The 72,089-nt window shown below is 37.8% G+C and overlaps 2 protein-coding genes and 1 non-coding gene across 5 annotated transcripts; 2 read left to right on the top strand and 1 right to left on the bottom strand.

Moving 5' to 3' along the window:
- Positions 1-18,054: 18,054 nt before the first annotated feature.
- Positions 18,055-36,634, top strand: LOC145598413 (uncharacterized). 3 transcript variants are annotated; one of them, XR_014103555.1, is made up of 6 exons: positions 18,055-18,211; positions 19,977-20,104; positions 32,109-32,662; positions 32,845-33,029; positions 35,357-35,555; positions 36,263-36,634. XR_014103555.1 is itself a non-coding variant. In XM_081654763.1 (5 exons), the coding sequence occupies exons 2-5, from the start codon at positions 32,989-32,991 to the stop codon at positions 36,381-36,383; spliced, it is 468 nt and encodes a 155-aa protein (XP_081510889.1). In that variant the 5' UTR covers positions 32,504-32,662; positions 32,845-32,988; the 3' UTR covers positions 36,384-36,634. The 3 variants fall into 3 exon arrangements, 2 of the variants coding, with proteins under 2 accessions (XP_081510889.1, XP_081510898.1); XM_081654763.1 differs by lacking the exons at positions 18,055-18,211; positions 19,977-20,104 and adding an exon at positions 35,159-35,265 and having other exon boundaries at positions 32,504-32,662; XM_081654772.1 differs by lacking the exons at positions 18,055-18,211; positions 19,977-20,104 and adding an exon at positions 35,159-35,226 and having other exon boundaries at positions 32,504-32,662.
- On the top strand, positions 27,774-27,880 carry LOC145607674 (small nucleolar RNA R71). Its single transcript, XR_014105602.1, has one exon. It is a non-coding gene; the product is annotated as a small nucleolar RNA R71 (small nucleolar RNA).
- Positions 36,635-62,856: 26,222 nt separating the features above from the next.
- Positions 62,857-64,787, bottom strand: LOC145585521 (transmembrane emp24 domain-containing protein p24beta2-like). Its single transcript, XM_081642223.1, has 5 exons — positions 64,521-64,787; positions 64,325-64,379; positions 63,493-63,679; positions 63,285-63,392; positions 62,857-63,061 (listed from the first exon to the last, which is right to left on the bottom strand). Exons 1-5 carry the CDS (start codon positions 64,616-64,618, stop codon positions 62,928-62,930), a joined length of 582 nt encoding a protein of 193 aa, XP_081498349.1. The 5' UTR covers positions 64,619-64,787; the 3' UTR covers positions 62,857-62,927.
- Positions 64,788-72,089: the final 7,302 nt, after the last annotated feature.

Consider the following 72,089-nt stretch of genomic DNA (forward strand, 5'->3'; position numbering starts at 1 on the left):
GCTTTCATAGATAGATATAAGTGCAACATCCAAGACGAAACAGATCACAGACAACTTGAGATGTTAAAACAAAAAGAAAACGAAGGGTTCACCTCTTTCTTCAACAAATGGAAGGAAACTTCCGCTAATATGGTCAAGGCTCCTATCGAAAAAGAATCTGTGAGGGTGTTTATCAAGAATCTCCAAGGGAAGTATTCAAGGCACTTAAAGTACCAACACAACTTGAACACTTTCAAGGTTGTCTACAATATAGGCATTGACATTGAAGATGACATTCTAAAAGATAATAGTGCGAGAGGAAAGAAGAACGACCATCCTTCTTTTTCCTCTACCATTAATGAGGTACATGCCACGAACGCCTCTAAATCGCGAATCCAAAGGTCAAAAAGAGTGTTCACTCCACTCGGTATGAGTTATGAAACAGCTTTCGAGAAGCTACATCACAAAGGACTAGTCATGCCCATAGGGCCCATCAAAGATCAAGTTCCAGAAGCCAGGCCACCCAAGTGGGACCCTAATAAGCACTGCAAATATCACCAAGGAAAGGGTCACGACACTAAGGAGTGTTGGAAACTCAAAGAAGCTATTCAAGATCTGATCGATAACAATGAAACTTCCGAAATTCTAGCCATTGAAGAAGATCAAACACCCTTCGATCCATCACTTCTTATCACACCTGTAGGAGACACTACTATAAAATTGAGCTTAATTAACACTCATTGGTAACACTTAAAATATTTCATGATTACTTGATTTTTACGTAACACTTTGGTAACATTTTGATATTAGGTAACACTTATTGTAACACTTTAATATTATGTAACACTCTATTGTAACATTTTGTTATTAGGTAACACTTGGTTGTAACACTTAATTTTTATTTTTATTGATTTTGTTTTTAAGAAAATACTTAATTTATAAATATGCTCAATTTTCTTTTATCAAAATCGACCCTCATAGTTTGCACAAAAAAATAATCACAACCTCACAAATTTCCTGCCCCTCGTATTTCTCCATCCCTCAATTAAGCTTTCACCGTCTCTTTACGCTGCACCTTCTCGCTCCCAGTGCTTTACTTTAACCCGCGTCCACCACAGACTCCCTCCATCGCAACAGCCCGTCCTCCAAGTTGAAGAGACGACAATTGCCACCTCCTGGCCTTCATCCTCGGCGGCCTCCACCTTAAAGTTAGAGTTAGGGTTAGTTCAGTTTGCTCTCCCTTCCATTATTAACAAGAATTTGTGCTAGCTAAAGTTAGGGCTTCGATTCTCTCTTTGATCTTGTTTATGATTTCCTAATTTGATGTTTAATTTGCCTATTAACATGTTTGATTTCACTATTTTCATGCTGAATTTTGTAAGCATCTGAATTGGTTGAAGTATTTAGATGAGTTTGGGATTTTTGTTTTTTCTTCTTTTCGATTACTGCTGATTTGATTTATCTTGTAATTTGATCTTTGTTCACTAATCTGACCAATTTTAATTTAATTATTGTAATTTAGGCGAAAAAGATGTAGAAATCTAAGGCAATGCCAAATTTAATTGGAGGAATGGTGTTTATTTCTTGGTCAACTTATGCTCTTGGTCAGATTATTATTATACAAAGTAATTTTTATTATGTTTTTGTTTTTTGACAAATTTTTTATTATGTTGTTGTTTTTCTAGATGGTTTATATTTGTTCGGTGATTAGAGGCTATTTGACATTTTAATTGTTGCTTGGTTCTTTGATTGAATTTTAATTTTGAATTAGCTCTTGAGCTAGGATTTTCATTTTGTTGTATTATGTGTTGTTGATTTCTGAATGTTAAGTTAAAATTGATATTTGACGTTGCTTATTGAAGTTGGTTTAATGTATTAAGTTGTGAATCTTATGATAATTGAATTGGGGATTGTTGAGTGATATCAGATTATTAGATTTGTGTGTTTTTTCACTTTTGCAAGGTGGTCTCCTGCAAATCATCTCAATAAATCGGGTCCTTAGTTATTGTTGCCATTTGGCAATTTTTTTATGGACAATGAAAAAGGTGAATTTCAATTATGATTGATTATCAGAGTTATACTTATATGAATGATTTGTTCTATGTTCATATGTGGTTAGTTTCTTATGTACTTCGTATTTATTAGTATGTTGTCATTTATTAATGGACATGCTGTTGGAGTTGCATATAAAGGGTGCTTGCGTTCTTTCTATGGGTGTGTAACTTCCTTTTCCTGTTTTTTTTTTCCTTTTCTATGTGCTGCTATTGTGGTTCATTGTGATTGCATACATACTCTTGTTTTTTAACATATAGGTTTTGTTCATTGAGATTTATGGATGAGTTACATAATGTTTGTGGACTTTAAATTAATATTTTTGCTGAAACTCCAGAGAAGCTTCCTCAGGTTAAGGGATCGGGAGATATCATCAACTTTAGTATTGGTACCTCAACTTGCAGACTCTTTAATTTCTCCATGGAGCTTCTATTTCTTACTCAGTTCAACTTGGCTGATTTAGCCTAATTATAAACAATCTTGGTCGTCTTCTACTTATATTCATTTTACTGCTACTACTGCTGCTACTGTACTGCTGTCGTCTGCTGCTTCTGTCTACTGCTACTGCTGTATGATGCTATATCTGTCTGCTGGTATTAATATCCGTTGTTACTGGTAGCTGCTGTTAATGCTAGCTAGATGCTGCTATATGCTACTATTATTGTTTTTTGTGGCTATTGCGCTGACTGATTATTGGAATTTGGAGGTTTAGAGACCGAAGTTGTCCACATTTTTGTTTTGATTATTAGATTGTTTAGCCAAAGAAAAAAATTGGTGTTTATGGATGATTTTTGAAAGAATTATGAAACTATTTCAGTTCAAATTATTATCTATCATATATGTTAATTTCACATTCATGGTTGTTATACATATTAATATTATTTATATGTTTAAAAAATAGAATAGTAAATGTTACCTATTATTTTGCAAGGTGTTACATTAGTTTGCAAAAAGTGGTACATAATGTTGAATAAAGTGTTACTATATGTCAAAAGATGACTGAAAAATGTTACCTAATATTTAATAAGGTGTTACATTAGTTTGCAAAAGTGATACACAATTTGGGATAAAGTGTTACTATATGATTGAAAAATGTTACTAAAAATAAGTAAGTGTTACCTAAGAAATAAAAAGTAAAACTTTAAAATTGATACCAATAATATAAAAAAGTGTTACATAAGAGGGTCTACAGTAACACTTTTAAAAGTGTTACCATATATTACCCAAAGTGTTACTTAAGACCTTAGGTAACATGGGCGGATGTATCACCCATTAAAGTGTTACCTATTATCTATAATAACACTTTTACCACATTATGTAACACTTTTTTGGTGTTACTTGAGGTTAGTTATGTACTAGTGAGAGCCCATGATCGAGACAGCTTATATAACCTCTCTCGATGAAGTGGCCATGATTGGGGAGGATGAAAGTCTTTTCTTATATAATACCAGGGAAGATTCGTCAAGTCTAAAAGAGGACGTTCGAAAATTTCAAGATGTTGTCGCCATGCTCTTGAACGTGGTAGAAGGATTAGCAAATCGGGTGATGGTCATCGAACAAAATCCTCGCCAAGGGTTTAATGAAGAACTCAATGCTCCTAAGCCACGGGCAAAACGGACCATTGAAGAATACCCACCAATAGGAATGACTTACAATGAAGATTTTGACTATCTTCATGATCAAGGTCATATTCACTCCATTGGTCCCAGTCAAGATCCTCCATCTGAAAAACATTTTCCTAATTGGGATCCAAATTCCTATTGTCGATACCATAAAGGTCGTGGTCACACTACTGAAAAGTGTCTCGCCCTCAAGGATCGTGTTCAAGACTTCATTAATTCAAATCTCCTTCGTGTTCCCCTGCGCGACAAGAAGGCCAAGATTAGTAACGATAGTAACAGTGGCTGTAAAGGGAAGAAGAACGACTATCCTTCTTCTTCCGAAAACACCTACTCTAGTAATAGTGTTGGTACTTTCGACCTTAATAAGATCTTAGCCATGGATAATCGAGGATTTAGGAAGCAACAAAAAAAGAAATTTACCCCTATCGGAATTAACTACGATGATGCTTTCGATCGACTCCATGTCAAGGGACTCATTACTCCTATTGGACCTCTTCAAGATCCCCCGCTTGAGAAGAGATTGCCTAGTTGGAATCCAAATGTGCGCTTCAAGTACCATCAAGATAGGGGTCATGCTACTAAGAGTTGTTGGAAGCTAAAGGAGGTTATCCAACATTTGATTGATAATAACAAGCTTCCCATACCTCCAGTTAACAAGAAGAGCGAGTGATGATAAAGCAAATAACACAAGACAAGAGGCGAGCTTCAACGACAAGATTTCATGACATCTTTTTTCTTTTTCTTTATTTACCCTTTTCCCAATAAGTCTAGAATAGGCACCTTTCTTTTCCCTTAGATTAATTTTGTAGATTCTTTCTGTTCCCCTTTTAATAAAAATGAGCATTTATTCTCTTGCATATGATCATTTCATTACATTAAAAAAAAATAAAAAAAAAAATCCATGTCAACTAAGCACAAGGTATACCAATGATTTGAGGCACCCCTTATAGCCATGTCATATTGCCTTTCACCTCTCTAATTTACAATCCTTTCTTCATAAACAACTTTGAGCCTCGTCTAACGATAGACCATTCATTTTTCAACCCATATCTACCTAACTTTGGGATGGGATGGTGTGCAACTTATGCAATTTCATAAAAAGCTTGAGTAATTTCAAAAAAAATAATAAAGCAATAATAATAATAAAAAAGTGTAGAAAAGGGCAAGTGTTCCAATGTCTTTGACATGAACATGTCTTTGATACAAACACGTCTCAGATTGCGTCTCTTATCGAGTGCTCGGTACCGTGCCTGAGAAACATGAATGCCAAGTGAGTGATAGACCGCATGATCGAGATTGGCCACACTTATAAAAATAAGATAAATGCTAAAGCAAAAGAAAAGCTAAAAAAAAAAGAGTAGAAACTCAAGCATAAAAATAAAGATTCAAAAGCAAGGTTGCACACCTTGGGGGGCTTATCTAGGGTCTTGAGCCTTTAATCCCCTTCTTCTTTATCTTTAGCCTAACCACGTTACAACCCTTAAAAAAAACCTTTTTTAGGTATACACACACTTGTGCGAGGTTCGGCTAGAGCTACGTTCGGCCTGATTCCTAACGGATACGTAGGCAACCTCACATCGAGGTGCGGCCGTAATAAAAATTCATTCATATTCAAATTCACATTCACACACCATGATCATATCAAGGGATCTCCTATGCTCATCCCTATTTACATAGAGCTAGACTTGGGGGGCTTGATCCCTACATCATTAGCTTACCTAGCCTAAGAGTCACCGTCATTTGACTCTTCTAAAAATAATATATTTCCACACACTTAGCTCTTGCGGCCTAACCTTAGTGTCACTTTCACACACATCACAGATACATGACCAAATATACCTTCCATTAGGAACCCTTTGTCATGGAATCTTAACACAACGCTGAAGCATGCCTTGTCATATCAAAATCACTCACCAATCATAATTGTCATTGCATATCGAAGTATGAAGTGTTTAGCCTCCGTGCCTAAGTTACCCAAATACTTTCATCATTGAGTCAACCATTGAGATAGCCTAGGATGGATTAATCCTCGCACCTTGAGAGATAGTATCAAATAACATTTGGCTAAGCTCATTCAACATGCATCTTCAAAAAAAATTCACTTCGATTCTTTTTTCGTGTCTTTTTTTTTCCGGAGAAAGTCGGTACCCTCCACAAAAATGACGGAAATTTTTTGCTTTTTTGCATTTTTGAGTCCCACTATCATAATACAATGCACACACGAGTCATGTACACGTTGAGTCATGTCATGATATCACCTTGATTTGAGTCTAACACATGTGTCAAACACTTCGAGTCGAGTCAACCTCGAGTCAATCACAGCGAGTTAAGTTTATGCCTTGAGTCATGTCAAGTCAATAAGTCAAGCGACATAAAACCTTAGGTCAACCCTAAGATAATTAAAGAAATTAGAAAAGTTCTATGGTAAAAAATAAATACAGGTACAGTAGAATAGGGAAGACCCTACTCCAGCGCCAGATGACAACATCTAGCGTCTGGCAGCAGGTTTCAGCGCCTGACTCTAGATCACAGCGATAAAGTCAATTGTTGGCGCCAGAGATGTTTCAGCAGCGACAGAGCTCGAAGCCTCTCAGAAAGGTGATTTCGACCTCATACAGCAATTTCGAGTTCCTTGGTGCGTCAGTTAGCCCCTATAAGCAATTTGACATGATTAAGTAGTCGGTTTGATTACAGTCGCAATAAGTGATCGACCTGACGAAAGATCGTCTCACTTAGCTTAAAGCGCCTAAGCGTTGGCTTATCACGAACATAATGGTTCACAAGCAGCAAACCGCCGACGTACTGGCATAGCGGAAGCAAAAGTTCAAGCGAGCTTTAGAGATCGACAAGCGTTGGTCTTCAGAAATTTTTCTTCGGAATATTATCGCAATAAACATTCAAGCTCTTTTGTTCAGAGACGCGTGGGCATCCTATTATCAAGCTCTTTGTTCAGAGACGCGTGGACAATCCTTTCAAGCTCTTTTGTTTTCAGAGACGCGTGGACAATCCTTTCAAGCTCTTTTGTTCAAGGACGCGTGAACATTTCCATCAAGCTCTTTTGCTCTAGAGACGCGTGGGCATATCATCAAAAGCTCTATTGTTCATCAGAGACGCGTGGACATTTCTTTCAAGCTCTTTTGCTCGGAGACGCGTGGGCATCCTTTTATCAAGCTCTTTGTTCAGAGACACGTGGACATCTATTCAAGATCTTTGTTCAGAGGCGCATGAACATATCAAAAAAAAAAGAAGCTCTTTGTTCATAGACGAGTGAACATGGAAACAACAAAATGGCGTTCCCTAGATTGTGGAGAGTTGTCGCAAACAACTGAAGGTGATTTCAAGCAAAATTGTTTACGATCGTGTTCCCTTAGACATGGAAGATGGTCACAAAGCGGAAGAGGATTGTTTCAAGCGAAGCAATCTTCGATAGTATTCCCTCAGACGTGGAATATTATCAAAGCGGAAGAGGATCGTTTCAAGCGAAGCAATCTTCTATATTGGACGAAGTTACAAGCGTAGCGGTTTTCAAGCGGGATGGAATTCTCTTGGCAGGAGGTCATCAAAATAATAATGCAGCAGCAAATCGGTTACTTTCAGAGACGTATGCTCGACGGTGCAAGATATGCGTTTCTTAACTCTTTTATCTGTTTAACTAACGCTAGTTTGCAGGTATCGGTGTTACAAGATTGAATTAGGATCGCAGAACGTTCTGAATCATTCTCCGCCCCTATCGATACTTTGACTTTCGTTTTCGAAACTTGCGTTTCTCCAAACTCAGTCAAAGTGGGGGCTTCTATAGACACCCAAATGTGTCTCCCCAAAACCAAACCCAATGATGAGTACCTTTCGCGTCGAATCATAATCGAATGAAGTGAAACTGTGGAAAGTTTAGTGTTGCGGAAAGTTTTAATTTCTTTTCTCTTCTCTCTGTTTTTTAAAAACCTATTTTAAGAAAACAGCCAATCCAGTTTGGTTGGTCCATGATATGGGTCCAATAGTAGTGTAGTTCGATGGGGCTTGAAAAGAGCTATCCAACGATATATTATAAGCCCAATTCCGATGAATATTGAGGAAGTTATGGCCAATTTACTAAATTGGGCCCGATTTGAGCCTTGTATGCGGCCCAATGATCTAGGGGAGGGCCTAATACAGATTTATCATTCCTAATGCAATTAGGAATGGTTTTAGTCTTCTAGATTCTTCTAGAAGGTTCTTTTCATTCCTAATTCAATTAGCATTGATAAATTGACTTTTGTTGACTTTTTAGAGTTTTAATTAAAATCAAAGAACATTTTTTGAGGAAAATACGATTTTATCCTCCTGTATGGTAGTTTTTAACTGATTTTAAGAAAACGCGTGGATTTCTGAGTCAGCGCCAAACGCCAGCTGTAGCGCCTGACGCTACGATTGGCGCCTGGCGCTAGACTTGGCGCCTGGCTCCAACCTTAGCGTCTGGCGCTAAGGTCAGCGTTTGGCGCTAACTCGGTTTTTTGCGTCAGAACTCTGTTTTTGATATTTTATCTTTTTGGCTGATTTTCTTTATAAGTAACGTCGTAAAAACTCCGTTTTCATTCATCAACAATCATCAATTCTCTCTATAACCAACTCTCATCAAGATTCTCTCTCTCTCTCTCTCTCTCTCTCTTTTCTAAACTAGCCTTTTCTCAAACATAAAAATTCCGCATTCATTAGATCTAGATACACCTAGCCATATTCGAAGTTGCCTTCGCCCTAGACGTGAAAGGTTTAATTTCTGAGGGTTTGGTCCCAAATCTCTATTTCCATTATTTGATTTAATTGTTTTGTTAATTATTTTCCTTGAAGTTACTAACGTGTGTATTTTGTTATTAGAAAGAGATACGAGGCATCCAAGTAAGTGTTTTAATTGTTTGCATTGATATTATGATGTAGAGTTCATGCTTAGGTTGTTATTTTAATTCCTAGTATCATGTCTAGGGTAACTTTAATACTAAGTATGATTGTTATGATGCCTTCTATTTTCTTTCCTAATATTCATGTTAGTATCATGTTAGGGTTAAAGCTTTGATCTTTAATGTTTAGTGACATGCTAGGGTTTGTTATTATTCTTGTTAGTATCATGCCTAGGATCTTGCTATTATTATGCTTTAACATGATTATTTTAATTATGATTATAATTGTTATAATTATTATTTTTTTATTATTTATTATGTTGCTTGATATATTTATTGTTATTGCTTGATCACGCCTTTTATGCATGTTTAAAGGGAATTGTTACTTGTAATCACGCTTATATAAGATAATTAATAATCTTGTTTAGGGTTAATTTGATTATAATTCAAGTGATCGCCAATAATAGATTTATTTGTGCATTAATATTCAACCAACATAGATAAACAGGTTTAGGGTTAAACCTATTGATTGTATGTTAGTCAGAAAGAGCACATGAATACGATTTGAAAAAAGTAGAGACCTATTATTAGGGCAGGTTCAATCTCTTTTAGGTTGGATTTATACCTTCATCCCCGATCCCTATTTGGTTCAAGACCTTATGGAGTTGACGATCTCTTGGATCGTTAAGGGGTGTAACCTTCACCTCATGAACGGTTTACAAGTTCCTAAAAAAACTTGTTGGCGACTCTTTTGCTCTATCTTCTTTCCCTTTGGACGCCACCGTACTTTAGTGTATGATCACAGTGGGGTTCAAGCTAAGGGATTAACGCTTGAAATATTCCCTACAGTTGTTTAGTTAGATGTTTAGTTGGTTCTTTAGTTCTTATTTTCTTATTTTTTCTTTCTTGATAGTTTAATTTCGCTTATTTTTGCTTATTAGTTTCTTTCCGTTTCGTTTTCTTTTCTTTTTTTTTGAAGTTACTAACCGTTTTCTTTGTCCATAGTTCTCTTTTCCATTTTTGTTCTCATATGGCTTTGATGATGATGCTTTGTTTCTTGGAGCTTCATGAGGTGGTTGATTCTTCACCTTACTATTTTTCTTTATTCTCTTTTATTTTCTTGGATGCATAGTTTAGGATTAGTTTTAGGAAAAGTTGAATGGTTTGAGGATGGATGCTTTTAACACCTAGAGTGTTTGGGATCATTGGCGATGTTGTCATTTGATCACTTGTTTGTCGATTGGGAATTACATATTCTACATGCATATTCGTTCCATTCTTTATTTTCCTTCTTTTCCTTTATCTATGTTTTTCTTTTCTCTTTTCTTTTCTTTTATTTTTCTTTCTTTTTGTTTTTGGTGTTTGGTATGTTTTAAGGCTTTATTTGTCACCTTTTTGTTTTTCTTTTTGAATTGGACTATATACAACCGATTTTTGATTTTGAATGAATATCTTCCTAAATGGTATGGGTATGCACGGTTTGAGAATATGCTTGGTTGACTCTAGGATAGGTGTATGCTAAGGTAGCATGTTCTAGAACTAGGAGGATCATGAAACCGGATTCTACTTGTTTGTGGCATGTTGGTAGTTGCTTCCTATGGTCGATTTGACACCTATAGTGAGTATTTGCTACATCCATGTGAGGTTCATCATTTTTCAAGTCTTCTACATATTTTGCATGAGTGGCATGGATCCTTGAATATAACAGACCTAATCTTGAATCTTGACTCATAATTCTCAAACACGAGACCGAACCATTTAGGGAGGACAAAGGCATCTTTTCGGGGTGGTAATTTTTCTTTTTCTAGGTTTAATCTTCTTTATTTTAGCTCTTTGGGTTTACATTTGCCTTCTTGCTAACCATTTGAGCCTTTGTCCTTCTTTTCAAGCCACATGTTTAGAGTTTTGAGCCTTTTGTTTCTTTTTGTTCCATTTTTGGTTTTTGTGAAGCAAATGGTAATGTTTTTGGATTTTGTGGTTTATAAGTATGGATTTTGGTTCCTTTTTTAAACAAGCCTGTTTTTTGTTAATATTTCATGAATAATGGCAAATGATTGATGGAAAGAGCCGTCCTAAGTGTATAAAAGGCAAGGACTTAATAAATGCAAATTTTAAAAGTCGTCCTAAGTTAAAGAGGCATGGATATTTGCTTTGAACATTTGAAAATAAATAAAAAAAAAAGTTGAAAATGAGAAAAATCAAAAATCTTTTGATGTGATTCTATTCCCCTTTTCAAGCATTGAGGACAATGCTTCCTTTAAGCTTGGGGGAGAAGCGTTTACGCCTTTTGTAAATATGATTGTGTTTATGGCTTTGAATAAGCTTGGGGGAGTTAGTTTGCTTTTGTTTGGTGACTACTTTATTGTGATTCCAAGAAAGGGCCCGTTCTTTGCTTCACTATTGGGGATACCACCAAATTTTAAAATTTTAGCGTACCCCTAACCCTTTTTTCCCTTACGTTACAACCATTGGGAAATACCTATCGACCTAGAGGTTGAGTCAAATTTTGGGGGAGGGCATTAAAAAGTTAAAGCCTAAAGAGAGGGGATGCATAGTCAAGACATCGTATAGCCCAAAAGTGTTTCTTTTCCGGCTCCTTCGAGGAGCTATTGAGATGCTTATTAGAGGGAGATTTGAGACTATAGGAAGAACGCGGTAAGATCGAACAAGATGAAGGTGAATTGTGATAACTAGTTCTCTATGCTTATCATACTCTATGTTTTAATCAACCTTGGATATCTTGAAACGTGCATACCCCTATTGCTTAAGAAAGATGTTTATTCATTTGAAATGTGGTCATTTTGTAAAGTCCAATTTGTAAAGGTTTCAATTTTATTTTTCTTTCTTTTACTTTCCTTCTTGTGGTTTGCCTCATGTATGTTGGTGTAGAGTTATAGGTTAAGCTTTTAAAAAACCTTTACGAGACCTCACTCGTCCTCATAGGCGACTTTGGGGTTTAAAGGGCTTGTTGTAGATAAAAACAACCGTGATTCCTACGATAGTGAGTCTTAGTGTATATTCCCGTCTTATGTCTTTCTTTTTCTTTTGAATAAGATTTTTTATCCTTATCCTTTCTTGCATTGTTTTGCTCGAGGACGAGCAAAAGTTTAGCTTGGGGTAATTTGATGAGTGTCATTTATGGCACTCATTTTGTTCTTTTTGAGGTGAATTTCATGCTATTCTATAGCTCTTTTACTTAGCTTTTCCTTGATCTTACTCTTTATTTCTTTTAGTTTGCATTTTCTTAGTTGAATTTCTTTCTTTATGCATTTCTTGGTTAATTTTTTTATTTTCTCTCTTATTTGCTTGCATTCCTTTATTTTTCAGGCTAAGGTCATTATCCAAGTTTCCCGAGGCCTCTTCCCAAGTTCGCCATTGATTAGGATGTCTAGTGTTCTCCATTTGAAGCTCAAGCATGGAGAAGTGCAAGTTCCTAAAGTCCTTGAGTTGTGCATTCAAGCCGTGGGGGCATGATTTCTAGTCTTGAAGACGCAAACATGAAGTTTAGAAACTGCAAGGTCCCGTGTTTATCAAGAGCATTAAGTGAAACGCACGAGGAGCATCGAAATGATAGGAAAGAAGGCTGCCCTGCTCCCAGGCGCGGGCGTGCTAGTTTGGGTCTTTGTTCCGTACCCAGATTTGCGCGGCCGCACTCTCCCTTATTGTTGGTCGAGCCTGTATGGGTTTATTTGGGGACGATCTTACTAACTTCTCTTAATTAGTTTTACTATATATAGATTTTCTTTCTATTTTTATAGGAGGGAATGAGAGAATTAATTCATAAATTAGAATAGAATTATAATTAGAATTTTAGAGAGAGAAACTCTAGATTGTAGAGAGAGAAGCTCTTGATTGATGATTGATGATTGAAGATTGAAGATTGAAGATTGTTAATTCTAGCATTTCCTCCATTAAATTAAACCAAGTTTTTAAGGATTTCTTTTACTTTAATGCAATTTTTAACTTATCATTTCAATTGTTTTGTTGATTGTTCAAGTTTGAATTGAATTTTTGATTGAATTAATTCTATTGATATGATGATGATGAAACTGTTGATTAGCTTAGTTTTGATCTTAATTTCAATGGATTGTGAGTAGTTCTTTTGCTAGGGGAATGGTGAAGCATGTATGAGTGATGGATTGATGCTAATTGGGGGAAATTGATGGAGTTGATGTTGTGATTAAATTGGTTGATTGATTAAGTGCATGTGTGTGATTAATTGTAAAGTAGCTAAATTTGATTTGTTACACTAGAATGCATTGTAAGCTTGCATTGATACGGAAAATTGATTTGTGGCTTGCTTTTGTCGATTGAGTAGGTTTGTAAGGTTCCTAGTTAGAGTCTCTCGTAGTTTGCGCTAGCTTGACCTTAAGGAGATTAGTCTAACTTACTCTATTGATTGCTTAGTTGATTTTCCCTCGCAACACTTGACTTAGTCATCTCTAATCCCAATTTTCTATATCCCTTCCGAGTACATGCGGATCCTAACCCTAGTGGTTGTTAAATTTGATTTCATTTAGATTGTTTGATTGTTTTGAATACACACACCTCAATTCATTGCTTCAAAATAGCTTAGCTTTGACTTTAGCATTCACCTCCCATTCGTAATGGTTCGATCCTCGACTTACTCTATGCTTTGTATAGGGGTATGTTGAGAGATTACAAATTTTTTTTTTGACCAAGGGTAGATTCGTTTTCAACGACCTAGTCTCGCCTTAGATCAGGTAGAGTGACATGTGTCACATATGCCACGTGGCACACCACGTCACATCTGTGAGGGGCAAATGTTTTGGGTAATTTTACCCATGCCAAGTGGTCTAATAAGACCTTGACACGTTACATACCCTGGTTGGTCCGAATTGGGCCAATATCCTTTTGACACGTGTCCCTCCTATAACTTGGGAGAAAAAGGCGGCTTTCAATGGCCCGAATCCCGAAAAAGCCGTAATTCGGCGCAGCCCATAATGATTAGGTCATAGTGACCTAATCAAGGGGACATTTCCCAATGACCCTATAAATAGGGATATTTCCCCCATTTTTGGGGCATCTACAATTATTACAGCATACCCTACATTCTCTGACATCAGAGAATTACCTGATCTAGGAATCTGAGAAGATCTCACCTCTTATTCTGCACTTTCTCCCGTTTATCTTCAAGTACTAACTTGATCGTCGGAGGCGGAGCTCCAACCACCCAGAGTCTCCGTTGTATTGTAGGTACAGGCCGCGCACAACCAGTCTCTGAGCTTTAACTCTCCCGAGGGACAAAAATACCCAAAACAACTACCTAATATAATGGTAATTTGTGTATCCTCTACCATGTCTAAACAACAAAATCTACATGGATAAAAATTTACCAACTCTGATAGGAACATCTGTAATCCCCCATATTTTTAAAAATATATTATAAATGAAATTATATATTATTTATAATATTTATTAGTATTTTTCCGGAATTTAATTTCAAAAGTTTCAATTTTTAATTTTGGGTCGAAAATTATTTTGGTACAAATTTTTATACATACCTTCATTCTATATTTATTTCCAAACAATCAAAGCCAATCTCACTTTACATACTTGATTGGCCCATCAATTTTACGAGGCCCAATCTTACTATTTACCCTACACCACTCTCTCTCCTATAAATACCCCATACATCCCCAAATTTTTTCCCCACACAAAAAGGTTAGTAAATTCTTTTCTCTTTATTTTATTTCTTTATTTTTTTCCTTTATTTTTCTTTTCTTTTTCCTTTTTCTTTCTTTTCTTTTTCTTTCTTTTTCTTTCTTTCCTTCCTCTTTCACGTGAGAAAGACCTCACTGCCACTCACCACCAACTGCTGTTGCCTGCTGCCGCCGCCACCGCCGGTCACCGGTCACCGCCCACCACCGTCGGCGACCCACCAGTGGCCCACCATGGCTGCCCCTCTCTCTCTCCCCTTTGTTTTTTTTTTTTTTTAGTTTTGCTTAGAATTGATTTAATTGTTTTGGGGTTTTTATTTTTGTAGTATAAAGATTATATTTTTAGTATCAAAATCATGTTTTTGATAGCTTAAACCTATAATTTCATATTTTAATTGTGTTATATATTTTCAGATTTTATAATTTATAAACCTAGGGTTTCAATTTATTTAAATTGGGATTTTAGGGTTCTTATGACTAATTAATTTGGGGCTTTTGTTCCTATTGTATTTATAATGATTAATTAACCATAAAAACATGTTTTTAATGGAGTTTTAAGGACCTTTAATCAAATTATATTGCTGGAAATTTTTGTAAGTATTAATTTGTGATTATTGGTTGTTTTCTAGGAGGTGATTTTTCTCTAGGAGACTTTTAAGTGATTAAAAGTGGCACAAAAGATTGTTTATACGAGGTACGTACATGTCTACTTCGTTGCAAGTAGTATCATGTTTAGGTACCAAAGGAAAGAACTTAGTTTCATGATTAGAGAACACTTGGATGGAAATTGTTTGGTTATATATTTAATTAATTCATATATTTATGTTTATGAGGCATGTTTTCGTGAATTAATTATGCTTGTATGGAATTATGGATGCAAGTATGTTGAATTATATTGGATTAATTGTTTGTATGGAATGTTGATACAAACATATTTTATTGGATTGGTTTGTTAACCACATTTGGATTATTAAAGGATTGGAATTGAACGGTTTAAGTGGAATGAATTTATTAATTATTCCACAAGGTTGTTATTTATTTTATTTATTACTCGAGCATGACTTATTAGTATATTGAGTAAAGTTGGATTAAGCCGAAATGGCTAGGTGGGTTGACTATGTTCAACAATTTTGAATAATTTGGAAGTTTAATGGAATTAAAGGTCAACTTGTGATGTGATCACCATTATCCTAAATAAAATTAAAAGTGAATTGATGTATGATTGTTATGTATGGTCTTCTTGAATGAGTCGGCTATTAATTAAAATTGTAATCACGTAAAGTGAAACATGGATGAGCAATAAAACTCTAGAAAGCGTGCACTTCTAGAGTATTGACAATTATGGGTTGGGGTACACGGTGGTAGCCCGTGGCTTTCTGAGGCTTGTTTGATCAACATGTCCTCTTTTCTTTTGGTATTTACATTTTTATTTTATAATGAAAGTTAGATGGGATCCTAGACTAACTTTGTGAGAATGGAGTCGCGCCCATTCTTGCATCGCGCTAAACTTTTATTTTAAATGGTCATTTGGGACCAAAATGATTTGGTGGATTGGACAACCTCGTCTATTGCTTACTCCAAATTAAATTAATTAAATTAAATATAAAGATTCAAGTGTTTGGAATTGATTAGCAAAGTATGTTGAGTCGATTGAATTGTTTAAGTGTGGAGTCTTGATTAATGAATTCGAGTTGTATATTTATTTACTTTAACTAGTTGAGCATGCTAGGTTTTGTGCGTTGTAGCTTGTATGTACTCAGCTTTGCTGATTGCGTGCTTTTGTGTGTTTTCTTTTGGTCATGGCCTTCGCCTTTCAATGACCCTGCGGTGATCCAATTATTACACTTGTATTATTGGGGAGCAGTATTGCACAGGTTAGCTTGATGATGTGAAGTTCGGGGATTTGACATACGCATTGTCAAGGGATTGGTGTGATTGAGAGTATTCGTTCTTTGTGTTGAACTTATTTATGTTTTACTATTTTAATTATGTTTTAGGATTTTTGATTATTGGTTTGGTTTTAAATAAGGGCCTTTATGGTTCCAATTTGTAAGCTTTGACTTATTGGTTTTCTAAATTATATTATTTTAATACTTAAGTTGGAAATCCGCTGCAATACTTTGATAAAGCCTTAACGTTTTAACACGTGGCGGTAATATGCCAATGGTTCTCCTCTATTTTTATTTAAATTAAGTGGTTTGGAAAAGGGAGAATTATTGGGGTGTTACAACATCCCCTAGAACACATAAGGGGTATTTAACAGAACGGTCTGCCATCTATAAAGTAATGTTAATAGCTTTTAAATAACCCATATTAAGTTTAGAACACACAGACGATGGCATAACACTAACACTAGCACCCAAATCACATAATGCTTTATCTATAAAAACATTACCAATATGACAGGTGATAGAAAAACTACCAGGATCTTTTAATTTAGGAGGGGATTTATTTTGCAATAAAGCACTACATTCCTCTGTAAAAGCTAAAGTTTCTACCTCATCAAAGGCTCTTTTCCTAGTGAAGATATCTTTCATAAATTTAGCATATGTAGGAACCTAAGTGATTATATCAGTGAATGGAACTGTTACCAGCAAAATTTTCACAATTTCCAAGAACTTACACTACAAGCAAAAAGGGAATTAGCAACAGATTTTTGCGACTACCATATTAATTAGTCGTAAAAATAAATTTTGCAACTGAAAAGGATAAATAGTCACAAATTTTGCAACCGATTTTGCAATAGTTGTTATGCGGTCGCTAATTCACGTCTGATTTTTGCGACTACCATAATAATCGGTCGTTAAAAATATTTTTTGCGACTGAAATAGACGAGTAGTCGCAAATATTACAACTGATTTTATAAGAGTTGCTATGCAGTTGCTAATTGTAAGGAGGGTGTTCCCATCGTAGGGGATCCTTCTCCTTAGATGCCCATGGCCCTTTAAAAGCCTAGGACTTTACACTTGTTAGGGTGTATTAGGATTTTAATACCTGACTGTTAGGGAGACCTTGAATTAGAAATGATACTCTCATCACGCTTTTTTGTAAGAAACAAGTAGGAGTCGCCAATGAGTTTTTGGAAAACTCATAAACATCGTTCATGCCTTTCTCCCAAGTAGAGTTCAAGGGATAATTAGCATGAATTGTAAGTTTGTCCATGCCCAAATTGAACTAATACAAAATAAGTGTTTTTTGACACTATAGCCTCGACGTTAGGGCAAGGGCGTCAACAACTAATTATGATGTTCGCATTTCCTCGACGCTTTATAAAGTCGAAAGTAATTTTAGACTCCAAAAAGCGTCGAGAATACTAACATGTGGCCCGCACATGATCTCAAATAGCTATATCGCATTCCAAAAAACCACCCAACATCAGGAACTCCTACCCCCACTCCTCATATTCGAACATCTCGAAAACTACTATCTTCTTTTTCCTTCATTAGATCTGAGTTCTTTACATAGATTCATGGAGTCATGGCCTGGAGTTTGAATTCAGATCCTCTTTCTTGTTGCGTTTCTCATAATCTATCACAATAATTTATATATCATGGCGAAAATTATTGTCTTTCTATCAGATATGATGGTTTGCATTGAAATTTGATTTGCTACAGCCATTGCTCTTGTTCTCCTCAGAGGTTACATTTTTACATGAATCTTTGTTAATTTTCTACTCTTAATAGATATAAATTGCTTCTTTCATTTTTTGTGTAATTTTAATTGATACTTGCAAGTTGCAAGTATTCAATTTTAGTCGTTTCAAACCCTAGGTTATAAATCTTGTTGAATTTCTATTTCTACAATTAATCTCTTAGTTTCTAGATATTTTCTTACTTAGCTTATTAGTGTTTTATTGGATTGCTAATTTCATTTTTTTGGATCTATTTTTTTACGACATGTAAAACTTGACATTGATTTTGTTACCCCATTCTTTCAGAGTTATTGGTTGGACCAAAGCAGAGTTGAATCGCCGAGTCTCTAATAGCAAAGGCGAATATTGCTGAATGTATGTCTTTTTGCGATTTGCAGTTTATAAAATTTATATGAATTTTTTAATTTCTTCTTTGTTGCTTTGATGTGATATATTATTGGTGATTTCTCAACTTATTAGGCTATTAGCTGAGATGCATTCATTTTACTAGGTAAGAAGAGTTCTTTATGTTAGTTTGTTTTTTTCAATTGCAAAATTATTTCAGATATAAAGTTAGGTTCTAAAATACTCAGCGTCATAATTTTAATTATATTGAATTGCATTAATTTTGTTCAAATATTGCTTTTATTTTAGCTGTATCAACTGTTCATATAGCAGTTACGACCTCTGTTGTTGTGGTGCCTAGTTCAATTAAGCTCTGTCTGTTTATATATTTGATACTAAAATGCCCCATAGTGCATAATCTCTCTCATTTTGATGTTAGTAAGATATTGAATAATTGAAGACAAGTACTCTTGGTTCACGTTTTTGTACAAGTCTGTGGAAGACAAAAAAGCTAATTCTGATTCAAGACTCATAAGACTAAAACATAATTGCAAAATTTCCCTTCTGTTGACCAAATTAAAATCATTTAAACCCAAAAGGAAGAAACATAGAGATATTTGCAAACCAAATCAAAATCATTACAATAATGGAATCAAGGAAAAAACTTCTACGTGGTGATGTAGTTTTCCTTGTAGAATCTTACATAGGGACTTAAGGGTAGCATCTAGTTGCAATAACTTATAACTTTGACACTGCTCCCAGCTTCTACAGGCCTAAATCTTGCTTTCTTGAGTACGCAGCAACGCACTTGGCCATATGAATTAAAGTTTGCTCACTCCTTATGATATTAATCAATTCCCTAGACTGATACAAAATCCACCAAACACAACACAAATTATAAAAAGGGTGATAATAAAATTTCACAATTGATAACAAAAAATTGAACAAAACTCGCAGTATTATGAGATGGGTACTTTAGAGAGTATAAAAGAGAAATGCATGACAACAAAAGTAAAATTTCATACAGTTCTTGAAATCACAATTTTGACATCATATTATCAATTTATCATATAAAAGCAGTATAGGGAATAAAAATGTCATTATAATTCGGAACCACACTAACCATACCTATGATCTTAGGCTATTAATGAATAGAAATAAACAGAATCATAATGCCAAACAAAATCTGTTACCGTTTTTAATAACATCTCATTAAATATGTTTCTAAAATATCCCTCGTATACACACACATACACTAAATAACCCGAACCAAATATTCTGACATATTGACATTAGTAGCAATTTCAGCTTATTCCCCCCCCCCCCCTTAGAAACATTACCATACATATCTTAGTTGACTTTTGTGCATCTCTTTAAAAATTGAGGGATCCAGATTACTTGTGAATATCTTATGAAGGTATTGATTGTTTGATTGTCAATGTTTTATGAATTATGTTGCTACTTTTGGTCAACTTATTAAAATATTCCTGATGAATTTTTCCTTCCTGTTAGTAATTGCTTTGTTAGTATTGTTTAAATATTTGATTCATAGACAGTAGATATTTCAAGGTTTTTACATGTATACAAAGTATTTTATGTTTCATTGTGCTTCTATTTTATGTCTATTCTGAAAATTTAGCTTTTTGTTCTGCATTTGAAGCACGATTATGATGACTTTTGAGTTATTTGATAGCCTCTTTTTGATAAATTTTTTATTTTGTTTAATTGTTTTTTGTTCTGTATGTAGAAACTAACATTCTTTGATCGTTTTCTCTTTTGTAAATTGTATCTCCAGCTCATGTGGCCTCTCACACTATTAGCCATGTTCTTGACATGGATATGTGGCCTAACATTCACTGTCAAAGAAATACCTTTAAGAAGCTTAAGGTGTAGTCATTTGTTGTACCAGGCTACAAGTTACATGTAAGTTTTTTTACCACTTTACAGAATACATGTCAGTTTTATGTATTTACTAGAAATGGATTTTTTAAAACCCCTTACTAAATTATTATGTTGAAAATGAAAAAAATATTTGACTTTTCCTATGCTTGCTGGCTTGTTGTATCTTTTTCAATGGCAATAAGATGCTATATTAACCAGTTGATTGACAGGGTAAAGTCGTATCCCCTAATAAAAAGTAAATACGTAAGTCCTCTAACTAAAGTAGATAGGGAAGTAGGGTCGATCTCCACAGGGAAACAAGTCTTTTTACTCCTAATTAATTATTATAATCTAAATTATCTAAGTAACCAATATTTATATTTGAGTATGAAACTAAACTACAAAGAATAGGAGTAGGGAGAAAACAATATATAAAAGGATATAGGGCATAGGTTCACCAATAAATAATACTCCAGGGTAAAACATAGTAATCAATCATTGACATTGCATAAATAACACGATCAACGGGCTCTCGCAATTTATTAATCAACATAGATCTAGCAGGCTCTCGCAATTTACTAGATCTAAGTTCTTATTGAAAATAGCCTTTGATATCAAATTAACATCTGCTCGATTCATCAATTTAATATTGCTATACTTTTACAAGCCGCAATTGTAAAACATTAAAACAATTCAATAAGAAATTATCATGCAATACCAATAATCAATAATAGTCAATCATCAATGCATCAATTAACCAGATTGTAAAGGGCTTTCGCTACGTATTACAATCACATAATTAATTTACCGGTATTAAATCTCATCTCTCGAATCTCGACTTAACCATTTATAAATTAACCTGTCTATTGAAACTAGACCTAAACATCAATTCTCATCTCTCGAATCTTGAATCAATATTGTCAAACTCATGCATAAAAGATAGGTCTAATCTAGTCACAGAGCATTAAATCAATCAATAGGAAATTAATCTAGCATTGATAATTAACAATAATAAATTACCCCTTCATATTATTTATTAGATCCCCATAAACCCTAGAAATTAAACTACTCACAAATCATCATGACTAAACTAATCAAATAAATAAATAAAAGCATAATCAAGGAAGCAAATAAAATAACTGAAGTTAAAAGGGAAGAAATTGTTACCAAAAAGCAATCTGGAATTAATGGAAGAATTAAGAACAAAAGTTGAGAGAAAGGATTCTAAGAGAATAATTAAGAAAGTAAAGAAAGAGTAAAGAGGAGAAGAATAGCCTCCTCAAATCATATTACGGAGGAGTATTTATACTCCGTACAAAATCCTAAATTAAAACAAATAAAAACGACGTTAAGCGTCAACTAATAAAACACGTGCCCGATCGGGCGAGGCACCGCACGAACGGGCGCGCCTTTTTGCTCATATTAATAATCTCGCGCCCGGCCGGGCGCGTCACCGGGCGCCAGCCAAAGCTTCTCCCGCCCGGCCGGGCGCGCCTCCGAGCGCCAGCCTCTTTGGCCGGGCGGCTCATTTGGGCCACTAATTGGACTTCGATTGGGCTCCAATTCTTCGGGCCAATCTGGGTTTCCTCTTTGGGTCTTGAATACTCGGTCCAAATGCCCCGGCATCACCTATACCGAGCCCTTAATCAACGGTTCGATGGCTCTAACCGGCCCTGGGCAATAAACTCTGGTCGTGCTTCTCCAATGCTCGTGATTGCTCCAAAATATCTCGGGAAAATACTCCAAAAGTGTAAATCGCTGCAAAAGTCAACCAAATCTACGAAAACACTAGAAAACACCAATTAGTAATAAAAGTGGCTCCAAAGAGCCAAAAACACTACTAGTTATGACCAAGGGACGGGGGTAAAATACTATATAAAATAGACACATCAAACTCCCCCAAGCCAAACCTTTGCTTGTCCTTAAGCAAAGATCTCATCAATGAATCAATAAATATACTTCACCCCAAAAAGTAAAAATCAAGCACAAACGATCCAGGGTAAATCAAATAAACATGCTTCAAAGTCAACCAATCAAATCCATCTAATCACCAATCTTTCCTAATAATTGTCAAACAGAGCAAACCACAAGAGCATATAGAATTCAAGACTAGTGCTCACACACTCAACTCTCATTTTCGTGGCGAGTAAAAGATGTACTCGATCGCTCTCCATCCAACCTCTTTATGTGAACAATGCCCTCCCAACTCACACTCTCGTGTGTATAAAACAATGAACGCTCAATCCTACTGGTCGACTCGAAATATGTCAAATCATAACTTGCATTGATAAACAACCCTTTCACATTCATACAATTCTATGCACAAAGGTCAGAAGGTCTTTAAAGCTTGTAATGTAAGGCTAGGGTAAGGGGTAGGAAATATTTGGGAATATGTGAGAGAAAAGCTATGCTTAAAGGAGCCATATCCTAATAAAACCCACGATCAAAATAAATAGTGATCAACATCTCCTACATAACCAACTCTAACATCAACCAAAATATACTCCAATCATAATAAATAAACCCAACTCTTACAATTTCACTCATAAGATATAATAATGAAGTAATAGAGTGAATAAACAACCTTTATTTTCCAAACTTGAAATTTTTTTCATTGAGGCTCTATCATTTTTTTCTTTTGATCAACCTCAAACTAGAACATTTGAACACTTTTTTTCTTTTGAAGTTCACTTATTTTTTTTCACATTTTTTTCTTGAACTTCTCTTTCTTTTTTTTTCTGATAATATCATGCTTTATTTTTTCAAGAAAATATAACTCTCAAACACATCAAAAATAAACATGAATGACAACAAAACAACTTCTCAAATCCCACCCAAATTGTGCAAATAATAAGCACACTACAAACTCCCTCACCTCACTCACTAATAGCTCCCCCAAGCCAAGCTTGGGACTAGTAACCAATGGGGCAAAATAGGCTTGTAATGCGGCTAATAAACAACAAAAAGTCAAGGCAACAACATGGGTAGCAAGAAGGGAACAAATGTATCTACAATATCTGGAGGCTACCTAAAAGAATAAATGCCTTCGTCCTCCACAATGTGCATAACAATGAATCATTGGAACGTATTTTTGGAATTTTTATTTTTCAATTTTTTTTGTATTTTTATATATAAAGAAAGCAGTAAAACTAACCTAGAAAGCGAGAAATCTAACCTAAGAAAACACACCAAAAATAAAAGAGAAGAGAAAAAGAAAAATACCAAACCAAAATCTCCCCCAAGCCAGAATCAGACAATGTCCTCATTGGCTCGGAAACTAGCCCAGCATAGCTAGTCCTCATCATCCTCATCCATCGAGCCGAGACCCGCACCTCCACTGCCACCTGCACCAGAAGAGCTACCACCAAAATAATCAGCGTGAAAATTCCCCCCCGCCGGTCCCCCGAAAGGAATGTCCTACCCGTACCCGAAAAAAGAAGAATAGTCAGTGTAAATACCACGGGCAGTGGGATCCCTATCGTATCCCTGGGGTGGTGGCTGAAACCAATCAGGGTGAATAGCGTCGTCGGGAATGTTGCCCCGACGAGCATAATCATCGTACATAGGGTAGAGAGCTCTACCCTTGTTCCTCTCTAGGTACCCTAATCTCTGGTCTAAGGAGCCTACCATCCTCCTAAGGTCAGTATGCGAATGCTCGATACGTCCTAGGGCTTGACCTATACTCCGAAGATCCCAAACTGGGCCAAAGTCAACATGAGGGACGGAATGGGACATACGAGGTGGAGAGAAAGCCACCTCAGGCTGAGGCTGGGGTGGTGGAACTGGTGGTGGTGGTGCCTGCCCCCTAGCGTTGGCAACTAAAACATCAAAAGTGTAAGAAGGTTGCCCTGGGGGAAAAGCGGTCAAGTCAGGACTGGGTAAGGGAAAATGGGCAAAGGTTGCTCGTTCCCAGTCCGAATACACCAAAATGGTGTCTGCTCGCTATCCGGTCTAACCCACCCCACATCCTCAAAATACCTAGCAGTCATGTAGGTATCTGGTCCACAGTTGGTCAGCTGGTAGGGTCCGTCTACTACAAAACCGGCCTTTTTCACCGCTATTCGAGTGATAAGGCCTCCTAAACGGATAGGGGACTTGGAAGTGGTGCTGGCTGTGGCATGCCTACTCAAATGGTGAACTATAAGCCTACCTATATTCAATTTCCCGTACCCGTACACATAATGTCCTATGACAGCTAGTTCGTTAGTTTGAGCGTTATGAGGCTCGACCCTACCTAAAAAACACAAACCCGCAAATCTTTGCCAGATTTTTGGGACAGGGTGGTGAATAGGTTTGGTACTAGCATGTTGGGGGTCGGGGGTAGGTAAACCAGTCAAAGCATAATATAAGTCACCCATTTTATAGTCCGCATGCCACTGGTGAGATAATTCAGAATTTAATTCAAAAATTTTACAAAATTCTACAAAAGTTAAACTAATATTTCTATTATTTAACCTGAAAAATAAATTTGGCCCATTTCTACTACTAACAACATGAAAAGTGGACAGGAATTCACAAGTAAGTTCTCGGTATGTAGGATAGTGCATGTCAACAAATTTTCTCATGCCAATGTCATTCAAAAATCGTTTAACAAAATCATACAAACCAAATGATTCTAGGGTAGGGCGGTGTAACCACCGAGAAGGAATTACCTCACGACCGACCAAATGCTCTACCCGTTCCTTTTGTTCCCGGCTCACAATTCGGATCGTCGGCCAATACGGGAGTTGCAAGTCCGGGTTGTATTCCTCCCTCGAACTGGAGCTCCTACCAAAAATGGACCTAGCCCTCTTTGAAGCCATGTTCAAGAAATGGGTTTGAAAATTTATTGAATTAAAACTGAAAAATTTTTATATGAAAGTGAAGAGGATGAAGAGAGGATCACAAATATGTAAAGAGTTTTGAATTTGGGTTGGTAATGGAAGAGAAATCTTAGAGAGAAGTTAGAGAAAATTTGAGTTTTAGAGAGAGAAAGTAATGGAGAAAGAAGAAATGGAGGAAGAAAGAAGGAAAGAAAGAAGAAGAAGGGGGGCGGACGCCACTCGCGCCCGGTCGGGCGGTGGGTCGCCCGGTCGGGCGATCTGGGATATTTCATGTGCTGGTACTCGCGCCCGGTCGGGCGGCCCTCGCCCAGTCGGGCGATCTAAGTTGCCCGATTTTAACCAATTCTCGCGCCCGGTCGGGCGCCGTTCCCCGATCGGGCGATCTTGAGGTTCAAAAATTTGACCTTCTCGCGCCCGGTCGGGCGAGGCTTGCCCGATCGGGCGGACAATTAAGTCCGTAAACGACAAGTTTCGCGCCCGATCGGGCGCCACTCGCCCGGTTGGCGCCCGATCGGGCGAGCTTCGCCCGATCGAGCCCGAGGCTAAATTGTCCAATCGATATTTTCTTCTTTTCTCCAAAATTTGGCTAACTCTTTTCCTTCAAACCTGTACGAACACTCATAGAACTCGTTAAATTCCCTCATCTTTCCTCTCATAAGAAAAGAAAAGAAAAACTAGTCTAAAAGCATTAAAAATACGAGTTGTCTCCCGCAAAGCACTGGTTTATCTAGGTCCCGCACGACCTTCTTACCAAGTACAATATCTAGGACCCTTGGCCTAACGCTTGATCGGGTGGTTTCTCACCCGGTCTAGCGGTATTTAGGTTGTGATGCGGCTTCCTGACATACCCTGTGGGACGCCAAATCACCTTATCTGGTGGATCCTCCTTGACTTGGACTGGGGGATCTTGAATGCTACGCACTAAAAATCCTCCTTCGATCGAAGGTTGCTCCAAATTGTCGCGTTCAACTCTTGCAACTCGATCCGGTGGAACACTTACCGTAGGCTCGGTTTGCACAACTTGCTTGATCGGTTCCACTTGTTCATCCTCGAAACCAAGACCAACATTATAGAGTGCTCTTTCTATTGCATCGACTTCCTTCTACCATTTGTCTATCTCATCTGAAATGGATGCAACACAAGATACCACCTCCAAGGGATCTTTTTCAAGAGCTTGGGGCTTGTTAGAATAATTTACAACCACATTAGCACTGAAACATTTCTCCTCAGTCATGGAGCTTTTAGGGGCATTATTCAGATTAAAAACAACTTTATCATCCCCTACTGATAGTGTTAACTTACCACTTCTTACATCTATGACTGCTCCTGCAGTGTTAAGGAATGGTCTACCCAAAATAATTGGGGTTTGCGTATCCTCAGCCATATCAAGAACAACGAAATCTACAGGTATATAAAATTTACCTACTCTAACGGGGACATCCTCTAAAACACCTAAGGGGTATTTGAAAGAACGGTCGACCATTTGTAGAGTTATATTGGTAGCTTTTAATTTACCCATATTCAACTTAGAACACACAGATAATGGCATGACGCTAACACTAGCACCCAAATCACATAATGCATTATCAATCAAGAGATTGCCAATATGAAAAGGGATAGAAAAACTACCCGGATCTTTTAATTTAGGTGGAGACTTATTTTGAAGTACAGCACTACACTCTGTAGTGAAAGCTACTGTCTCTACCTCACTAATAGACCTTTTTCTCGTCAATATTTCTTTCATAAATTTTGCATATGAGGGGATTTGTGTGATCAATTCAGTAAAGGGAACTGTTACCTTCAAATCTTTAACCACCTCCAGGAACTTACCAAACTGCTTATCCAAGTTTGTCTTCAATTGACAATTGGGGAAAGGAATTTTGATAATTGGCTTTGGAGCATTATTATTCTTGTCTGAAGTAGCCACCTTCTCTGGAGTTGTACCCTGCAATGTAGAATTAGATATGTTAGTATTATCCTTTAGCCCTGCAGGGCTATCAACTACATTGTTTGGTTTAACGGAATCAAGATTAGCATTATTTAATACAACAGGTTCATCAACTCTGGGCTTAGAGGGCCTTTTATAGTTTGAACCACTCCGTAGAGTAATTGCAAATGCTTGATCCGTAGGCCTATTCGGCCGTGCTGGCAGAGCTCCCTGTTGGCGAGCTTGTAGAGTAGCGGAGAGTTGCGCAATTTGATTATCCATAATTTTATTAAGCGCTAGAATTTTATCAATTGTCGCGTCTCTGCTCTCCATGTGCTTTTGCGTATTAACCAACATTGCTCTTATTTCCGCCAGAGAAGGGTCGGAAGATGAGGGGGTTTGTTGTGGTTGGTTCTTCTGGCTAGCATTGGGATGATAATATTTCTGCTGTTGTGGCGCCTGTGGTTCTTGTGGTGGTGGATTTTGAACATTAGTGCTCCGGTAGGAAAGGTACGGATGATTCCGATACCCAGGATTGTAGGTGTTGGAGTATGGGTTATTCTGCCTATAAGCTTGGAAGGCATTAACTTGCTCCACGGAACTCCTGCAATCTTGCTCCCAATGACCTACAATACCACAATTTTCACAAAAAGCCTCATTAGAATTATTATTAATTGCAGAAACATTAGCTACATTAGCAGTGCTCAGATTATCTAATTTTTGGCAAATAGAGTTTAGTTGAGCTTGCAAAAAGGATACAAAGTCGACACTATGCTTCCCCTTGTTAGCAAATCCTCTAGGATTCCCATATTGGGAATTGTGTATCGCCATATCTTCAATAACCTGGCCTGCATTATCAACATTAAGATTCATAAATCTCCCACTAGCTGCAGAGTCTAAAATTATTCTAGAGGAATTTCCAATGCCGTTATAAAAGGCTTGGATTAACTGCCATTGCGCTAAATTATGGTAAGGGCATTCTCTTTGTAAGTCCTTGAACCTCTCCCAAGCCTCATATAAAGATTCATCGGCTTCTTGGGCAAAGTTCTGAATCGCACTCCGTAGTACTGTTGTTCTCTCTGCAGGATAATACTTGTTATAGAAATTCAAAACAAGATTTTCCCAGTCAGTTATACCAAGTGTAGTTCTATTTAAGCCATTAAACCACAATTTAGCTTTTCCAGTTAAAGAGAAGGGAAAAAGAATCTCCATGATTTGGTCTTGAGTGACCCCGGCTTGCCTGATGGTGTTGCAATATTGACTATAGTCGGCAATGTGAAGATTCGGGTCTTCACCCTTGGCTCCACTGAATTGCTTCCTCTCTATCATCGTTATAAATTGAGGTTTGATTTCAAATTGAACCCCATCAAGAGCCGGAGTAGGGGTGAGATGTGGAAAATCCGTAAGCCTTGGTTGTGAATAATCACTAAGCTTCTTTGGAGCCGTCATCTCTGATTCTGCGTCTGATGATGTCTCTGAATCGCTAGAACCAGTTGGAGGATTTCGGTGATTATTGTTATTATCACCAAAATCCGCCAGGATTTGCTTGTAGAAATTCTTCTGTCTATGGAAGGAACGTTCGATCTCAGGATCGAATGGGATGTAACCTGATCTGGAACACCTGGGCATAAACAAAAACTAGAAGCAAATATGAGATTTGTCTTAGAGAACGCTCTCTGAGACAAAAGGGAAAATAATCTAGACTACAAAAACAATCAGAAATAAAAATAAAACCGTTTCCCCGGCAACGGCGCCAAATTTTGACAGGGTAAAGTCGTATCCCCTAATAAAAAGTAAATACCTAAGTCCTCTAACTAAAGTAGATAGGGAAGTAGGGTCGATCTCCACAGGGAAACAAGTCTTTTTACTCCTAATTAATTATTATAATCTAAATTATCTAAGTAACCAATATTTATATTTGAGTATGAAACTAAACTACAAAGAATAGGAGTAGGGAGAAAACAATATATAAAAGGATCTAAGGCATAGGTTCACCAATAAATAATACTCCAGGGTAAAACATAGTAATCAATCATTGACATTGCATAAATAACACGATCAATAGGCTCTCGCAATTTATTAATCAACATAGATCTAGCAGGCTCTCGCAATTTACTAGATCTAAGTTCTTATTGAAAATAGCCTTTAATATCAAATTAACATCTGCTCGATTCATCAATTTAATATTGCTATACTTTTACAAGCCGCAATTGTAAAACATTAAAACAATTCAATAAGAAATTATCATGCAATACCAATAATCAATAATAGTCAATCATCAATGCATCAATTAACCAGATTGTAAAGGGCTTTCGCTACGTATTACAATCACATAATTAATTTACCGGTATTAAATCTCATCTCTCGAATCTCGACTTAACCATTTATAAATTAACCTGTCTATTAAAACTAGACCTAAACATTAATTCTCATCTCTCGAATCTTGAATCAATATTGTCAAACTCATGCATAAAAGATAGGCCTAATCTAGTCACAGAGCATTAAATCAATCAATAGGAAATTAATCTAGCATTGATAATTAACAACAATAAATTACCCCTTCATATTATTTATTAGATCCCCATAAACCCTAGAAATTAAACTACTCACAAATCATCATGACTAAACTAATCAAATAAATAAATAAAAGCATAATCAAGGAAGCAAATAAAATAACTGAAGTTAAAGGGGAAGAAATTGTTACCAAAAAGTAATCTGGAATTAATGGAAGAATTAAGAACAAAAGTTGAGAGAAAGGATTCTAAGAGAATAATTAAGAGAGTAAAGAAACAGTAAAGAGGAGAAGAATAGCCTCCTCAAATCATATTACGGAGGAGTATTTATACTCCGTACACAATCCTAAATTAAAACAAATTAAAACGACGTTAAGCGTCAACTAATAAAACACGTGCCCGATCGGGCGAGGCACCGCCCGATCGGGCGCGCCTTTTTGCTCATATTAATAATCTCGTGCTCGGCCGGGCGCGTCACCGTGCGCCAGCCAAAGCTTCTCCCGCCCGGCCGGGCGCGCCTCCGGGCGCCAGCCTCTTTGGCCGGGCGGCTCATTTGGGCCACTAATTGGACTTCGATTGGGCTCCAATTCTTCGGGCCAATCTGGGTTTCCTCTTTGGGTCTTGAATACTCGGTCCAAATGCCCCGGTATCACCTATACCGAGCCCTTAATCACCGGTTCGATGGCTCTAACCGGCCCTGGGCTATAAACTTTGGTCATGCTTCTCCAATGCTCGTGATTGCTCCAAAATATCTCGGGAAAATACTCCAAAAGTGTAAATCCCTGCAAAAGTCAACCAAATCTACGAAAACACTAGAAAACACCAATTAGTAATAAAAGTGGCTCCAAAGAGCCAAAAACACTACTAATTATGACCAAGGGACGGGGGTAAAATACTATATAAAATAGACACATCATTGATAAAAAAAGCTTCTATCAAATGGATAAAAATTCAGATCAACTTGCACTTTCCATTATGAGACATGATTATAACTAGATTGAATCTTGGTTTTCTGAAATCTTTATGGCTTTCACCCTACCTAGTGAGGCATCTACAAATTGCTAAGTTCACCTAAGTCATCTGCCTTTTACTTGTTATCAGTCTCCAGTATTATTTCCCATACAGGAGAAAACTTTGTAAGCCAAAGTCATGTTCAGTAGGGTGGTTATTGTGTTGTCCTGATTAAATTATAACAAGCATTTTCCATTATGATTCTGACTTGCACTCGCTATATAGATGTGGTCAAGTTGTTAGGTATTCTAGATTTCTTGAGATAAATTAATATTATTTGATGTTCTGAAGTCTAAATGGTTGATCAAACATGATATCTCAAACTTTCTTAACCAGCTTCAAAGTATTTGCTCGAATAAACCAAGTTGAAATTGGAGCTAAAAATTTAGTTCAAAGCAAAAAACAGGCGAATGTAATAAGAAGAAGAAAATTGGTTAAGAAAATGCGAAGAGTTCCACAAACTTGTCCTCCTTAATGTGCTCTTCATCATACTTTTGCCGTTCAGTTTCTAGTTTGTGAATTAGAGCTGAAATCCAAAACTAAATCTAGAACTGAATTTAGAGTTGAATTTCGGGTTGAATTCATTACAGAATTCTAGATCTGAAGTTCAAAACTGAAAATTAGATTTGACATCAGAGTTGAAATCCAGAACTAAATTCAAAGCTGAAATCCAAAACTGAATTCAGAGCTGAATTTCAGAACTGAATTCAGATCTGAAGTTCAGAGCTGAAAATCAGAGGTGAAATTCGAAATGCTTGTGTGTGTGTGTGTATGAAATTATGAGCTTGTGTGTGTGTGTATAAACTTCGATTATTTTTTTTATTAGCTTTGTCGTTTATCTTTACTTATATACTTGTGGAAACGCATTTGAATTGTTTTATCTTTTTCTTTGATATTTATAATGGTATAATTATGGTGCTTCATTATACTTGGTTGATACAAAGACTGTTATTAGATTCTATTGAGGACTTGTTCTTTTTTTTTTTTTCTTTTTTTTTTTTAAAAAACACCCACAAAGGGGACTAATTGCATTGATCGAAATGAGCTACATCGAGGATATGAGTTAGGATATCATTAAACCACATTCGATGACCAATCTCCCAAGGTTGAAGACAAGCCACCTCATATGCTACCCTATTCCCTCCCCTTTTAACAAAACACCATTTAACAGTATTAAAGTTTGAACAAAAGCATAAAATATCCTCTAAGATAAAAAATAAAAAAAATCACTTGAGCCTAATCTTCGATCATGCAATGCCTGAACAACATGCAAGCCAATTTGAGACCCCAACTTATAGCCTTTGCTTCTGCCACCTTCACTTCCCATTTATCCCCACACTAAAAAGTCCCTGCAGCCAATACTACTCCTACACTATCCCTAATCACAGCACCTAAGCCACTGCCCACACTATCAATACAGTATGCATCCACATTTAGCTTGCACCATCCAACTCTTGGAGGTACCCAAGCCGAGGGTGACCCAGCAAATCTTCCAGACCCACCACTTGAGCCTGCAGCCTTCTCACTCGTATCAAATACTTCTGCAACAGTCTTCATAGCATAATTTGAAAGTTGTGGACAACCCAGCTGACCCTGCAGACCCACCACTTGTGGACTAGTTCTTAATATGCTCTGAAAGTTGTAGTTTTCTCAGCATGTGTTTGTTCTGGTTTAAACACATTGGTCTTTTCATTGTTCTTTAAATACAACATGTTGAATCTTGAGCCTATATTGTGTAATGTACTAATTTATACTTTTTTTTATTGGAAAAGGCAATGCAGGTGCAACAAGAGAATAGGTCGGGACACTTGAGCATCAAAACAAGCGACTACATCGTCTATAAGGCCATCATCTATCTATTTTGCACTAGTAGAAAAAATTCTATTTGTAATGCCCTATTAGTAACCGACATAAATTATGTAAGTTACTACAAGGGCATTAGTAACTGACATAGCTAATGCGGGTTACAAATAAAATAGCATTAGTAACTGGCATAACTAAAGTCAGTTACAAATATTAGGTCAAAGATAGGCCGACCAATTATTAGTATGGGGCATTAGAAAAGCCAGGTACAAATAGCAAGTCAAACTTTATTGACTTAATTAAATTTAATGGGTTTTACTAAGGCCAGTTACAAATGCTAAAATGCTACTCACGATTTTTTTTTTTTTTTTTTTTTTTTTTTAAGAAATTAGGATACTTTTCCTCCTACGGCATACAACCTACCTTATCAATTACCCCATTTTTTCACAACCACCCTTTTTCATTCTCCTCTGAATCTGTTCTGAAGCTCTTCTAAAACTCAATTATGGAATTTATCAACAAGGTACGCCCACGATCTCCTCCTAATTTATTTGTATTTTAATTAATTCTGAGCTGACCAATTATTCAAGAAATAAAAATATGAAATTCTAGGGTTTGTTTTCGCTTTTTTTTTTTTTTTTTTTAATTTAATTTAATGGGTTTAGGGGTTTCATTACATGATACTTTCAAGTTTGGGTTTCATAGTAGCAGATTGGGGGCTAGAGTTTCGAGCGCAAGAGAGAGAAACCGGAGCTTGTAATTCATCACCATCATTTGGCGAGTAGTGGGATGATTCCGAAATTGTAAAGCATCACCATCACTTGAGTTTGCTGAAATTGCTCTTTGGATATGATTTACCCAACTCTTAGATATATTGAGTTATTTATCAGGTAAAATTATTTATATTTATTGGCTGTGTATTTTTGCTCATTATTAGACATGTAATTGTGGTTTTATTTATGGGAATCTAGCCTCTGTAGAATCGGGAATTTTAGTTTGCTGAAGGTCTAAATATAGTTCTGATTGTGATGAAATATCATGTAAAAGTAATATGATGCCGAGATCTCATCGGGGTAAGGTTTGGTTGAATATGTTCCTTTTAAATGATAGGTATGATTATGATGTTCCAAAACATTTATGTAGAAGGATTCCATCTAATAGAGCTCACAGGCAAAATTCTTTGTCAATAATTAAAATTAAGTTTCATGTTGATTGGTATCTATCTCCATATTCTTCTTTCGCGTTTGATGTTTATGAGAGAGTTGAGCTTATTCTTTATGACTAAAACATGATTTGGTTGAGTCAAAATGATTTTGTCCAAATCGTAAGTTGTAGATTTTCTTGCCGCAATTTATAAAAAGTTCAATGAGGTTTGATATTTTAGGAGCATGTGGAAAAAAAATGGTATTATAGCAGCAACTCTAATCAACCAAAAACTTTTTGATTAATCACTAAAAGTTTTACTTTCATTTGACTCATAATACCATTGTATTTTATTCGTAGCTTACTATTGGTTCATTAATGATTTAAGTTCTTATCATCATGTCTCTTACCCATGTAGGATGAGTGCAGTTAGTCATTGAACATTTTGCAAGATTTGACAGTCTTGTGATATGTGAATCAAAAGCTCACTAGAAATCTCCATTCAATTAGAATTAATGGGATTTGTCAATTGTCATATGGGTAGATCCATATATTAATCAGTTTTTTCAACCATCTTTCTTTGTCCATCTTTTGTGAGATAATTTGATTATGTGTATCTTTGGAGTTTGGACAGAATAAACCAAAGGGACTGTTGATATGGAGTAGATTGGGTATTTTTGAACTAAATGGGAGTAGTTTATCATTTTAAGTTTGGTAGTTCTGTGTTACATGTTCATTCTGTTTGTCTCATTAAAAACTTCCTCAACCATTGTTTGATTTTCCATAGTGTGGTCCAGTTACCCTAAGGATACCCTCTACCTCATCACTATGTTTGTACTTTTGCTGATGAAGTTAGTATATTTTATTGGAATTATCCATGTCAGAAATTGGCATCTTTCTAAGCACCACTTGAATACCTTGAATTTATGTAACTGAAACTAAAATAAAAAGTCACATTAGATATTTTAAAGACATAATGTAACTTAAAACTCTGACTTTGATAGTCAACATGTGGCAATCAAAGTAGCAAGGCTTTCCTGTGTGATGGTGCTTCCTAGCATCTTTAGTTTCTTGCGTCATTGATGCCTAACATGCTATTTTTAGCTCTGCCCTGGATGTAGTATTTTCTTTGTTGATCAATTCTCCTCCTTTACTCTCTAACTCACATTTCTGCCTGAGTTCTCTTCTTTCAGCTATCTCTCCACTCTGTCATCTCCGTCTTGTCCTCGTTATCCACTCTTGTGACCCTTGAGCTACATCAGATATCTTTTGGCACACGTGTTTGTATCTTGTATGATTTTTGTACCCAGTATTGCTCTTCTATATTCATTTAGAGTTCATACAAACAAAATTCTGCTACCCAGTTCCAGGACTTTGCACTTTGCAAACAGCCGGTATATTTTTGGCTTTGGAGTTACTGATAGAATTAACAGTTTGTGATCACTGGATTTTTCAATATAAATTTTCTTTTTATTTTTTTAAATTTATGGTTCTTAAAAGATCTTATGGTTTTAATAACTTGTTGTACTAATTAGGTTTGACAAGAATATTCTCCTACACAATGAATTATGAGTATTATACCTTTTGTAAGCAATTAATGTTGGGTCTTGAAAAACCTGGGAATAGGGATTTATGATCAGAGTGTATCTGTATAGATGATTCTATGTCCATTATTGTCATTTTGGTTTAAGGAACTGCTTGATTTTGACTTTAGCCAACTTTAGTTACATGTCCTAAACCTTATCTGGATGTACTAAATCAGTTTCTTGTTAATCCCTACACTGTATTAAGCTCTTTCCATTTCATTTACTGATACATAACCTTTTCATCTTCTGCAACTATATGCCAATCTCTGGCTTCCATGGAGTGCTTGCAGGATTTTTGGTTGGTATCAAGCAAATCGTCCCAGATCAGGAGCTTTCTGTAATTGGCATCAAGACTTACGTATTTTTTATTTCCCAACAACACTATCCTTAAAAAGATGTACAAAATTTACAAACACCTAAATATGCAAAATATATACTGAAATATAAAATTCTGATTATATCACGGCTTTTGTGTTATTATAATGCAGTGGCTACACCGTCTATCATGATTCTCCTGTCGATCATTGCAAGCTTTTTCTTGGTAGATTCGGCAGCTTACCTTCCCATCTTTGGTACATATATGAGCTGGATCTACCTGAGATACTTGCAGAGAATATCAAAGACTAATTTCAGGGCTAACCCAAGTGATGAGTTTGCATTTGCCACTTTCTTCCTAGAATTTATAAGGTAACATCATGTTCACCTATTAAGGTCTCGGAAAGTGAGTTTCACTTTAATTATGTCTTCATTTGATCCTCTTTTGTTCCTGCTAACATGTAAACCAGTTATCAATCCTATATCATCTATATTTCATTGGATGTTGCTAGGGAGATGGATTGGTACTATATGTATCCTCCAGTTTTAGTTTGTACTATAGATACGTAATCACTACACTACAGAGAGTGTAATTGGAGCTATGCTGCATTATTTTACATTGTTTTCTACATCATCCTTACCATAATTAAGTGTGTAGTGGTACTCAAGCTTTGTATAGACAAGGGGAAAAAAAGCTTTATCTACATCCTCCCCTGACATATCTTAGAATCTGAAATTTGAGCTATAGTTCAGGCATCAACCATCCGCTACCCTATGTTTTTGTAGTATTTTATATGTGAGGTTGTTTTATTGCTCTCTCCTCAACTATAAAAGCAATTATATGTATGGTAGTTTAGTCATAGCACAATTTTAGTGAAATTACTTCTGTATTGAATTTATTTGTGACTAGTTTTGTCTAATAAGTGACTGAAGTTTTTCTTTTAAGTTTTGTTGCTTATTTTCTTTTATATCCCCTCAGTTTAATGCATTGACCATGTTGGAAGAGTTCACTTGGCAACTGAAACAACCCTTTTTTTAATTTTGGCTTTTGTTTATGTATATATTTCTTTGCTATGCAGAATTCTGTCGCAATATCAAGTGCTTAGTGTGAACTGCTTCTATCCCATACAAAACAGTCAAATTTTTGAAGAAGATCAGACAAAGACAAAATCGACAAAATCGTCAAAATTTGAAAGTTGACCATTATATCAATTAACTAACAAGTGTTTTTTTTAGTTATAGAGTATTATTTGTTGTGAATTGTGAGAAAATTATTTGTAATTTACAAGTACATCAATTCAATATAATTTACAAGATGTTGCTTAAAGTTGGTCTTATATTGGTTAGATTGATAGTTATTATCAATTAATGGTCTTTACATTAAAAAAAAATATAAATGTAGTGTACGGGTGGTGGCAGTAGAGGAATTTGCTATTGCTACCATTTTATTATTATTATTTTAATAATAAAAATACTATTCGTAACTGGCGTTAGGCTATGTCAGTTACAAATAATACTTTATTTGTAACCGGTATAACTTAACGTCAGTTACAAATAGTATGCTTTCTAACATAGAAAATAGCCTATTTGTAACTGGCGTTAGTTTAATCCAGTAACGAATAGTACATTATTTGTTACTAACATTAGTCGGTTACGAATAATTTTCACTAGTTGTAACGGTGGCACTCGCAACCAACAATGTTAGTTACCAAAAGTCAATTTCGTCAGTTACAAATAGCATTTTTTCTATGTTTTTAGTCTTATATTAGTGATGTATTTATTTAGCGACAAGCTACTATAATATGTGATGTATTTAATATTAATTGTGTTGATGTTTTCTTTTATAAATTTTGTATTAACTACGTACTCTTATTATTGTTGACTTATTATTGTTTTTTTTAATCTAGTTATATAGAACATTTGTTTATTTTAAATTTAATGTTATTAATTTAATTTATGATAAATTTAAATAACTATAATGTGGTAATAATTTAATAAAAGGAAAAAAACAGCTTAAAAAAAATTCTAGACGCTTTTTAATGTCTACATATTTTACACATTTTCATATTTCAAGAGTTTTCCGCCAAACCATAGGCTGACACGAATAAGCACAAGACAACAAAAAGCGTCGCTAAATTTGAGTATGTGGACATGTAAAAGCGTTACTAAAAAAACTACACAAATTTGGGATAATAAGTGAAATGAGTATTTTTCGACACATCGTATATTAGTTAGGACACATAAAATTCTTGACGCTTTTATGTGTCCCTCAAAATTCTCGACTCACGTATTCTCGACGCTTTTTAGCAGCGTCAAGAAATATTTATGCGAAGCTTTTTAGCGTCGAAAAAGGGCCTAAAAAGCGTTAAAAAAAACACGCTTTTTGTAGTAGTGTTGGTCTACATAAACCAGAAATGAGTTCGGGAGCGAGGGTACTAATATAATGTTCCCTTTAGAGGGGAATCGCTATCTTAGCCCTAGTACGACCTCTACTTGCTCTTCCTTTTTCACAATTTCATTACCAAACAATATGTGCAACGTGATACCTAAAGACTAAGTTAGTTGATTTTATTTACAAGCATTAATCACGTAGGAATTACCTTGCAAAATTCGTTATTCTTTGTTTAATCATTATTCATGAGTTACGCTGGGATGCGGTTTGCCTTATACGAAAATGCGTTTTTAAAACATCCATAACTTTTGATTGCAAAGTCGGATTTAGGCGTTTGAGAAATCACTGGAAGGCTCTGAATTTCTAATTTCCAATGCCGTTAGAATTAGATTAAAATCTGTTATGGATCAAAAGATATGACCGTTAGAGTTAAAGGGTGTCGGCGGTTTTAGGGCCCGATTTAGTGTTTTAATCATAAGTTTTTCGTTTTAACTCGGAATTGGGCATATAATATATCGTTGGAAGGCTCTTTGAAAGGGATATCCATATGTATAGGCCATGAACGAAATATGATGGTTGTTTTATCTGTTTGGCTCGGTTTTTAACAATGTAAGATTTATGGGATCGAATTATTGCATTTGCCGCATTTGAGTCTGTTATTAATCAAGTCTAAACATGTATGAGCATGTTTTATGCCTAATTAGTAATTGGACAAGGCTCTAAGATTATTTGGTCTCAAATATGTGTTTTAACATACTTCGTAATGCATTTTGTAGTCCATAAACACTTTAACTTTGATCTAACATGAAGAACGGATTTTTGTGACATCATTGTACTCCCTTTCGGGACAAGAGGCAAAAAGTAGTTGTCTACAGTTAGCCCCCACTTTGATCGAGTCTAGAATAGACTATGATCAAAGTAGTCAAGGAAAAAAATCCAAGATTCGTTCTGCGAAGTTCTCAAAAAATAAAGAATCTTTCATTAATGTTAAGGATGTCGAAACGATCCTTGATTCACTAAGTGTTCGAGAAAAGTAGCTATTAACAAAAGAAAAAGTATTTTCTAGTCTTAGTGCGCTAAATAATCTAGATTGATCCTTTGCAAATGTGGAACACTTTCACAAGTAAAGGTGTTTTGGGTGATGTCATGTTATGAGAAGAAATCGGTTTAAAAAGGATTAAACGGGGATGATGTCCTTCCAATCATGTTATCGTTGGTCTAAAGTCCCTCGATACGTCATTGAAACTTCAGCCTGATTTTTAAAATTTGAAAAGATGATAAAAAGTGTTTTTGCTTTTGCACTATTCACAGCCTAAATAAAGTTACTGACAATTAGCTTGTCAAAACGCAATACTCGGTGTCCACAAGATAGAAATACATGTCCCAGAACTGAAGACATATATCAAAATTCAGTGAGAGAGAAGAAAATAGACAACTCTCTCAGCAGTTTTGTCCACAAGATGAGTACACGTGTCTCAAGACAGGGGGCACGTGCCTACATAGGTGCGACATTGTCTCGTCGCTCTTTATACAGGGGGTGGACGATACCCTAACTGTCTAGTAAGCCATTAAGCTCACTAACTACCATATTTGCTTCCAATCAAGAAGTGTCTGTTCCTGAATGGTTCGGCACGCCTGTCAAATTGTGAGCGAACGCCTAAAGTACAGTTATTCTACCTTTTAGTTCTGAGAGGTAGATCTCGCAAAGCTGGAGAAGAAGGGAAATTTTCTGCAACACCTACGCCATACATTTTTACGCTGTATGATAACGCCTTGCATTTTTACGCTGCATGATAACGCCTTCCTTTTTGCTATGGACACGAACAAAGAAGAAAAGCCGAACATTTATAACATTAGTACAGTAAAAATGACAAACCTGTCTATGGGTGCTTTTACGTAAAGCACCACTACGGAACGACCTAAGACACTCTTACAAAAAACGTCCAAAACGTATGCTTAGGGAAGGCACAAAGCACTGTGTGCATGCAAGATGATTCAAAAAACTATCAAAGAAGAAAAATATTATTGGATGCAAAACAATTTAAAAAGATGTTGATAATTCACGCGTTATTACGTTTAACAACGTACAAAACCATTGGAAAAAATTCAAAAGGGATCGAAATCTGAGTACTGGTCTTTTAAGTGACTAGTGTTCGTGCGCAACATAGTAAGCCGCGCTTTCCAGGTGCGCAAAATAAACTAGGTTGCGCTGGGATGCCACGCGCAACATTTGAATTAGTAAAAGAGTTGGAGATGCTCGATCTGCAGGTCACTTTCCTATTCTCCTCTTTCTCCAATTTTGATCTCTTCCCATTTTTTGCTTGTCGTTTAAAGCTAAGGAAAGTAAATCTTGCTCCTTTTGTTTTAATAGACTTTGATCTTGGTCAATAAAATGGAGAAATCGAATGAAGAATCCTAACTAGGAGTTGGGGTTTTCGATTCGACTTGTTTTAATGAATTTGTTTGTTTGTCATTATTTTAAGAAATATATGGCAACAAATTTAATGCGAAGTTGTAAAGTATTGATCCTGTATGAGCATGTCAAGCATATTTGTGTTTTTTTTGTTCATTCTAATTTTAAATTTGTGCTTGAACTTTATTTCTCTTTTTTGCTCACATAGACTATACTTGTTAATTTTAATGTAAATTTAAGTGTTTAGAACAAAAATTATGCATTAAAATTATAAATAAAATTTTGATCCTTGATAATAGCATGAATTTGTTCTTGCGACTCATGTTTTTTTTTTTTTTCATGCGTAAGTTGCAAAATTTGCTTTATCAATGATAAAAGTAACTGATGGTTATTATTATTCACTTATAAAACTGTGATTTCAAGATTTACACAAAACTAGTTAGTTTAGGAAATTCTTGAAGAGATCATCGAACTGGTGTAGATTGGTCATATTTTGGGTTCGTAAGCCCCCATTTTATATTTTCGAATGCTGTAGCCCCCAGTGTTAGGTGACTTCGAGGATTTTCTTGTTGTTAAAAATTAGACCCTTTCATGGATCTTGAAATGGGTATGAAAATCCTGTGTTTCTTCTTATTATGATAACAACTAGGATATGTTTCAAGTTCTAGGCAGCCGCCTGCCGTCTGGAGTTTCCAGGCGGTAGGTGTCGTTTCTTACTTCTTCATAGATCCGGTAGGGGCCTTCCCAATTGGGAGTTAGCTTCCCTTGCTCATTGGCCCTACCGGTTGCCTCCATCTTTCGCAGCACAAAGTCCCCAACTTTCAAGGGCCGTTTGTGCACTCTCTTGTTGTAAGCACGAGTCATCCTCAAACGGTAAATCTCATGACGCAAGGCGGTATTGCCCCTATGCTCCGGGAGCGAGTCTAATGCCAGCCGCATGGCCTCCCAGTTTGCTTCTTCATCATATAACATGACCCGAAGAGTCGGTTCATTGTGTTCAATGGGCAAGACAGCTTCAGCGCCGTAAACCATGGGAAACGGGGTCTCGCCGGTTGCCCCTTTTTCAGTGGTTCGGATGGCCCATAGGACATGAATTAACTCTTCAGCCCATAAACCACAGGCTCTTTCAACTTTCTTCTTAATACCATCTGAGATAAGTTTGTTGAAGGCTTCAAATTGGATGTTTGCTTGGGGTCGGCCGACTGATGCAAAACAGTGTGAGATCCCTTGATCTCCCAACCAAGTTTTGACCTGAGGCGTCTCAAATTGTGGTCCATTATCGAACCGGGTGATTGTGTTCTTCTATATGAAGGAGATGACATCCTTTGTCTTGATGCCTTTTATTGCCTCTACTTCCACCCACTTGATTAAATAGTCCAAAGCCACGAGAATATAGCGTTTTCCGCCAGGTGCAGGCGTATACGGACCTAAGATGTCCATGCCCCATTTAGCAAACGGGACCAGGCTGTGGATTGCCGTTAGGTCAGTAGCCGGGCGATGGATAAGCTTGCCATATCGTTGGCACTTGTCACACTTTCTAACAAATTCCATTGCATCCGACTCTAGAGTGGGCCAGAAATAATGCTGCCTGGCTCTGACAGCTAGGGATCTGCCGTTTGAATCTTCGAGAACTTCTCTCCCCTTTTCAGGGGTAACACATTTAAATAAGGCTTCAAGAAACCCGCCTTAAAGAGTTCTCCATCTCTGATCTCAAAGTTTGTTGCACGCTTTTTCAGCACGGCTACCTCCTGAGGTGAATCAGGGAGCGTGCCGTATGTGAGATACACCCGGATGCCATCCATCCAAGTTGAATTTCGGTCCAGAATTCCAATGGGTTTATCATCAGATGTGCTTCGTTTTCCCATTATCTCCCAAAAGACTGACCAAGGCGCATCACAAGAGGCGGGGGATGCTAGCTTTGACAAAGCATCCGCCTGATTGTTCTTCGACTGGGGCACTTGACTTAGATGAAATTCTTCAAGTGTCCCCGCTTCAGCCTTCACCGCCTGCAGATACTTGATCATATCCGGATGGGTGGCTTCGAACTCACCATGGTATTGGCAAACGACCAACTGAGATTTTGTACAGGCGTCAATTTTTGTTGCCCCCGCCGCCTTACACATGCGGATACCAGCTAGCAAGGCTTCGTATTCCTCCTCATTGTTTGAGGCCTTGAACTTGAATCGTAGCGCATACTCATATTTGTCCCCTTCCAGGGATTCACAGATTATACCTGCACCACAGCCGTTCATAGTAGAGCTCCCGTCTACATGCACCTTCCGAACCTGATCAAGGTTATCCGGAGAAGCCGGCCTTGTCATTTTGACAATGAAGTCGGCAAATGTCTGACCCTTCACTGCCTTTCTTGGTTCGTAGGTGTAGACACCTAAAAATGTCTCCCCAAAACCAAACCCGATGATGAACAAACTTTCACCACCACTATTGGTCGGGTTCAGTATTTAATCCCGAAAGTGCTTAAAAAATCGTATTTAATTAAATTCAATTTTTGAATAATCCATGGATCAGTCTTGATGTTTGGTCAAAGCATAGTTTTAATTTCAGCCCAAACTTATTTTACTGTTTTATTATTTAATTTTAGCCCAAACCTTTTTTATTTTATTGTTTTATTATTTATTTTTGGCCCAAAATTTTTATTTATTTTATTTATTTTAGCCCAAATAATAATAAAATCAGAAAATGGCCCAAAATTATCAATCGGCACTTAAAATGCTGAACGAATTTAGGGTTAAAAATGAATTTAGACGGAAAAGCGGACTGAAAACTCCCGCGTCACGGCAATAGTCCACCATGACACGGGAAACTGTACCGTCTGACGGTGGGGTTCCCCGTGTCACGGGACACCTGTTGTGACACGGAGGTTTTCGTGTCCTTTCCACGTAAACCCTTAACGCGTTTTCTTCCCCGTTCATTAAATATTTCCCGCGTCACACAAAAGTGCACCATGTCACGGAATGTTTCCCATCTGACGGTGGGATTTCCCGTGTCACGGTACACTTTGCCGTGTCGCGGTATATTTTTTAGGGTTTTTATCATTTTAGGGTTCCGTGTGTTCCCTCAGCACATTTTTTCTATAAATACCCCTCATTTCTGATGTACGGGGAAGGAATTAATTCTCTATTTTTCTCTCTTCTATGCTCTAGCCTAAACACTAGCCTACCCTTCTTCTTTCAAAATTCCTTCTTCAAGTACTCCAAGGAGTCCATACTTTACTCGTGGTTCTATCCTTAAGCCAAGGCGTGAAAGGTAGAACTGTTTGAGGGTTTGGCCCCATATCAATTCTATTTAATTTAACTTAATTTAATTATTGTTTTATTATTATTTCCTTGAAGTTAATAACTCGTTTATTATTTTATAGTTGCAAGCAAACAAAATCAAAGTAATAATTATGTTCCTTTTATTTCTATTATTTTTCTAACGATTTTATATTGTTGGAATTATTGTTAAATTGCTTCCAATATTAATGTTTATTCTATTATTATTTATGATCACCATATTGCATGTTTAAAGGGAATAATGTAATTGAAAATCACGCCTAATAAGATAATTTGGACGACCGGTTTAGGTTCCTTTTTAATCTTGTTGTTAATCCAGTGATCACTAATATTTTAGAATTATGTGTTGCATTAATATTCAACCAATTTAGCATAATAATAGTTTGGAACAAATTGAATCTCTGTTTGTATGCCTTTGAGATCGCAGGAATGCTTTTCACAATAAGAATTGAGTAGAGGCCAATACGGGCAAATGTGACTCCATGACTCACTTCGTACCATCATCCCCGATCCTCCTTTCGTGGTTCCGAACCATATGGAGTTAGTAATCTCATGGATTATGAATGGGGTGTAACCTTCACGGGTCAATTGTTGTTGCCTATCGTTGTCCCTTTATCGTGGTTGCCTTTTATGATCCGTGAACGGTTTACAAGTTCCTTAAAAACTTGTTGGCGGCTCTCTACTTTCCTTGTCCCTAATCGTAATGTCAATTCCCACTTTCTAAGAGTGCCAAGCATATTCACACATGCTTTAACGTAGGCGCACTTCGAGCGACGCCTACAATTTGGCAACTCCACTGGGGAGGATTCTTGGTTATTTATCGATTTGAGTGATCGGTATTTAATTAAGATGAGTGGATGAGACTTGAAAGATTCTTGAAAAATATTCTGTGATTAATTTGGCATTTTTGCATAAGCATAGACGTTTTAACGTTGCATTTAGGTCTGTCTCGTAGGAAAAATTGAATAACTTGATTGCGTACGAAGGAAAACAGGGCACCAGCCAGATTTTCTAACTGCCGTGCCATGGCAGAATCTGCCGTGTCACGGTGCAGTACACCGTCTAACGGTGTGCAGTACCGTGGCACGGGAATCTCTGCCGTGTCACGGCAATCCTAAAATTAGTCCGGTGGCTTGTTTTCTCTTCTCACAGTCAACTTCTTTCGATTTTTCTGAAAAAACGTGTGTGTTCTACATGTGTCTTAGCCCCGGGGGATTTAAGCTCTATCAACCCAAAAACGCTCATGGAAATAAGGGTTCATCCGAGTTATTAAATCCACCCAAACCATGGAGTCGAGTTCGATTTCATCACGAACTCGCGAAGCCGCCCGTTGGCATACACCCTCAAGGGAGGCTGCCTTGCTAACACGTCCAAACTCTTAACCATGGTACCCTTTTGACACCCAAAGCTTGACCAATAGTTGAACATAGATCTTGACCCTAGGTTGCGAACTTTTTTTACATCATAGTGACTAAATGCTACATGGTTTGTTTGGTACTAACTCTCATGTGTTTACTTTTTTTGTTTAACCCATGACCGAGGGTTTTTATTTCCACATAGTAATTAGTACGGACCTAAAATCGACTAAAATCTGGAAAAACTCACAAAAAAGACCTGGAACTGAGCACCGTGTCACGGCAAGTCCTGCCGCGCCACGATGAACAGTGTCGTGACACAGCGCTTTCTACCGTCTGACGGTAGACTGCACCGTGTCACGACAGTCAGCACCGTGACATGGTGCCCAGGAAAAGTGTCCCGTCAGTGTTTTTTTGGTTTTTGTGCGTACGCATGTGGTTTATGTGTTCAATTTGGTGTCATGTCTAGCTGTACGGTCATAACACGCGTCCATAACCTCATTTAATCACTCACATGTCGTGTTCACACACTTTTTTCGTTAGTCGTGCACCATTTCATGACCATATTTTAGGGTAGTCTTATTTTTTTTTGTGTGTCATTTTTTTTTCAGAGTAAGTCGGATGGTATCCTCCCATATTTTTTTTAAAACAAAAAAATAAATAGAATTTCAAAATTATAGAATTTTTTTTTTTAATTTTTCTTGATGGGTTAAGGTTAAGTTTGGACATTAAAGGTGTGTTTGTTTCGGTGTCACAACACTTGGTCAAGAAGCAGGGGTAGATTGTTACGGTTCGAGTCAATACCTCAACAACCTCTTATACCAAAGAGGCGTACAAGGAAACCACCACAATCATCTCCACAAGATCCATCTCCAGTCTACTTTCAACCAATGGCTACTAAGGAAGATATCGAGAACATCAACAGGACAATTGAAATGTTATCTAACATGATGCAAACGCTCACCACTAGAGTCAACACGGTAGAGCAAGACAATCAGAACAGTTTCACTGCCGCTGCAATGGACAAGATTAAGGAACAGATGAGTAAGATTTCTGAAGAATTCACTTATGTAGAGCAACTTGTCGCCTCTTCGCTCATAAGGGACAAGCTTCCTGAAAAGTTTTCCACTGCTGGCATTCCCAAATTCAAGCCTACTGATAATCCGCTCTTCCATTTGAAGGCCTTTTCTGCGACCATGGCTCTTAAGGGAGTATATGTGACACTCTTCCCTACGGTGTTCCCTCTTTCCTTAGAGCACGCCTGTCAACAATGGTTCTACTCTTTGGAATCCAAACATGTTGCGACCTTGGAGGATGTTGCCGAAAGCTTCATGAATCGTTACAAGTGTAACATTCAGGACAAGACTTCTGAATGTGAACTCTCCATTCTCAAACAGAAAGAGAATGAAGGCTTCACCACTTACTTAAGCAGATGGAGGGAAACAACTGCGCTCTTGGTGGATTCCCCCAAGGAAAAAGAGATAGTTCGCTTGTTCATTGCCAATTTGACTCATAAGTACAAGTAACACTTGAAGTTTTTGCCTTTGAGTACCTTCGAAGCTGTATACGATATTGGAATCAATATTGAGGATGAACTGATGAAGACTGCTGGTAGCAACAATAATAACAGCACTTGGAAAACACAAGAAGAATGACACTCCTTCTTCTTCGTCTTCCAAGCCCAATAATGCTACCATTAATATCAATATCAATGATGTGCTGGCTCTTAATGCCCCTCCTCAAAGATTCCAAAGGCAAAGGAGGGTTTACACGCCTTTAGGAATGACTTATGACGCTGCTTTTGACCGTTTGCATGGTCAAGGATTGATTATGCCAACCGGACCGTTTCCAAAACCTCGACCAGAGAATAGAACCGCTAGCTATGACCCCAATGCTTATTGCAAGTTTCATCAAGGAAAGGGTCATAATACTGAGAAGTGTTGGAGGTTGAAGGTGCGATCCACGACCTAATTGATGCTAATCAACTTCCTGTCCCTCCAGGGGGCAAGAAGCCTAACATTCAAACATGTCCTCTTTCTGATGCTTTGACTATCATGGGAGATGAAGTCTCCTTTGATCCGTCAATACTCATTCAACCTGTGAATGAAGCTTTGCCGGAAGTGGTATTTGTCTCGAGCTATGAAGAAGTGAATGGAATTTGGGATAGTGACGATGAAGACGTCTATCTCAAGGATATAACCTGTTCATCTCTTGGCACAAGTGAAGGTGTTTGGGGAGACCTTGAGGTTAAAGTTCTCATTAGAAGTGGACGGTTGCAACAACCTAGTCCACCTCCACTTCCACCGCAATCACAACCAATAGTTGACCCCATCGACCCTGTGAACAACGATGTGGTCAAACAATTACAAAAGATCAAGGTGGAAATGAATGTATGGAAGCTTTTGGCCACCTCTCACGAGCATCGAAAGGTTGTGATGAATGCGCTGGTGAAAATAGGAGTTGATGATGATATGACTCCTTAAGGACTGGTCAACTTTCTCACTACTGAATTGCCAAGTACTAGCAATTTGATTTCTTTTTCTGACAAGGATCTGCCCCCGGAAGGGGACCAACATAACAAGGCCTTACACCTCCCTGTGGTGTGTAGGAAGATGAATGTTCCTATGAGCCTGGTTGATAATGGCTCTGCAATCAATGTATGCCCACTCCACACTGCAAAGAAGTTGGGCATAAAGAATAAGAACTGACTCCCTCTACTCAAGGGATCCGCGCTTATGATAATACTCGCCGTTAAGCCGTGGGTACTATCACACTAAACATAACTACTGGGGCCATTGAACGTCGCACCAAGTTTCAGGTGGTGGACATTAAGGCCTCTTTCAATCTGTTGTTAGGACGTCCTTGGCTTCATGAGCTAAAGGCGATCCCATCATCGTTGCACCAGAAAGTGAAAGCCATAGTTGGAGGGGTTCCAAATTACCATTGATGCCTCTCCCATGCGCATTCAAGTTATCGACACTCCTATCGTCCATGTCGAACATGACGAAGAAGATGAAGATCTTTGGGGGTTTTCACTCGATGATGTTCTCATGATCGAAGAAGAGGAGAAGTGTCATCTCGACTTCGATCCCTATTCAAACACCAATATTAATGCCATTATGAAGAATCAAGGGCATTTCCCCGGAATGACCCTCGGACTCAAAAAGAAAATGGCTGAACTTTGGGGCCATCCTGGTGCACTCAAGAAAGATACCTTTGGCTTGGGATTCAAGCCAACAAAATAAGATGTGAAACAAGCCCTCTTGAAAATGAAGGCTCGCAATAACGCTCGAATTATGAAGATGGAAATGGCCATGGATCCATATCCATTCACCCTCAATGGCCAGTACATCAAAGAAGGGGAAGACTTCCCATGCTATGAATTCCCTGAGCCTTTCGTCCACGATGGGAAGCGTGAACCAGGATTTGAGATGTTCCTCAATTGTGACTTTGTCGATGAAGGCGAAGAACTCTTCACAACTGAGAAACCAGCTAGTCCAAGCTCTGATGATCTAAACATTAACCTTCTTTTAGGACTAGAAAAGAATGAATCCAAGCCTACCTACAATGATGATTCCGAGCTCATTCAAGCTGTTATATCAAACAAGGATTTTGACCCCTCCGAGTTAATCGTCCAGGCTGATGATATTTCAAAGGGATGGCGCAAGACATGTAGGATCACTACGCCAAACGGATAGAAGTTGGAAATAACCGCTGGCGAAGGTCCTATGTTTGATGAGTCTGAGTCATCCGGGTCCGAGTCCGAGTCTGAGTCTAAGTCTGTAGATGAGTCCCTAGGTTCTGAGGCCGACCCTCTTTCTGCTATAAAGTCCATCCTTAGTCTCTTGTTGAGTCTTCTCTTTCCGGTGAGGTCACAGCTGACCTTGCCCTTTTTGATGTATTGACCGATGAATTCAATAAAATGAGTACCTTTGCTTACGATGCGTGTCATTCCCCTAACCCTGATCAATATTTCTTTGCTAACGATAAAAATGACAAAGAAATAATAAAAGCAATGGAAGAATATGAAAATAAAACGAAAGTTATCGAAGATACAGAAACAGTTTATATTTCTAATGATACGGCTATTAAAGAAGTAAAAATTGGATTAACACAAAGTCAAGATGAACGCAAAGAGCTAATTAACTTGCTTAGTGAATTTGTTGATGTATTTGCTTGGTCATACCAAGATATGCCAGGAATTGACAGGGATATAGCTCAGCATACGATACCACTCATTCCAGGTATGAAGCCTGTCAAACAAAAGCCGCGCCGTATGAAACCGGATGTGGCTCTTAAAATCAAAGAAGAAATCAGAAAGCAATTGGCCGCAAGTTTCATCAAAGTATCCAAGTATCCAGAGTGGATAGAAAACGTGGTTCCAGTTCCAAAGAAGGATGGAAGGGTTAGAATGTGTGTTGATTACAAGGACCTCCAGTTCCAAAGAAGGATGTAAGGGTTAGAATGTGTGTTGATTACAGGGACCTCAATAAGGCAAGCCCAAAAGATGGGTTCCCTCTACCTCACATTGACATTCCGGTCGATAACACAGCAAACCATGCACTCCTATCGTTCATGGACGTCTACGCCGGATATAATCAAGTATTAATGGCCGAAGAAGATATGGAGAAAACCACATTCATCACACAATGGGGTACGTATTGCTATACGGTAATGCCATTCGGGTTGAAAAACGCGGGTGCCACCTACCAAAGAGCAGCCACGGCATTGTTACATGATATGATGCACAAAGAGGTGGAGGTCTATGTTGACGATATGATCGTCAAGTCAAAAGATCACCCAGACCACATCATTGCACTTCGCAAGTTCTTTGAAAGACTCCGCAAATACAACATGAGATTAAATCCAGCAAAGTGTGCATTTGGAGTCACATCAGGCAAGCTACTTGGATATGTGATCAGTTCTCGAGGGATCGAAATCGATCCCACAAAAGTCAAAGCGATCATGGCCATGCCACCGCCTAAGAATGAGAAGGAAATTCGAGGCTTCATTGGAAGGCTGCAGTATATAAGTAGGTTCATATCAAAACTCACAGCGATATGTGAACCTATATTCAAGAAGCTTAAGAAAAATGTCCCAGTCACATGGGATGACGATTGCCAAAAAGCTTTCGACAAAATCAAAGAGTACCTGGCAAACCCACCCGTGCTAGCGCCAGCAATACCTAACTTTCCTCTTCGACTCTACCTTACGGTCACAAGAGAAACGATGGGGGCAATGCTAGCACAAGAGATCGAAAGCAAGGAGAATGCAATTTACTACTTGAGCAAGAAGCTTCAAGGATACGAGACACGATACACACCACTTGAAAAGTTGTGTCTCGCACTTGTGTGGGCCGCACAGAAACTAAGACATTACATGCTCACTCATACAGTCCATGTCGTGTCCAAGATGGATCCTCTCAAATACTTGTTCGAAAAAGAAACACTCAATGGCAGATTATCAAGGTGGATAGTCAATCTTGCTCATTATCAAAGGTTCTGCGGTTTCTGACTTATTAGTAGATTTTCCGCTAGAAGATGTTGAGAAAGAAGAAGATGAATATGATTTCCCTGACGAAGATTTACTCATGACCAAAGATGATAGCTTGACGCTCTATTTCGATGGAGCTTCAAATCAAAAAGGTTGTAGTGTAGGAGTCTTGCTTGTATCACCCAATGAAGAGCATATCCCAATTTCCATGAAGCTCGACTTTGATGTCACCAACAATGCCGCAGAATATGAAGCATGTATTTTGGGATTAGAAACAGCTGTGGCCTTGGGAATCAAGAAGCTTAGAATCTACGGTGATTCTTCACTAATCATTAACCAGATCTCCAAGAGATGGAAAGTGAGAAGTAAAAGTCTCGCTACGTATCAAGCTCATTTAGAAACTCTCACGGAGCAACTAGATGAAGTGGAATATACGTATTTGCCTAGAGAAGAAAACCAGTTCGCCGACGCACTAGCTAAATTAGCATCAATGGTGCGAATTCCAACGGATACAATCAAAATGCCGTTGACCATAGAAAGGAGATATGAACCGGCTTATGTTCACGCACTTAATGATGAACAAGAATTGCAAGAAGAAGATGAAGAGCCATGGTATACAGATATCCTTAACTACGTGACAAGAGGAGAATACCCTCCTAATACTGATAAAAGGGCACGTCGTGCTTTGAGGCTCCTGGCCTCAGAGTATGTGCTCATTAGGGGAGAACTCCACAAAAGGACTGCACTAGGAAGAAATCTCTTATGCATAGCCAAGAAAGAAGCACACAAAACCATGGAAAATCATCATGCCGGCATATGTGGAACGCATATTGTAGGGAATAATTTCAAGCCTTTAAAATCCCACTAGCTTGAACCCCACTGTGATCATACACTAAAGTACGGTGGCGTCCAAAAGGGAAGAAGATAGAGCAAAAGAGTCGCCAACAAGTTTTTAAGGAACTTGTAAACCGTTCACGAGGTGAAGGTTACACCCCTTAACGATCCAAGAGATCGTCAACTCCATAAGGTCATGAACCAAATAAGGGTTCGGGGATGATGGTACAAATCCAACCTAAAAGAGATTGAACCTGCCCTAATAATAGGCCTCTACTTTATTCTGCTCGTATTCATGTGCTCTTTCTGATTAACATACAATCAATAGGATTAACCCTAAACCTGTTTAATCTATGTTGGTTGAATTTAATGCACAAATAAACTATTATTGGCGATCACTTGAATTATAATCACGATTAACCCTAACAAGATTATCAATGATCTTATTAAGCGTGATTGCAAATACCAATTCCCTTTAAACATGCAATAAAAAGGTGTGATCAAGAAATAAATATAAATAATATGCATATTAAGCAACATAATAAATAATCAATATCATAATAACAATAATATCAATCATAATAATCATGTTAAAGCATAGCAAGATCCTAGGCATGATACTAACAAGATTAATAACAAACCCTAGCATGTCACTAAGCAATAAAAATCAAGGTTTTAGCCCTAACATGATACTAACATGAATAAATATTAGGAAGAGAATAAAAGGCATCATAGCAATCATATTTAATATTAAAGTTACCCTAGACATGATACTAGGAATCATAATAACAATATAACCATGATGTCTACATCATAAAATCAATTAAATCAATAAGGTACTTACTTGGATGCCTCGTACCTCTTTCTAATAACAAAATACACACGTTAGTAACTTTAAGGAAAATAATAATCAAAACAATTAAATTAAATAATTGAAAGACAGATTTGGGACCAAACCCTCAGAAATTAAACCCTTCACGTCTAGGACGAAGGCAACTTCGAATATGGCTAGGTGTTTCAAGATCTTGTGAATGCGGAATTTTGTGTTAAAAAGCAAGGTTTAAAAAAGAATACCAAAGAATGAATGACGTTGATGAATGATTTGATTATAGATGAATGCTAATTGATGAATAATTTGTGAATGAAAAGAGTTGATGAATGAAGAAGAGAATTCATGATTCTTGGTGAATGAAAACGGAGTTTTTGATACGATATTTATAGAGAAAATCATCCAAAAAAGATAATTTAACAAAACAGAGTCTGGAGATCGCAAAAACACTTTGGCGCCAGCCCTGGCTAGTTGGCGCCAGGACCAATGGCTAGCGCCAGGCGCCAATGGCTAGCGCCTGGCGCCAATCCTGGTTCCAGGCGTTTTCGAAAATCTGATAAATTTCCTGTATTGGAAGATAAAATAATATAATTCCAATCGAAAATGCTATTTGATCTTGATTAAAACTCTGAAGAGTCATAATTGAATTAGGAATGAAAAGAACCTTCTAGAATGTTCTAGAAGACTAAAACCATTCCTAATTGCATTAGGAATGATAAATTATATTAGGCCCTCCCCTAGATCATTAGGCCGTACATAAAGCTCAAACCGGGCCCAGTTTAGTAAATTGGCCATAACTTCCTCAATATTCATCGGAATTGGGCTTATAATATAGCGTTGGAAAGGTCTTTGCAAACCCCATCCAACTACACCACTATTGGACCCATATCATGGACCAACCAAACTGGATTGGCTGTTTTCTTAAAAATAAAGTTTTCAAAAAAAAAGGGAGAAGAGAAAAGAAATAAAACTTTCCGCAACGCTAGACCTTTCCACACTTCGTTTCATTCGATTATGATTCGACGTGAAAGGCACTCATCACTGTGTTTGGTTTTGGGGAGACACAAATGGGTGTCTACAAAAGCCCCCACTTTGGCTGAGTTTGGAGAAACGCAAGTTTCGAAAACAAAAGTCAAAGTAACGATAGGGACGGAGAATGATTCAGAACGTTCTGCGATCCTAAATCAATCTTGTAACGCCGATACCTGCAAAAATAGCATTAGTTAAACAGATAAAAGAGTTAAAAAACGCGTATCTTGCACCGTCGAGCACACGTCTCTGAAAGTAACCGATTGTTTGCTGCCGCTGTTGTTTTGATGACCCCCTGTAAGCTAGAGAATGCCATCCCGCTGTTTCGATGTTCACTCGTATCTAAACAAAGAGTTCGATTGATATGCCCACGCGTCTCTGAACAAAGAGTTCGATTGATATGCCCACGCGTCTCTGAGCAAAAGAGCTTGAATGAAATGTCCACGCGTCTCTGAACAAAAGAGCTTTGAAAGGAAATGTCCACGCGTCTCTGAACAAAAGAGCTTGAAAGAAATGTCCACGCGTCTCTGAACAAAAGAGCTTTGAAAGGAAATGTCCACGCGTCTCTGAACAAAAGAGCTTGAAAGAAATGTCCACGCGTCTCTGAACAATAGAGCTTCGGTGCTTGAATGTTTGTTGCGATAATGTTCTGAAGAAAAATTTCCGAAGACCAACGTTTGTCGATCTCTAAAGCTCGCCTGAACTTTGCTTTCGCTAAAACCAATATGTCGGTGTCTCCGTGATTAGGCGCTTTAAGCTAAGTGAGACGATCTTTCATCAGGTCGATCACTTATTGCAATTGTAATCAAGCCGACTACTAATCATGTCAAATTGCTTATAAGGGCTAACTGGCGCACCAAGGAACCCAAAATTGCTGTATGAAGTCGAAATCACCTTTCTAAGAGGCTTCGAGCTCTGTCGTTGCTGAAATATTTCTGGTGCCAGGCGCTGGAGTAGGGTCTTCCCTGTTCTGCTGCACCTGTATTTATTTATAGAACTTTGCCAATTTCTTTAATTATCTTAGGGTTGACCTAAGGCTTAATGTTGCTTGACTCAATAACTTAACACGACTCAAGGTATAAACTTGACTCGATGTGATTGACTCGAGGTTGACTCGACTCGAAGTGAAATGACACGTGTGACTCATGACTCGTGTGTGCATTGTAATGTGATCGTGCGACTCGAAAATGCAGAAAAGCAAGAATTTTCCGTCATTTTTGTGGAGGGTACCGACTTTCTCCTGAAAAAGAAAAGACGTGAAAAAGAATCGAAGTTTTGAAGATGCATGTTGAATGAGCTTAGTCAAATGTTGTTTGATACTATCTCTCAAGGTTCAAGGATTAATTCATCCTAGGCTATCTCAACTGTTGACTCCATGATGAAAGCATTTGGGTAACTTAGGCACGGAGGCTAAGCACTTCATACTTCGTGATGCAATGACAATTATGAGTGATTTTGACGAAGCATGCTTCAGAGTTAAGATTTCATGACAAAGGGTTCCTAAGGGAAATATATTTGGTCATGTATGTGTGCTGTGTGTGAAAGTGATTATAAAGTTAGGCCGCAAAGGCTAAGTGTGTGAAAAGATATTATTTATTAAAAGAGTCAAATGGTGGTGACTCTTAAGCTAGGCAAGCTAATGATATAAGGATCAAGCCCCCAAGTCTAGCTCTAAGTAAATAGGGATGAGCATTGGAGATCCCTTGATATGATTATGGTGCAAGTGTGTGAATGTGAATATGAATGCATGTTTATTACGGCCGCACCTCGATGTGAGGTTGCCTACGTATCCGTTAGGAATCAGGCCGAACGTAGCTCTAGCCAAACCTCGCACAAGTGTGTATACCTCAAAAAGGTCTTTTTAAGGGTTGTAACGTGGTTAGGCTAAAGGTTATAGAAGAAGGGGATAAAGGCTCAAGACCCTAGATAAACCCCCAGGGTGTGCAACTTTGCTTTTGAATCTTTGTATTTTCATGCTTGAATTTCTATTCTTTTTTAGCTCTTTTTGCTTTAGCATTTATTTTATTTTTATAAGTGTGGGAAATCCCGATCATGAGGTCTATCACTCACTTGGCATTCATGTTTCTCAGGCACGGTACCGAGCACTCGATAAGAGACGCAATCTGAGATATGTTCTTATCAAAGATATTTTCATATAAAAGACATTGGAACACTTGCCCTTTTGTACACTTGTTTTTGTTTTTTATTATTGCTTATTTTTTTCTATTGCTTTCTTTTGAATTTGCTCAAGCTTTCTTTAGAATTGCATAAGTTGCACGCCATCCCATCCCAAGGTTAGGTAGATGTAGGTTGAAAAAAGAAGGGTCTATCGTTAGACGAGGCTCAAAGTGGTTTATGAAGAAAGGATTTGTAAATTAGAAAGGCGAAAGGAGATATGATGTGGCTACAAGGGGTGCCTCAAATCATTGGTATACCTTGTGTTTAATTCGATTTTTTTTTTTTTTTATTTTTTTTTTATTTTTTAAATGCAATATAATGAAATGATCATATGCAAGAAAATAAGTGCTCATTTTATTAAAGGAAAAGAAAGAAAATAATCTACAAAATTAATCTAAAGGAAAAGAAAAGGTGCCTATGCTAGACTTATTGGGGAAAGGAAAAAATGAAAAAGAAATAGAAAAAGAGGTCATGAAATCTTGTCATTGAAGCTCGCCTCTTGTCTTGTGTTTGCCTTATCATTACTCGTTCTTCTTGTTGACTGGAGGTATGGGAAACTTGTTGTTATCAATCAAATGCTGGATGACCTCCTTTAGCTTCCAACAACTCTCAGTAGTATGACCCCTACCTTGGTGGTACTTGCAGTGTTCGTCTGGATTCCAACTAGGCAATCTCTTCTTAAGTGGGGGATCTTTAGCAGGTCCAATGGGAGTAATGATTCCCTTGGCATGGAGTCGATTGAAAGCATCATCGTAGCTAGTTCCAATAGGGGTAAATTCCTTTTTCGGTTGCTTTCGATTACCCATGGCTAGGATCTCACTAAGGTCGAAAGTACCAACACTATTACTAGAGTAGGTGTTTTCGAAAGAAGAAGGATAGTCGTTCTTCTTCCCTTTACAGCCACTGTTACCATTGTTACTGATCTTGGCCTTCTTGTCGCGCGGAGGAACATAAAGGAGATTTGAATCAATGAGATCTTGAACCCGATCCTTAAGGGCGAGACACTTCTCAGTAGTGTGACCGCGACCTCTATGGTATCGACAATAGGAATTTGGATCCCAATTAGGAGAACGTTTTTCAGATGGAGGGTCTTGACTGGGACCAATGGAGTGAATGAGAACTTGATCGTGAAGACAGTCAAAAGCTTCATTGTAAGTCATTCCTATTGGTGTGTATTCTACAATGGTCCGTTTTTCCTGTGGCTTAGGAGCATTGAGTTCTTCATTAAACCCTTGGCGAGAATTTTGTTCAATGGCCATCACCCGATTGGATAATCCTTCTACCACATTCAAGAGCATGGCAATGATATCTTGTAGTTTCCGAGTGTCCTCTTTTAGACTTGACGAGTCTTCCTTGGTATTATCTAAGAAAAGACTTTCATTCTCCTCAATTATGGCCACTTCATCGTGAGAGGTCATATAAGCTGTCTCGATCATAGGTTCTCCTACAGGTGTGATAAGAAGTGATGGATCAAAGGATGCTTGGTCATCTTCGATGGCTAGAATCTCGGAAGTTTCATTGTTATCGATCAGATCTTGAATAGCTTATTTGAGTTTCCAACATTCTTCAGTGTCGTGACCCTTTCCTTGATGATATTTGCAGTGCTTATTAGGGTCCCACTTAGGTGGCCTAGCTTCTGGAACCGGATCTTTGATGGGCCCTATGGGCATGACTAATCCTTTGTGATGTAGCTTCTCGAAAGCCGTTTCATAACTTATACCAAGTGGAGTGAACACCCTTTTTGATCTTTGGATTCGTGGTTTAGAGCTGTTTGTAGCATGTACCTCACTAGAGGAAGAAGAAGGATGGTTGCTCTTCTTTCCTCTCGCACTATTATCTTTCAGAAGGTCATCTTCAATGTCAATGCCTATATTATAAACAGCTTTGAAAGTATTCAAGTCGTGTTGGTATTTTAAGTGCTTTGAATACTTCCCTAGGAGATTTTTGATAAACATCCTCACAAATTCTTTTTTTGGTAGGAGCCTTGACCATATTAGCAGAAGTTTCCCTCCATTTATTGAAGAAAGACGTGAACCCTTCGTTTTCCTTTTGTTTTAACATATCAAGTTGTCTGTGGTCTGTCTCGTCTTGGATGTTGCACTTATATCTATCTATGAAAGCGTTTGTCATCGATTCCCAAGAAGAGGTTTTTTCTTTCTCGAGAGAAAAGAACCATTGTTGACAAACGGTTTCGAGAGATAGTGGGAACAGAGAGGGAAAAATCTTCTTATCGATACCCTTAATGCTCATTATAGTTTCAAAAGCTCTTAGATGGAAGTAAGGGTTATCTGTTGCCTTGAATTTAGGGATGTCGGTGGCGTTGAACTTATGCGGAAGAAGTTCTTTGTCCAGCGAGACCCCTTGTGAACTCATGCCCTAAAATTTATAGTCACTAGATAGCTTGCTTAGACTCTCTTGCATGAGGTCCATCTGTTGTTGCTTCACGGGATTATCGACCTTAAGTGCGAGAAGTTTCAGTGCCTCAGTCACAGTAGCCAATTGGTTCTTAAGATCATTGACTTCTTCTTAAGTTGCCATTATCTTCTTAGCCTTCCTCTTTTGACGAATCGGTTTATCAAAAAGCGAGACTTGAATAAAGAGGTTGTCCTTGATTAATCGCCCTTCTCTCCTCGACCAAGTACTGTGGGAAAGGAATTTGGGGATACTTATTGTTAATTATTTGACTCACACTTTATTCAACATGCAATGGATGGAGGAGGTGAAGAAAGATGGAAGAATGTGAAGAAGATTTAGATGGGGGGATATGAAGAATTAGGAATAGAATGTACCCCCTCAACTCAAATGACGGAAAAAACCGACTCATGTATGAACCTAAGACATGGCCATGGTGATGTATACTCAAAGTGTGTGCTAAGACTAGTGAGTGTAGGTGACATGTTAAGACTCGTGTCATGACCATGTGGCTAAACTATGTGACCAAGACTCGATTAATGACTTGATAAGGTGTTATTGACAGCGAAAATTAACCGAATTAATTAGTAAACTGGCTAATTAGACATTAGGTGATGACTCGACAAATAATCCAAACTGTCGGCCAAGCGACAGGACTGGCGTCACAACATAGTGATTGGCGCCAGACTTTTTAGTAAGTGTCTGGCGCTACACACCATACAGTGGCGCTACAGCTCAGACTTTGGCGCCAACATTGGAGCTTTGGTCTGGGACTGTTTTCGGTATTATTAGTCAACTGGGGTATGCCTAAAGTCGTACTAGGTCAATTCCGATTAAAAGGAAACTTTATTGACTCAAATTAATTGATTAATTAATTAATTAGGCAAATTTATTTAAGTCATTAATTTTAATCTCAACACAAATCAACAAACGGTTAAGAGAAACATAGAATATATATGCACAACAAATAATGCACAATTAGTCAAGTAGGCACAATATGATGCAATGAGTTCGCAACCTAACCATGGCTCTAGTTCTCTAAAGTTCGGGATATGGTTTAGTCAAATAGGGTCCATGGTTAATTGTCCAGATGCACCGCGTAGAAGCCTAACCGTGAAGGGTTAACGCGTGTGGATAGGACACCGCGAGTTTTTTTAGAAAAAAACTCACTTCCATGGTTTGGTGAATTCAACATCTCAGATGTACCCTTTGTTGCCAGGAGCGTTCAATCGGGTAGATAGAGCATGAATTCCCAGAGGGTTATGTCCATATGTAGAACACATATGGGTTTCAGAAAAGTGAGAAAAAATTCAATCAGGAAGCAGGATCGAGCAAACAATACGAAAAACCGGTCGAAATTAGAACGCATATTTCTGGCTCGGTATTGGGGGAAATTGGCGCCAGCAAACAGAGACTGGCGCCAACTTTTAACTGTAGCGCCTGGCGCTACAGCTTAAAATTTGGCGCCAAGCTCTGGCCCCTGACGTTACTTTGGCGATCGCAAAAACACTTTGGCGCCAGCCCTGGCTAGTTGGCGCCAGGACCAATGGCTAGCGCCAGGCGCCAATGGCTAGCGCCTGGCGCCAATTCTGGTTCCAGGCATTTTCGAAAATCTGATAAATTTCCTGTATTGGAAGATAAAATAATATAATTCAAATCGAAAATGCTATTTGATCTTGATTAAAACTCTGAAGAGTCCTAATTGAATTAGGAATGAAAAGAACCTTCTAGAATGTTCTAGAAGACTAAAACCATTCCTAACTGCATTAGGAATGATAAATTATATTAGGCCCTCCCCTAGATCATTAGGCCGTACATAAAGCTCAAACCGGGCCCAGTTTAGTAAATTGGCCATAACTTCCTCAATATTCATCGGAATTGGGCTTATAATATAGCGTTGGAAAGGTCTTTGCAAGCCCCATCCAACTACACCAATATTGGACCCATATCATGGACCAACCAAACTGGATTGACTGTTTTCTTAAAAATAAAGTTTTCAAAAAAAAGGGAGAAGAGAAAAGAAATAAAACTTTCCGCAACGCTAGACCTCTCCACACTTCGTTTCATTCGATTATGATTCGACGTGAAAGGCACTCATCACTGGGTTTGGTTTTGGGGAGACACAAATGAGTGTCTACACATATGAATGCTAAGATGTTAGTCCCGAAGATTCAACGACAAGGTTATTATTGGACTACCATGGAAAGAGATTGTCACGAATACGTCAAGAAATGTATGAAATGTCAAGTTTATGCAAATTTACAGCACGTTCCACCTTCGCTTCTCTACACATATACCTCTGCATGGCCTTTCTCTACTTGGGGTATCGATATCATTGGAAAGATAACGCCACCAGGACAAGGGGGACATGAATTCATTCTCGTAGCAATCGACTATTTCACCAAATGGGTCGAAGCTGCCTCATATGCTAAGTTAACGGCAAAACACGTAGCTCAATTCATTGAGAAAAATATCATATGCCGCTATGGGGTACCTAATGAGATGATCAGTGATAATGGAACGCATTTCCAAGCCTAATGCGCGGAATTATTACAGAAATATCATATCAAGCATCACAGATCATCACCCTACAGACCACGAACAAATAGTGCGGTCGAATCGGCCAACAAAAATGTGAAAATTATCATTGAAAAGATGACGGAAAATTACAAAGATTGGCCAAGTAAGCTACATTTCGCCCTTTGGGGTTATCGAACCTCTGTTTGTACATCAACAGGGGCTACCCCTTTCTCTTTGGTTTATGGAGTTGAAGCTGTACAACCAATAAAGCTCGAAATCCATTCTCTCCGAATCGCGTTGGAAAGCCAACTAGATGAAGTCGACTGGATTAGAGCAAGATATGATGAATTATTTTTACTTGACGAAAAACGCTTGGCGGCTTTGCATCATGTCCAAACCTACCAACAGCGTATGGCGCGACATTTCAATAAAAAAGTCAAGCACTACTGGAAAAAAGGTCATCCGTAACGGGCAAAAAGGGCCCATCCGTAACGGGCAGCGTCCGTTACGTATGCGGCCGTTACGGATGGCCATTGTTATTTGTAACGAGCACTGTCCGTTACGAATAACTCATTATTCGTAACGGACATTTCAAGTGCCCGCTACGAATAACCCATTATTCGTAACTGACATTTCAAATGTCCGTTACGAATAATAGGTTATTCGTAACGGACATTTCAAATGCCAGTTATGAATAATGGTTTATTCGTAACGGACACTTGAAATGTCCGTTACGAATAAGGCCTTTTTTGTATTAAAATATGTCCTTATTCGTATTAGGCACCTCAAACGCCCGTTACGAATAAGTGATTATTCGTAACTGACATTTGAAATGTCCGTTACGAATAAAGTTTTATAGTATATAATTAAAAACGTATTTGTAACGGGCAACAAAAATGCCCGTTACGAATAAGTGATTATTTGTAACTGACAATTCTCCTGCCCGTTACAAATAATCATTAAATTAATTTTTTTGATTAAATTTCGGCAACATGTATTTATATATAATTAATATATATTAATTAAAACCTGTAAACCTGTACATCTAAATAAACAATTATACCAAAAAATCTTTCGTAAAAATTAATACGACGTAATATAAATATTGAAGTAGTAAAACTACATTACAATTAAAAACTTGTATAAATTTATCCAACACATACAACAACACTAATAATATTACTTTGTTCTACCTAAATTAATAGTTATGCATTCAATAAATATTTACTTCTAAAGTATTGCGCCCACTGTTCTCGAACCACATTCAACTCGTCAACATCATACGGGGCTGTCCTTGGACAAAAATCCTATTAAAAAAAAATAAAACATATGAATGAGGTTACAAAATAAAAACAATCCATAATAAAAACAATCATTAGAATAAATATGATGGTCCAAATTATAGAAATAAAACTCAAAATATAGAAATAAAGCACATAACATCCTTAATTAACTTATATTTTGGTTTCTATGAATTGAAATCAATGAAAAGTGACCATTTACTCACTTTTGAGAGCGTATAAAGCCAAAAAGGCTTTAAAATTGCCTAAGAGACTTCTATCTTTCCCATCTTTCATGCATTGGTCCAATTAACACAACAAAACATATAACATCCTTAATTAACTTATATTTTGATTTCTATGAATTGAAATCAATGAAAAGTGACCATTTACTCACTTTTGGGAGCGTATAGAGCCAAAAAGGCTTCAAACTTGCCTAAGGGACTTTTATTTTTCCCATCATTCATGTATTGGTTTAAATTAACACAATAAAACACATAACATCTTTAATTAACTTATATTTTGGTTTATATGAATTGAAATCAATGAAAAGTGACTATTTACTCACTTTTGGGAGCGTATAGAGCCAAAAAGGGTTGAAACTTGCTAAGGGACTTTTATCTTTCCCATCTTTCATGTATTGGTTTAAATTAACATAATAAAACACATAACATCCTTAATTAACTTATATTTTGGTTTATATGAATTGAAATCAATGAAAAGTGACAATTTACTCACTTTTGGGAGCGTATAGAGCCAAAAAGGCTTCAAAATTGCCTAAGGAACTTCTATCTTTCCCATCTTTCATGTATTGGTTCAAATTAACACAATATAACACATAGCATCCTTAATTAACTTATATTTTGGTTTCTATGAATTGAAATCAATGAAATATGACCATTTACTCACTTTTGAGAGCATTTAGAGCAAAAAAGCCTTCAAAATTGCCTAAGAGACTTCTATCTTTCCCATCTTTAATTTCATGTATTGGTCAAATTATAGAAATAAAACACATAGCATCCTTAATTAACTTATATTTTGGTTTCTTTGAATTGAAATCAATGAAAAGTGAGCATTTACTCACTTTTGGGAGCATTTAGAGCCAAAAAGGCTTCAAAATTGCCTAAGGGACTTCTATCTTTCCCATCTTTCATGTATTAGTCCAAATTGTAGAAATAAAACACATAACATCCATAATTAACTTATATTTTGGTTTCTATGAATTGAAATCAATGAAATATGACTATTTACTATAAAAATGCTTCAAAATTGCCTAAGGGACTTCTATCTTTCCCATCTTTCATGTGTTGGTCCAAATTATAGAAATAAAACTCATAATTTATAGCAATATGGGTTGAGTAGTGTATTAACCTCCGATCCATTTGTATGAATTTCAATTTTTGCCTAGCTATGTGATCATTTTCCCCTTAGATATGATACAATGGATCAATGTTAAACAACAGAAAGTAACAAGCTTCCACCATAAGCTTTAGAGTGATAAATGCAAAATGACATAAATTGAGGCACTTACTAATATAATGCAACGAGGATATGAGCAGCAGAATAAGTACTGTTCTTTTAGAGCCTTATGTCGAGTCATGGTGCTTCCAGCAGTTTCTATGCAACTTATTAGTACCTTCAAGACTAAGCTATTTCCCAAAACAGTGAAACACCAAGATTATAATATGTTAGCAAATCTCTAATGTGATGAATCTTTTAGACTCTTGAAGTCCCAAGCTTCCTTTCAAATAATCGCCACAATAAGTATATCTGCAACACGCTCGCACCAACTAGAGCAAATGATTCCGTAACGGCTTTATGGATTGCTCTCTTGCTCATAACTTTATTCACTGCATTGTCATACAGATAAGAGACAATCAACACGATAACAATTTATACCAAAACTTAGAGATATTACTACTTATGGAAGACCATTGTTAGGCCCACTAACAGATGAATTCAACGTCGTGTAGAAGTGACCACAAGGAATGTAGGTATTAGAAAGTACTCTAAAATTCAAGAAGGCATCTAAAATGGTTGGTTTCTAAACTCGAGAGGAGATTAATAAAGTACCTAGTGCATGTCGATCAGTTTGTGCCTCTAGCCAATGCTGTTCAAACTGAATGTTGTAAAGAGATTGACCGAGCTTTTCAATCTGCTCTACCAAAGGTTTCACATGCTCTGCAAACATGAACCGAAATTTGACAAACAACCATCTCACCTTATATCAGTATATTAGAAACCTCTTATGAAGCTAAAATAGGGAAAACTGTTGTCTTACCATCCTTTGCATGCTGGTCATAGTATGTAAAATGTCCGACTTGTACATCGAAATCAATGGTTTCATGATAAGGTGACTTATTGGTGAAGCAAAAACTGAAAGGTCCTTTTTTATGAGCAGTAAAGTCGAATTTTTCACTGATCTTATCATGGGTGTCAAGGATCTGATCGCCTTCAGGTCCCTTCACCTGTAAAACACAGCAATAAAAATGTTCCATTCATAAAAATCATATTATATGGGTATTTATCGCATAATAATCAGAGTAATAAACCTAACCCCTAGTACAATTCAACCAATGGAACCACCAGAGAGTTCCATATTCCACGTTCCAGTAAACTTATAGATCAGTCAAAGACTTTCATTGTCATTTGTTAATAAATTAATCAAACAATAATTTAAACAATAATTAAAAATAAAAATTAATCAAACAATAATCGGATTAATACGCAACACATCTTAAACAATAATTAAAAATAAAAATTGCATCAATTTCATTGTCATTTGTTCAAAAATTAATCAAACAAACATAAACCCAACTTCATCGGAATTACCACAAATTATCAGTATTTGTTAAAAAAGAAATTGATCAAATCGAAACAAAAATAGGAAAAGTTACAGACTTCATAGCAAATAAACACTCAAAATGTTCATATCAACACAAAAAATCAAGCAAAAACTAGCAGAAAAAAATAGCGAAATTCGAATATTAACCCCAATTTGACGAAGAAACTGAATTCACAAAATCGATTGAACATACAAAAACAAAATTGACAACTGACAGTATAATCTAAACACTAATCCAGAAAAAATAACGCATCAATGAAGATCTTACTTCTTCCCATGGCGGCAAAACTTGAAGAAAATCTGAGCTTCGAAAAACGAAAACCCTAAGAACGGGAAAAAGAAGAAGGGGAAATTAAAAGTTAGGGTTTACTTTGAAATCACTCTCCTGATAAATCAAATTCAACATATAAAAAAACCCTAATTTCAAATTGAATATGAACAATGGATAAGAGAGAGGAGATTACAATTTTGGAGCGGCAGGGTTTGCTGCAGGAAGAGTAGATGAGATTAAGAACAGGCTCATTAGATGCAGAGAAATTGGAGAGAGAAGTGAGCTCCGCATGTTGTTGAGCTTCTGCTACGGATTTCAGAAGAGCTCCACAATCTCCGCACTGCAACGATACGCCTGACATCCTCGTTACTCAATAGAGAGAGAGAAAAAACGCAGCTTGAGCTGAGGAGTTCAGGGATGACGATGAGCGAAAGGGGAAATAATATTTTGAGAGAGAGAGAGAGAGAAAGGGAAAATTAAAAGTTAGGGTTTACTTTTAAACCTATTCGTAACGGGCAAGACTTGTTTGTTACGACTAGTTGGTTATTTGTAACGGGCAAGATTTGTTGGTTACGATTAGTTGGTTATTCGTAACGGGCAAGACTTGTTGGTTATTCGTAACGGGAAAGACTTGTTGGTTACGACTAGTTGGTTATTCGTAACGGGCAAGACTTGTTGGTTACGACTAGTTGGTTATTCGTAACGGACATTGTATTTTCCCGTTACAAATGATGTAATTGTAACGGGAAATCATATGCCCGTTACGAATAGCTTGTTACAAATAAGATTTTTTCCACTAGTGAAGACTAGGAACATCAAAGAAGGTGACCTGGTGCTTAAGGCACTTCGCAAAAATGTGTTGGATCCAAGAGGAAAATTCAAACCAAATTGGTCAGGCCCGTACATTGTTAAAGCCATCTTGTCCGGAGGAGCGGCACAATTTGTAGACATGGACGGGGTAACGGTTTCCACAATTTAACCAACTTGGATCAACTTAAGAAATTCTATGCCTAGTTGCATGGGTTCATGACCCAATAGAGCTACGTTTGGCCTGATTCCTTTTTTAAGGATACGTAGGCAACCCCTCAGGGGGCCCGGCCACTTTAAAAAAAAAAAAATTCATTCCTCCGTCGGTCAAGTATACGCGCCAGTTCAACATTGCGTCACGACAAAATGGAGCTAGAATAAAAATTAAAAAAAAGTTTGCCGCGCCACGGGAAACTTTACCGTGTCACGGAAAATTTCCACCGTGGCACGGTGGACCTGCAGCAAAAAAAAAAAAAGTCCTTATAAGTTTGCCGCGCCACGGGAATTTCCACCGTGTCACGGCAAGCTCCACCGTGACACGGTAGAATCTCAGATTTTTCGATTTTTTTTAGTGACGCAGTCTTCGCAAATATAGTTATTTGTTCAACGTTTTTTATTTTTTCTTTCATTGCGTTCGACTTCTTGACTCGGATATATAAAAAAATAAATAAATAAAGAGTCATTGTGATTTTTATTTAAACGAAAATAAATATGTTATTATTGAAATAAATGTGACTAAAATTGTTGGCATCATGCGCCTTATTTTAAAAAATTATAAATCATAAAAGCAAAGCAATACTGATCTAATCCCTCTTCACTTTAGGAACTTCCTTCTCTTTTTCAACTAGGTCGGCCTTCACCATTAATGTGTCTTTTGTAGCCCGAACCGTCACACCCCTAGTCGAACTTCCACTCCTTTCACCGTTCTTAGAATTCTTTGGTTGCTTCTCTCTATAAACCATCTTCTCTTTACCCCTCCCTTTCACATAGCTATTCCTCTTAGGCATTGTAGGAGTCTTAAACTCAATCCCTTGTGTTCTTGGGCCGAGACGATCTTTAGGAGGCGCCTTCTTACTGCCGAGACGCCCCTTCACATCAAAGTTGCGTGATCCGACTCGATCCCTTCTACTTCTAGGATTCAACCATGCCTTGTATGCACTAGATAAGGGAGGAGGAGCTTGGTTACTTGCAGAAACGGTCCACAAAGGTCTTCCAATCCAATAAACCTCGTACTTGTGAACGTTACTTTCATGCAACGATACTTCACGAGGACTATCGTTATAGCGTGGAACTACTTGTTCAAGTCCATACTGTTGCATCAATCGAGAAGGACAATAAAAAGTCTGTCTTGAGATACTAGGAACACGGCAATACGGAGTATCATTCGTACCAACCATCCTAGTAAGCCTCCACCAAGGCACCACCCAACGAATGGAAAATTCCCTCTTTGCAAAGAAATTCTTCCAATCTTCATACGACATATTCACAGAGTAATTCTTCATCCTGCGGACTAGATTGTTGGGACCATATTTTTCATATCGACGGGGGCTTCAAAAAGTTCTAAACGCTCCATCAACAAAATCAGCCGAAAAAAAAAATTGCAGATTCCATCGTGACACGGCACGAATTCACCGTGTCACGGCAAAAGACCACCGTGACACGTGCCTGTTTTGTGTCACGGGGGCTACTCAGAACGCGTTTTTACCTGCAACAGTACTAGAGAGCCCTTCCTGACAGCTTTCTGGTCAGCTTTTGCTTCGTCAAGGCCGCGTAAAGTTTCTCCAAGGCACGTGGGCATAGGAGATCTCCCAGATTCGACATGTTCAAGCACAGATGCTAGACAAGCATGTCCTATCTTGCCGTTTGCAAATAAAAGTTTGCTAAACATTCAAAAAATATAAGCCCTTCTGCGGTATACATGATGTAGGCGTCGTTCGAAGTGCGCCTACGTTAAAAGCATGTTGTGAATATGCTTGGCACTCATAGGAAGTGGGAATTGACACATACGATTAGGGACAACGATTAGGGACAAATAAAGTAGGGAGCCGCCAACAAGTTTTTAAGGAACTTGTAAACCGTCCACGGATCATAAAAAGGCAACCACGATAAGGGACAACGATAGGCAACAACGATTGACCCGTGAAGGTTACACCCCATTCATAATCCATGAGATTACTAACTCCATATGGTTCGGAACCACGAAAGGAGGATCGGGGATGATGGTACGAAGTGAGTCATGGAGTCACATTCGCCCGTATTGGCCTCTACTCGATTCTTATAGTGAAAAGTGATTCCTGCGATCTCAAAGGCATACAAACAAAATATTCAATTTGCTCCAAACTATTATTAAGCTAAATTGGTTGAATATGAATGCAACATATAATTCTAAAATATTGTGATCACTTGATTAAACAACAAGATTAAAAGGAACCTAAACCGGTTGTCCAAATTATCTTATTAGGCGTGAACATATTCCCTTTAACATGCAATATTGTGATCAAAATAAATAATAGAATCAATATGAACATAAAAAGAACCAATTTAATCATAATTCTAACAACAGAAAAATTGTTAGAAAAATAATAATAAAAAGAGCATAACTCTTACTTTGAATCTGTTTGCTTGCAACTACAAAATAATAAAACGAGTTAGTAACTTCAAGGAAATAATAAAACAACAATTAAATTAAATTAAATAAAAAACGAGGTTAATTTTGGGGCCAAACCCTCAAACGATTCTACCTTTCACGCCTTGGTTTAAGGACAGAACCTCGAGTAAAATATGGACTCCTTTGAGTGCTTGAAGAGGGAATTTTGAAGTGAAAAGGGTAAGCTAGTGTTTAGGTTAAGAGCATAGAAGAGAGAAAAAATAAGAATAATAGAATTCTCGTTGCCCCGTTCATCAGAAATGAGGGGGTATTTATAGGGAAATGTGCCGAGGGAGCACACGGAACCCTAAAATGATAAAAAACCCTAAAAAATATCCCGTGACACGGTCAGACTGTACCGTGACACGGTTAAACTGTACCGTCAGACGGTACAAGTTCCCGTGACACGGTCAGTCTTTGGAGTGTCGCGGGAAATTTTCAGAAAACGGAACGGAAAACGCGTTAAGGGTTTACGCGGAAAGGACACGGAACTCCCCGTGTCACGGCAGACCTCCCGTGTCACGGGAAGTCCCACCGTCAGACGGGAAGTGTTCCCGTGACACGGTCAAGCTTGACCGTGACACGGTCAATTCCAGTTCACTTTTCCGTCTAAATTCATTTTAAACCCTAATTTCATTCGGCTTTTTGAGTGCCGATTGATGATTACGGGCTTTTTTCTGACTTTTAATATTCGGGCTAAAATAAGAAAATAATAAATAAAATATAAAATATTTGGGCCAAAAATAATAATAAAATAAAAAAGGTTTGGGCTTAAATTAAAACTATGCTTTTACCAAACACCAAGACCGATCCATGGACCTTTCAAAAATATGAATTTAATAAAATACGATTTTTTAAGCACTCTCGGGATTAAATACTAAACCCGACCAACAGTGGCGATGAAAGGTTATTTATCATCGGGCTTGGTTTTGGGGAGACATTTTTAGGTGTCTACAGAAGCCCCCACTTTGACTGAGTTTGTAGAAACGTCAGTTTCGAAAACGATAGTCAAAGTTGTCGATAGGGACGGAGAATGATTTAAGACGTTCTGCGATCCTAAATCACTCTGTATACGCCGATACCTGCAGAAAAATGTTAGTTCTACAGATAAAAGAGTAAAGGGATAGAATGCGTATCTGACACCAGTGTGTCGGTGACAAACGAGTTTGGTATTTTCCTATACTTGAAGGAATCTACCGAGTGACATTGGTTGAAATGCTTTCCATGCTTGAGGAAAGCCGACTGAAGAGTTTGGTACCTTTCTAAGCCTGAAGAAAGCTGTCGGATAATACTTACCATGCCTGAGGAAAGTCGACAAACGAATTTGGTGTCATTCTATGCTTGAAGAATTCCACCGATAATGCCTTCCATACTTGAGGAAAGCCGACTGAAGGAATTTTGTGGTTTTCTATACTTGAAGAAAAATCCACGGATGATGCTTTCCATGCCTGAGGAAAGCCGACTTGGCGGTTTTCTATACTTGAAGAAAAATCCACCGATAACGCTTTCCAAGCCTGAGGAAAGCCGACTTGGCGGTTTTCTATACTTGAAGAAAAATCCACCGATAACGCTTTCCAAGCCTGAGGAAAACCGACGGTTGCTGAAAATTGATAAATGTATGGTGGTTTGATTATCCCCAAACATGGGCTATAAGTGATTCACAATTTGAAACCGATTGTCCGACCATATAAAATGCCGCAAAATAGGCTTTGACGCTTGCCAGGGGTAAAATGGTAATTTTAGTCCCCTTTAAACATTAGTTGGGATTTTCCGCGTAACTGTAGCGAAAAATAATCTCCCAATAAACCCGGAAAGTCAGCCAAACTGGTCAAAAAGCAAGGAATATTCCCTGACCAGACTCGGATTTGCCGCGCCACGTCAGAAGGTTCCCGTGACACGGTCAGGGATTCCCGTCTGACGGTACTAGTATCCCGTGTCACGGGACACGTTCCTTTTTTTTTTTTTTACTTTTTTTTGCTGTTTGAATCAGTCATCAACGGTTACTTTTGCTCCTTTTTGTCCTTTTCTGCCTTTAAATCCGCATGCTTGCTTTCACCATTTCACATTTCACATTTCACATTTCACATTTCTTCTTCATACTTGTTTTCACACTTCACCATTTTTGCTCCTTTCTTACTAAAAACTGCCGCGCCACGTCTGAGGTTAACCGCCTGCCGGTCAAAGCTCGCCGTGACACGGTAAATGGCAACCGTGACACGGTTGTTCTGATTTTTGTTTTATTTTTTTTTTTATTTTCTTTTGTCGCGTTTTGCTGCTGCCTCGCTGCTGTTGTTTGCTGCTGTCGTTGCTGTGTCCGCCGGAACTGCCGCCTAAATCATCGGAGCTCCGTCGGCTTTGAAGCTCGCCGTGACACGGGACTGCTTCGCCGTGTCACGGTTGTTGTTGACCGTGTCGCGGCAGTCGTGCTGGTGGCCGGAAATTTGTTCTTGAATTTTGGAGTTCGATCTCACCAATTTGCTGTAATTCCTCGATCTTCTCCTTATTTTCGACTTTTTACACACATCCATGTAAGTTCCCTTTGATTTTTGCTTTGAATTTGCTTCACATTAACAATTTCATGACAAACCCGTTTTTGGGTGCTACTTTGTGAAATAATGTTCATGCTTTGAAATGGTGAATTTTTGTGAAATGATGTGTTGATTCATATTTTGCATATGTACTATATTGTCATGGAGAACATAGTATCATGCGACTAGGAGCATTGTAGTATTAGTTTGTCATGGAGAAACTAAATACTATAATTTTTGCCAATTTTTAGCCTTGAGGTAAAAATTTAGCGTATAATTCAATAAACAATTAAATAACTCAGGAAATGATGCCGAGTATTTAGATTATTATTTTGCAATTTAAAATGTTTAGGAAATGATGCTAAACATTTAGATTTTGATAAAATTTAGCATATAATTCAATAAACAACTAAATAGCTTAGGAAACGATGCTAAGTGTTTAGATTTTATTATAAATATGCAATTTGAATTAAATGTTTAGGAAATGATGCTAAACATTTAGATTTTGACAATAGCATGCCTAGACGACGAGATTGTGACATTTCTACCCGCGGTCGGCGTCGGGCTTTTCGGGAGGACACTCCCACTGTCCCTGAGGGCGTGGACGACGACGTCTTGGAGTCCGAGCCTCGGACTTCTACGAGTAGGGGTAGGTGGGTTCCACCTCCCTGGACTCCAGACCAGTTGGTTTTCTGCCGTGAAAACCACGTTTCTCATCGTGCACTCTCTGGCATAGTCGATGGCACACTTCGCCAACATGGTTCCGGGGCCGGTGATTTGATCCCTCGACTTCACCAGGTCATTACGGAGGATCCTGCTACGAGCGCCCTATAGGAGTCGTCTGGCTTGGTCGATTTCTATGCGGCGATTGTAGGGTTTCGCAGCCCCCGGGGTTGCGGCGCGACGGTTGTTCGTGCGTTGTTGGAGTATTTTTGGGATACTACCAACACGTTTCACTTCGCCTGGGGGGAGATGACGGTGACCCCTTTAGACTTCAGCATGATCAGCGGGCTGCGCTTTACCGACCGGGCAGTAGGCCAGATGTCTGATCTATCCTGGACATCGGCTGAGGTAGCTGATTTGTTAGGTCCGATCGTTCAGCATATCAGGACTCGTCCGGTGTCACGAGGTGGTCCTAGGAGTGGACGATCGGAGTCGGCTTCAGTTCTTGCTCGCGGCTTCGATATGGAGGACACGACGGCCGAGCAGCGGGTGCGGATCTTCGTCTTGATCCTGATCTCTATGACCCTCTCTCCTGACAGGAGTTCACGCGTGCTCCTCTGTTACTTCCCTTCTTTGGCCAGGATTCCCGAGATAGGATCCTACAGCTGGGCCAGTCTTGGATACGCGGATCTTCTTCTATCTCTACGTTATGGCTGCCGTCAGCTGAATGACGAGTCCCCTGTCACTGTTTACGGCCTGTGGAGAGTCGTAGAGGTGATGATCTTTTCCCTTTCTTGTTCCATTTCGGCTTTTCGATTCGTATGCTGAATGTTATTTTTGTTGCAGTTATGGTTCTATGAGTACTTCCCAGGCTTGGCTCCTCGCCGGCGTCGGGGAGTGATCCATGACTTCCCCGTCGGGGCCAGCTGGCGTGACCGAGGAGAGTCACGGGTGGAGTCTGTTCCGGCGCTTCGTGGGGTACTACACCGAGGCACCTCTTCCGTTGGCGTAAGGATTAGCTTTGTTGCGTTTTTCCTTCTGATGTTGTTTCTGTCGTTTCACGCCTAACATTTTATGGTTTTCAGGTTCCCATTGATGTTCAGTATCGTCCTTGGGT

This window comes from Chenopodium album, chromosome 2, assembly GCF_948465745.1.
Source record: "Chenopodium album chromosome 2, dcCheAlbu1.1, whole genome shotgun sequence".
NCBI lineage: Eukaryota > Viridiplantae > Streptophyta > Magnoliopsida > Caryophyllales > Amaranthaceae > Chenopodium > Chenopodium album.

Bases quoted from the DNA above. Each gene is read 5' to 3' on its own strand.
- LOC145598413 (XM_081654763.1), top strand. From the start codon at position 32,989: ATGATTTACCCAACTCTTAGATATATTGAGTTATTTATCAG. The intron at 33,030-35,158 runs GTAAAATTATTT...GAGTGCTTGCAG, and splicing joins TATATTGAGTTATTTATCAG to GATTTTTGGTTGGTATCAAG. The intron at 35,556-36,262 runs GTAACATCATGT...TTTGCTATGCAG, and splicing joins TTCTTCCTAGAATTTATAAG to AATTCTGTCGCAATATCAAG.
- LOC145585521 (XM_081642223.1), bottom strand. From the start codon at position 64,618: ATGCGGAGCTCACTTCTCTCTCCAATTTCTCTGCATCTAATGAGCCTG. The intron at 63,393-63,492 runs GTAAGACAACAG...TCATGTTTGCAG, and splicing joins TGACCAGCATGCAAAGGATG to AGCATGTGAAACCTTTGGTA. The intron at 63,062-63,284 runs GTACTTTATTAA...ATGACAATGCAG, and splicing joins AACTGATCGACATGCACTAG to TGAATAAAGTTATGAGCAAG.